We start from the raw sequence: 72089 nt of genomic DNA, 5'->3' as shown, positions 1-72089 counted from the left end.
ACAACCCTTACTCAAAAAGAAGCATCTCTCCTTCAGCAGAAGCCACAGGAATTTCCAGGGTTAGTTGCCATTATCCCATTAGAGGTCATGGACTCATCTTTAAACCTACTGAGGTTCTGGGAGTTAGACTAATTTCTTAGTGGGCAGACAGACAGGGAAACACGCTATGGCTAGGTAATAAAAGTGGCAAATTCCCAAGATGGCCGGCTTCTTGCTCACCCTCCTGACTCAAGACAAAAGCTTAAAACATGGGCCTTGTTGCATTTTTCCAGGCCACTGCTGAAGGACTGGATCAGAGCATGTTACACAACAGTTGTGGCCCATCAACCATCCAATCTTTTCTCAAACTAACCAACTTTGAGATTAGGGGAAGAAAACTCTTCAGCAACTTTAAGAAGACCAGCCCGAGAACACACTGGATTTGGGTGCTTTCTGAGTCTCCTCTTTGCTTTGCAAAGTGTCTTTATCTCTGTGTATCTGCTGTATGCATGTGTTTTTCCTCACCCCAGATAAATGCCTTTCTCAGATGTTGATTCTGCCCGATACTGTCTGCAGTGTGTGAGTTCTCCAATGCCACCTGCTGCACTCCAGATTTTTCCTGCCTTTTAATTCTTTAACTGGCAAAGAAATTAACCCAATTAAAATCCTAGACTGTATCACTAGCTTTGTGACTAATGAAACACATACATCAGCCATGGCTAGGTCATGGGCAAAGCCCCACAACTATGGGGAGGAGATGGTGAGCTGGGGGCAAAAATGGCACCTAATTTTCAAGAAATACATTAGGATATATGCTTGCCCCTGATTGAACCTGATGAGAAATATGATGGCGCTGTGATTTTGCCTTTTTAAACCTCTGCAAAATGTGACTCATGGCCATTTTTCTGGGGACCCAAAGATGTGGACCTGGCCGGAGCCCATCATTCTGGCTTAAAACTTGCTTCAAATTCAACTCTAAAACTGTGGAACTGGTCTTTTCTCTCAGGATTTGCAGGATAACACTAAACAAGAATTATTCATTACAGCTCACTCTTCAAAGGTTTTCAGTCTATGTCTAGTTGTTGCCAGTGCTATTGTGCCATTAAGGACGCAGCATCACAAAGGGAAACACATAGGAAGCAAAGGCAGGAACAGGAAGGCACTAGTGTGCCAAAGTCTATTTTAAAGGCTATGGTCCTTTCACTAGGCCACACCTGCTGAAGAATCCACCACCTTTCAGTTGTACCACATGTTGGGGACCAATTGGCAACACATATGCTTTTGAGATAAGTATATGGCCAAACCATAATAGGACTGTAAGAAATTAAGTCTAGCCAGGCAGCAGTGCACATGCCTTTAATCCCAGCACTCAGTGGATCTCTGTGAGTTCAAGGTCAGCCTGGTCTACAGAGCAAGTCCCAGACAGCTAAAGCTAAAATACACAAACCCTGTTTGGAAAGAAAGAAATAAAGGAAGGAAGGAAGAGAGAGAGAGAGAGAGAGAGAGAGAGAGAGAGAGAGAGAGAGAGAGGAAAGAAGGAAGGAAGGAAGAAGGAAGGAAGGAAGAAAAGAAGAGGAGGAGGAAGGGAGGGAGGGAAGGAAGGAAGGGAGAGAGAGAGAAACTAGGACTGTAGCTGAAGGAGGATACAGAATAATACTGGGGAGGGGGGCTCCTCTCTCATTAATAAGGGACCTTAGCTAACCAGGGAGACGTTTACACAGATGTGAGGCACGATCTTGCCCATGTCTCTCAGTGTGGCCTTTATCCTGCCCTGGCTTCTCTGTTCCTCAGTGATGAGAGGCAACACTTCCTTAGATGGGGGCTGATTCTTAAGGTTAATTGAAAGTGGCCTTTCTTATGAATCATCTACCACACTGAATTATTTATCACCTGCAGGCATTCGAAGGCCTTGAAACTCTTGGGCTTCAAGCAAATCTCCTTGGAAATGCACTTGCCAATAAAGATATGATTTCCTTTTGGCTGTGGAAGAAAAAAGCTATGTCTGCTGCTGTTTCCAGGTTTTCCAACACCAGAGGCCCAGCAATCAGCCAGATCTGAAAACAGGAAATGGGGCTATGGCTGCACCCAGCCCTGGGCGACTTCCATTATGTGAAATTGGCCCAAAGCCAGCCTGGTCTCAGAGCACAGTACAGAGGGAAAACTCCATAGTACTTTTTGACTCTGGCCTAGTTCAGGGGTAACACCAAGCAACATGTCTCCTGGGGACTTATGTGGGCCCATCGGAGTAAGGGGTTTATTTCTACTACTTTCTGGAAGAGCCATGATGGTTTCCTCTTATTTTTAGTTTAAGATTCATTTATTTTATGTGAGTACAGTGTCACTGTCTTCAGACACACCAGAAGAGGGCAGCGGATCCCATTACAGATGGTTGTAAGCTACCATGTGGTTGCTGAGAATTGAACTCAGGACCTCTGGAAGAGCAGTCAGTGCTCTAACCCACTGAGCGCCATCGCTCTAGCTCCCATGGTGGCTCTTTAGTTCCTTCTTCTGAAAGCCCGGCTCCGACCCTCAAGACTAATATGAAGTTCAGCGGAATGTTATAAAATGGGCCTGAGTCACCATGCCAAGACCACTGAGAGCCACAATAAAGAATGAGCTCCCTTCTGCGCCCTGCCTCTGTTCTAGTGAGAAAAGTCCCAAGCTGTGTGAGCTGGCCGGATGAGGAGGATGCGTACAGAGGAGCTTAAAGGATGAGCATGAATCCCAGCAGCTGGTGCCAGGATGAGAAGATGAGAAGCTTCAGGTGCATGTGATATGTGGCCAATGCTGGCATAAGCCACAGCCATCACAGCCTTGGCCCTAGGGATGTGGAGCTGAAGAAGACAAAGTTCTGCCCCCATGGAGGAGCTGATCAGCTAGAGGCAGTAAGATAGATGACAGTCACAGATACGAAGTCCTTAGTTGCCACGGTAGCTGCAGGAACTGTGAGAACGGGAGGCCACTGGAGGGGTGCTGCTTACTAGCTGGCTCTCTGTGGTTTGCTCAGCCTGGTTTCTTATAGAACCCAGGATCACCTGCCCAGGATGGACTGATTCCCATGGTCCCTATCAAGCACTAATTAAGAAACCACAGGCTTGCCTACAGCCCAGTCTTGTGGGAGCATCTTCTCAGTTGAGGTTTCCTACTCTCCGAGCTCTCTAGCCTTGTAAAGCTGATAAATAAATTGGCCAGCACAGCATCTCATGAGATCACCTTGAATGGCAAAGGGGACTTGCAAATGTGCTTAAGTTAAAGGCCTTGACAAGATGAGATTATACTGAGTTGCCTGGTGGGTCCCTGCAATCTTGAGAGTCTTTAAAAGAGAAGCGCTGAAAGAGTTGGGCCCAAGCAGGGATGGTGGCACAAACCTTTAATCCCAGCACCTGGGAGGCAGAAGCAGGTGGATCTTGGTGAGTTAGAGGCTAGCCTGGTCTACAGATCAAGTTCTGGATACCTCAGACTATGTAAAGAGAGACCCATCTCAAAAACAAAACAACACTGGAGAGATGGTCCAGCTGTTAAGAGCACTGGCTGCTCTTCCAGAGGTCCTGAGTTCAATTCCCATCAACCACATGGTAGCTCACAATCATCTGTAATAAAATCTGATGCCTTCTGCTGGTGTGTCTGAAGACAGCTACAGTGTACTCAAAAACAAAACAAAGAGTGAACTGGCTGGTTTTGTGTGCTGACTTGACACAAGCTGGAGTTATCACAGAGAAAGGAGCCTCAGTTGAGGAAATGCCTCCATGAGATCCAGCTGTAAGGCATTTTCTCAACTAGTGATCAAGGGGGGAGGGCCCAGCCCACTTCATGTGGTGCCATCCCTGGGCTGGTAGACCTGGGTTCTATAAGAAAGCAAGCTGAGCAAGCCAGGGGAAGCAAGCCAGTAAGTGACATCCCTCCATGGCCTCTGCATCAATCAGCTCCTGCTTCCTGACCTGCTGAGTTCCAGTCCTGACTTCCTCTGGTGATGAACAGCAATGTAGACAGTGAAAGCTGAATAAACCTTTTCCTCCCCAACTTGCTTCTGGGTCATGATGTTTTGTGAGGAATAGAAACCCTGACTAAGATATAGACCCAGAATCAAAGGTTAGAAAAGGCTGCAAACTGGCTTTGAAGATGAAGACGACAACTCTAGTAAGCTGTCATAGCAACTGGAAAAGGACTCCCCACTGAACTTCCAGGTAGAGGCTACATGAAGGCACACCTCAGCCTCCGACCTTGGAACTGCTGTCACAGCAGCAGGAGGAATTAACTCGTACAGATAGATGTCTTGTCTAACTAACAGGAACACCGGGGCCTGGGATTGGAGAGGCTCCCTGGAGCCAAACTGGGCTGGAGTCTAGAAGGAGATGCAACTCCCTCGAAGGAGATGAATGGTGACCGCAGGCTCGGCTCATGCCAGGGTCACCATGTGTGAGATACCAGAGGCGGAGTCCACTGTCAGACGCTGGTGCAGAAGATTCTGCTCTATCCTCAGTGATGGGAGTAAGCCCTCACCTGGTAGGGGCGGCAGGAAGCTACTCGTGCCTCTGGCAAGGGTACCTAGGACCTACCCCTCCCGGTGCTCTTGGTTTCCGGACTCTGAGCCCCTCCCGGCCCGGGCCAGCACCAGGGCGGAGCGTCGCCGTGACCTGGGGCGCTGGAGCCCAGCCTCCTGGCGACCTCTCAACAGCCTTTACTTTCTGGAGGCTACACTGTTGGAGACGCCCGCCTGCTGGGTCCCGCCGCGCTGTCTAAGCAGCAGCCTGAGTCTTAAGAGCACTGGAGCGTCCGCCCAGGAGCAACCCCATGGCAGGTAAGTGGCCTCACCTCCTACCCCTGTCCCAGGGCACGGAGTCTGCTCTCCACAACAATCTCGGAAATGGAGTGAAAGGTGCAGCTAGCTCTTCTCAGTGGCCATTAAGATGTGTACCGGTCCGCTTTCTCACCAGCTATCTAGACCCTGAACTTGGGAAAGCCCATGCCCACAGTCCCTGCAACCAGCCAGTGAAACCAAGCCTCTAAGCTTTGTTGATAGCTCCAGGCATAGTATACAGAGTCCCCGAAAATGTGGGAGTCCAAAGATCCTTAGGTCTCCATTTCTCAAATCTGCCAAACACGTTACAATGGGCGTCACTGCCTGCCACCTTCTACTGAAAGCATGAGTTCCCCTCGACAGAGGGCGGCGGGGGGAGGGAGGTGTGCGCGCGGGGGGAGGGGGGGGAGAATGACTCCACACTGCTTAGAGCCTGTGGAGACTCCTATCTGATTCCAGGTCTCCCCGCCACCACCCACCCCCAAAACTGAGCTCTGCCAAGCTACGGGGCAGTGATCCCTTCCTAGACTTTTCTTAAGTGCATGGCACCCACACCCAGGCTCCCATCCAAACCCTAGCAGGGACCCAGGGAAGTGGAGGCTCTATGTGGGAAGGTTTGCTTTCTGCTCTGGAGTACAGCCACCACCAAGTTCAGGGCTCACTGTTCCCAAGGGAAATCTTTTGGGCTGAGACCAGCAAACATCCTACTTATGTGCCATTCCTAGGGGTAGGGCATGGTCTAACTCTGCTCACTCGCAAGGACAGAAGTGTGTGAGGTGCTGGGTGGTTTTCCTCATCGGGCTCACAGCCTGCACTGGTGCTCTCTGCCTCAGAGCAGCTGGCCTTGGTGGTAGGAGGCATCATTGGGGGGCTGCTGCTGCTGATCGGAGTGAGCTGCTGTCTGTGGAGGAGGCTGTGTGCCACCTTCACCTATGAGGAACTGCCAGAGACCCCAGACCCAGCCACCACCTCTGCCTTCAGCAGAAAAGAAGACAGGCTCTGCCAGTACACTGGGACCCCGCCTGGCAGGTGAGGTTCTGGACCATTCTTTCTCTAAGTCCTTGCTTGAGTACTTGCCGGTGGGGTGGGACAAAGTGGGAAGGGAATGTTTTGTTGTGGGGTGCTTATCTCAGGCCATCAGCATGCTGGAAACTATGCCAAGGAACCCCCAGAAACCTAACAATAAGCTGGAGGCAGGCTTTGTAAACCCCATTTTCCGGTTGGGAAAACTGGCTCAGAGGATATAAAAAAATCGATCCAGTTACCACAACTAGGAATTAGAAGCCAGACAGCCTGTCAGAGGCTGCACTCTGATTCCCACATCACATCACACTATTATGGGTAGACAAGCTCTTTGTGTGTGTGTGTGTGTGTGTGTGTGTGTGTGTGTGTGTGTGTCCTAGCATAGCCCCAGAAGTGATGCTCTTGGCTCTCGCTGGCTCTTCTTTCTCCAGCCTCTGGCACTTAGCCTCTTGGCTGAGCATTGAGGTCACATAACTCATTTTCTATCTACATGTGGTTTCCCTTCTTTTGGACAGGCTACCAAGTATACCATTTGTGGTACCCCCTTCTCACCGAGGCCAAGACTGGGTGCCCCTACATGGTGGTGACTGGGCTGTGACCCCACAGGACCCCTGCCCTGTCCCAGAGCACATGACCTGCACCTCCAGTGCCAACCCTGGTAAGTCCTCCCAGGGGCAGGGACTGATCTAGCTAGGTCTGGCCATTTGCTTTCATTCCTGTGGGTAGCCCAAGGATGCCAGCGTTTCTGGTACTTCATTCACTAAGTACCTGTTTCACTCCATACTCATTCATATGCTGTTGTGGAGTTGAACCTCACTGTGTTCCACCCTCTGAAGGGGAGGGAACTACAGCCTCACTTGTAACTGGGTGTCAGCAGGGCTTTGTCCAAGAACAGAGGCAGCAAGAATTTGATGTATGAACCCATGAGAAGGCTTGTTGGGTAAAAAGCACATGCCACATAAACATGACTGCTTACATGTGATCCCCAGATCCCATGTAAAGTGAAAGGAAAGAATGGGCTCCATGGGATTATTCTCTGACTACACACACACACACACACACACACACATACACACACACACACACACCCTCCATGTCATATGCATGCCCATACACACACATCATATATATGCATGTATGTCATACATACATATATACAAAAACAAAAAATGTAAAGGGTTCAATCTAGAATTGGAACTCATGCATGCCCTAGTACAGAAATGGACTGAGTCCTGCCCCAGGCTGATGGACTGATGAGAGGGCGGAAGGATAGGGAGTGAAAGCAGAGCTTAGCAGTCACTCCTTTCCTCTGAAGATCTCCCGAGATACAATGCAGCTATCCCGTTCTAAGTCGAAGAGTTAGAAGAAAGGCAACATTTGGTCACTATCCTTCCTTAGACACTGCAGAGAGAAGCCGGGCGGGTGCTGGGGATGGTGCGCCAGAAAAATAAGCCCTGGCCTCCAGGGATGAGGGCAATCAGAGGGACAAGTGGAATGACTCTGGCATCTAATGAGCGGCCTGGCCATGCTGTGGGTGTACCAAGAGCTGGCCACTGTCCCCCCATAACCCTGACTTTCTCAAGCCGGCCTGACCTCCCTCCCCTTCTGTTGTAGGAGCTGCACGTGTGACCAGGAGTATCAAGCCAGAGCTGTACAAGTCCGCAGAAGACACGAGCGAGACCGACTTCCCTTATGGGTGCCTGGGGCGGCTGTGGTTCTCCGTGGAGTACCAGCAGGAGTCGGAGCGGTTGCTGGTGGGCTTGATCAAGGCTCGGCAGCTGCAAGTCCCCTCCGAGACCGGCAGCACCTTGGTGAAGCTCCACTTGTTGCCTGACGAGCGCCGCTTCCTTCAGTCCAAGACCAAACACAAAACGTGCAACCCACAGTTTGACGAGAACTTCCTCTTCCAGGTACTTCTGGAGCAGAGGTATCCAGTGCCCTTGGGCTCCCTGAGAGGGAGCGTTGTGCAGGATAACCTGGCTTCCTACAGCCAGGGCTTCCCAGCCCTCTGAGACATTATTTGAGCTTTCTCTGCTTTACTCAGAGGCAGGAGCAGGATCTACAGGAAGTAGCCCCTGGAGATGAGGGTTTTTTGGTTTGGGGATTTTTGTTTTGTTTTGTTTTTAATGAAGCTTAGAGAGAGGTGGTCAGAGACTGGGTTCCTCCTGTCCTGGCTGCCTCGGGGGAAGAAGAAAGCAAAAGCACATTTTGAAATGTCTACTGGATGGGCTCTGCCCCTGGAGCTGTTGAAAGAGACCCAATGCCCTGGGCATCATAAGCAAGGTCATCCAAGGAAGACCCTCAGGCCTATTTGAGTTGGGGCAAAAACTGCCTGTCCTGTTGGGGGTGTCAGGGACAGGAGCCATGGTTGCAGCCCGTTGATGCCTTTCTCACACCCTGGGTCTGAGACTGGGTAAGAAGCCTGCGCACCATGCTTGCAGCAGCCTGGGAACCACGGCATGTGTACAGGGCCTCCCAGAAGGACCTGGCCATCGGTCTTGGACAAACATTTCTCAAGAGCTGTGCAGCACAATGGCCTGAAAGGAGAGGCCAGGCACTTCCAGAGAGGCGATCACAGGGGCTGTAGCATGGTTCTGGCCTTCCTCCAGGAGGCTGAGAGCTCGGGAGAGGTGTGGCCCAGCCAGAGGAGGTCCTCTTACCGGAGCCAAAGCTGGGAGATGCAGCAGGAAAGCCTGCTCTGCTCAGCTCACTTCCCTTTTACACCAAAGGGTCTCATTTGTTTGTTTTTGTTTTTGGGGATTACCTTACTTAGTATTTATTCAAATTTGGTGTCTTGCTCTTTTTTCTTTCTTTTTCTCCTCCTTTGCTACAGCTTGATGCTAAGTCCTTGCCATGGGGTATTTTAATATTGACTTTTTAGTATTAATTTTTCTTTATTCTTGAGAATTTCAAATATGTGTTTCCAATACAGCATGATCATCATGATCATATCCTCAATGCTGCTTCAAGTACCTCCATCCAAGCACAGTCCAAGTTTGTGTCTTTATTTTATTTATTTATTTATTTATTTATTTATTTATTTATTTATTTATTTATTTTTGAGACAGGGCCTCACTGTATAACCCTGGTTGCTCTATATAGACCAGGCTGATCTCTCAAACTCAACTGTCTCCCAAGTGCTGGAATCCATTCTTACATTCTTCGATTTCTATTAGATGCTTCCTGACCCTTGGATGGGGAGAGGGCTAAAAGGGTGTTCCCTTTAGGGATGAGCACTCTGTCTCTTATTATCAACAGTTTAACCAACTATCCAACCCCAACTTTATCCCAGCCTCCATGCTTTGGGAAGATGGATCTGAAGAAGCAAGTCACTACTGTTTGGCCATCTGCTGTAGGCCAGACACAGAGACTGGGATTTTACCACCTAGACAAGAAGAATCGTGATCCCACCTCCACAAGACTGGGTCATGATTTTTGGCATACTTTTTCTGCAAGCAAACACTTTTCAAGGGCAGATTCTGGTTACTAGGGTACCAAGGGGCCCCGAGCAGCAGTCCTCTCAAAACACTATGAGGGACCCTAACACCCTCCTTACGGCATCCCCCTCCCACTGAGGATCTTACAGCTCCCCTCTCCCACTAAGGGCTTTTACAGTCCTACACCTTCCAAGAAGGACTGCTTCAACCTTATCTGGACAGCCCCTGGAATGTAGGGGAAGAGTCTTGATAACAAGACCCAGGTAGGCACCATAACGGCACTTCCCAGGGAGAAGTGTCTTATCTGGACAGTCTTGGAATGAAGGGCATAGGTCCTGAGATGCAACCCACTTGGCAGCAGCCAATCGATTTAAAAGTCAACTAAATCCACCAATGCTTGCATGCCTAGTCACCATCGCTGTAGCCCACCCGTTACTAAGTGTATAAAAACTATACTGACGGAGGGCTCAGGGTTGCCTCTCCTCTGGATGTAGGCCATCCCAGTGCACTGGACTAATAAGCCTCTTGCTTTTGTATTGATCCCCGATCTTTCATCTCATTCATGGGAGCCTCAAATAGATAAGACTCAATTTGGGTCTTACAACTGTATAATGAGTCTCAAGCCTTTGTCTATGTATACACTTCCCCAGGTTGCTGAGCCTTACTGTTGAGAGGGGTTCCCAAGGAAGCATGGGTTTGGCTGTGTATCCCGTCTCCAACATTTTATATTATCCCAGACTTGACCCTGGCCGGGGTCCTCTCCTTCCTCAGGTATCCAGCAAAAGTGTCACCCAGAGAGTGCTGAAGTTCTCTGTGTACCATGTAAACAAGCAGAGGAAGCACCAGCTCCTGGGACAGGTGCTATTCCCACTGAAGAATGAGACCCTGGAAGGGGACCAGCACCGTATCCTCTGGAGAGACCTGGAAGCTGAGAACCTGGAGGTAAGATGGTCACCAGACTCATACCACTTGGTATCAATCAGCATACTGTAGGTAGCCAAGATATGCACAGGGCCACCTGGCACCACCAAGCCAGCATCTTCCCTCAGCACATGGTTACCAAGCTACAGTGACTCAGGGAGGTGGGCTCAGGCCCTACAGGAGAGGATGGACTTTTACCTAAGCAGACGCAGTATACTGAGATCCCTCAAGTGATAATCGGGAACAACTTGAAAAGCCACATCTGGGAACCAAGTATGGTGAAACGCCTTTATAATCCCAAAATCCAAGATGCTGAGGCAGAAGAAGAACATTATTTTTAATTACATTTTTATTTAACTATTCGGGGGTGCCATGGCATACTTGTAAGGACTGGAGGACAACTTGCAGGAACTGTTTCTCTCCTTCCACCACATAGGCCTTGGAGATTAAACTCAGGTAGTCAGGTTTAAGCTGCTGGGCCTCTGCACTAGCTCATATTACAAACTGGAAGCCATCTTGGGCTAAGTAAGCGAGACTCTAGCTCAAAAAGAAATGCACATTTGGATTCTCACATGGGTCAGAGGCCGTGAAAAGGGACACAACAAATGGGAGAAAGCCTAGGTCCAGGGAAATGTTTATCTCCTTTTTTCCATTCCTCAGGGAGGACCCGTGTGAGCCCAAACAGGTTTTAAAATCTAGAGACTGAAAAAAAAGTCACAAACTTTTTTAAAAATCCAGAGACTGGGCTCTGGCCCATTACTACAGGTTGGAGATCTCTTGTCCAGAATGCTTAGGTCTGGGAAGGTTTCAGATTTTAGATAATTTTTTCAGACTTTGCAATATTTAAATATACATAATGAAATATCTTGGGGGAGAGTACCCAAGTCCAATTCAATGTGCATTATACCCACATTAATCACAATGTGCAAGTATGTCTTTATAAAGTATTTCAACTAATTTTGAGCATATGGGAGTAGAGAAATGGCTCCGTGGGTAAGAGGGAAGAGTACCTGGAGAAAAGAGAACCTGAATTCACATCTCTAGCACCATATAGCCTGGCATACAGCCTTATGACCCTGTAAGTGGGCACTGGGGAGTGGAAACAGAGTCTGGGAGCTGGCTGACCAGCCAGCCTAACTCAGAGGACTTCAGGTTCCATAAGAGACCCTGTCTCGAGGCATTAAATGACAGAGGCAGAGAGTGATAGAGGAAAGTGCCCAAAGTCCTCTTCTGGCCCTGCATGGACCTGCACATGTGAGCATACACGCACATGCTTATATGTGTGTGCATGTGGGCATGCACACACACTGAGAAGCGTAAAGCAATGTTTCGTGATATATAACTTAACATTTAACATTTGAAAGGTTCTGAGTATCAGATCATTTTAGATTTGGGAATGCCTATGTCTTCAAATACCCAGACATCATTTTTTCCTGTCTATAAAATGGGTGCAGATCTCAAAGGAAACCATGTAGGTGTGTCAAGGGCACCTGTACAATAGAGAAGGGAGATCATTCTGAGTTCCTCTGTCACCTGCCAGAGTGACAGGAGTGAGCGCTTCCATCTCTGCCTTCCTAGCCCCCCTCGGAGTTTGGTGATCTCCAGTTCTGCCTCAGCTACAATGATTACCTGAGCCGCTTGACTGTGGTCGTGCTCCGCGCCAAGGGTCTCCAGCTCCAGGAAGACAGGGGTGTTGTCAGTGAGTCACCCCCGACTCCCTCACCCTCAGTCCTAGAGAAGATTCCTCCTAGTGAGCCTACCCAGGTCTAGGCAGAGTCTAACGTCCCTACCTGGCATCCAAATTGTGCTTCATGTGCCTAAGAGCAAGCACTCAGCACTTCCTTTGCCCTGCCCTCCCTCCGTGGATCAAAAGTCTTTTCTAAGGCAACAGTAGGAGCCGAGGGCTCTGCCCTGACTGGAGACCTTGCCCTGTCCCTCCTGTTCCTCGGTGCAGTGTCTTGGTTCTTTAAACTGCCTTCCCTACCTTGCCTGTCCCTTTGCTGCAGGTTCAACTCCCCCACCCTCCCATGCCTAAGGAAAGGCTCCTACTCCTTGGGGGTGCTGGTACCCATATAGTGCTGCTGCTTCCTGGCCTTCCAGAATCCTAGAATCAGACACTGACTCTGCTCACCTCATGACCCCCAGCCAAGTGGAAGATGCTTGCTACCTGCTGGAGTTCAGAGCATCCGAACTCATCTGCACCCCACCCCGAAGCCCTCGGCTTCTGGATGGGCAGGGATTTAAAAAGACCCAGAGCCTGAATTCCCGATAGGCAATGCTTTCCCAGCAGGGAGGCTGGGCTATGGTGCCAGGTTCCAATAAGCTGGGTCAGAGGAGCATAAAAGCTTCTGGAGTCAGAGGAAGGAAATGGAAGCCAAGTTTCTGTGGGTCATAAAGGATCACACTCTTTGTTTGCTCCAGTCACATTCGCTGGCCAGGGCAGCCGGAAATCAGAAAGTGGTGCGAACCTGGTGCTTACGGAGAGGGCGCATGCCCTTCTAGCCAGGGGTCCCACTTTAGGAGCTGAGCTTGTGCCCACTTCTCCTGCCCACTAGTGTTTGTGCACTGCCCCACAGGCGTGTTTGTCAAGGTGTCTCTGATGAATCACAACAAATTCGTCAAGTGCAAGAGGACTTCGGCTGTCCTGGGCTCCGCCAACCCTGTGTACAATGAAACCTTCAGCTTCAAGGCTGATCCCAACGAGCTGGACACGGCCAGCCTTAGCCTGGTGGTGCTGCAGATCACAGAAGGGGACAGTAAGGCCTGGCGAATGGGAAGCAGGGGACGTGGTGGTGGAGCGATGCCCAGCGGGGGCTACCTCAGTTGTAGGCAGCACTCAATGGCTACCCTCAAGTGGAGTTGTCTCTGCTTCTGATTAAAGAAAGTAGCTCTCAGAGAGGCCGAGATACTTGCACATGGGACCTTCTCCCTGGAGGCAGATGATGATAGATATTAATGCCTGATGCTCTTGCCCAGTGTACGGAGAAGCAATGGAAGAGGCCTTCCTCCTATAAAAGTGCCTTCTCCCACAGCAATTCAACATGTGTGGGGTTTCACGTAGCCTGGGGTAGTGAGGGACAAGGCTGCAATGCAAGCTCTCACCTGGTCTCCTCCTCCAAGGTCGGGGGGGGGGGGCAGGTTGGGAACAGTGCTGGGTGGCTCATGCTTAGGGAAGAGGAGCTTGCATCTCAGAGAACAGGGGATGGGAAACAGGTCAGCGCAGACCTTAGGATTAAGAGTGACATGGTTTTTTCCCTCTCCTGCAGAGAGCTACCCACTGGGCCGTGTGGTAGTGGGCCCGTACATGTACACCCGTGGCAAAGAGCTCGAGCACTGGGACGAGATGCTCCGCAGGCCAAAGGAGCTGGTGAAGCGCTGGCACGCGCTCTGCCGCCCCACGGAGCCCTGAGCCACCGTGTCTCCATCAGTGTATGCAACACCACAGCATCGCCATCTCGTCTAACACTCGGTGCACTGTGGGGCTAGCCTGAGCCAGTGGCTCGAGTGTTCATGTACAGGAACAAAAAGGGACACGACCCATTTTCGGCCAGTATTTGTGGCCAGGAGCCTCTCCCAACCCACCTAAACCCTCTGGACCTGATCATCAAGGTCATGACCTCAAACAGGATCTCGGAGGTTGAGAACTCATGTTCTGTTGGGTGGAGCTGAATGGAGCACGGCACCTTGGAAAGCTGGTGGGGGGTTGAGTCCCCAGCTGTGTTTTTCAAGCTGGGCTTTGTCTGTCTTCCAACCAGCAGAGCAAACAAACTGTGGGCCACAACAGGGAAATACCTGGTGAGCAGCCCACCCACATGCCAAGAGGTCAAGGAGTAGTCTGCACAGCTTGCTGTGTAACCCCTCCCTGGAGTCATTAGAACACATGGCAGCCAAAATTGCACGACATCTTGACCACAGTCGTCTCCTCCGGGATGCCACACCTCACACCCTACTTCAGGTAATCTTGCTGCGTTTCATGGTCACCTGGTTAAACCGAGTTTGGGCATTCAGCTCCTAACTCTTCCTTTGGACGGGTGAATCCGTGGGACCATGGTATTGTCCACGAGACTGATGGTCGTGATAAGAGGTATAAACGTCGTTAGGTCAGTGATCCCCAGTATCAAAGTCACTGTCTCCAAATGCCCATTAGTTGATCAAATGAGCAGCCACTGTGCCTGTTATTTCTGTCTGCTGCAGACAGGCAGAGCCCGAGCACCGTGCCTAAAGCAGAACTGCCCGCCTGTGTCTCACATCTGCAGTGACGTGACTTCAGTTAAGGTAGGGGGAGCGTTATCTGTGCCCCTTTAGGTCCACTTCTGATGCCTCTCAGTACGCAAACACCAGTTCTGCCTGACTGATCCAGAAGAACACGCCTTCTTGTTTGTTTCTCCCTCTGTAACTTCACTTACAAGCTTTCAGGGTGACCCACACTGCACAGTGGCTTCCAATAGCACGCACACGCACGCACACTCGGAGCGCCTTGTGCCTGCAGAGCAGGCTGCTCAAATGGAACTAGTGTTTCATCTGGAACCCGGAGGCCATGCCATGGATGCTCCAATGTGAGACTCGTGACTGACAGTGTTCTTTCCCGGATGACAGGGGAAAAGTTGGTGGACTGGTACGTCTGACAGGCCTCTGAGAAACTGAAATGGCAAGAAATGAGCAGGCAGTATGCTGAGGGGTGAAAGGAGGAGCAGCCATATTGCAGAGACATGTATAGGCTTAGAAGGGTAAGTAGGCAGGTTTTCACGGACCAGTGCGAGCTTTCAGGTGCTGTCTCAGATCCTGTGTGTATCTGACTCTGGAAGAAACTCTTTACATTTCCATAGTATATCTTAGAATAAGGTGCAGCTCCTCAGAAAAGTGTACAATTTGATCAAATTTTACTTAACACATACCAATATGAGAACCATTTGGCAAATGTAGATTAGTCAACTTTCAATCCATTAGCATGATATATTTATCCACTTCTTTTGCTTTTAATAAGAGGGCTTTGGGGTCTGTAGGAGCCAGAGGGGTCAAGGACATGACAAGAAACCCTACAGAATCAACTAAGTTGGGCCCATAAGGGCTCACAGAGACTAAACTGCCAACCAGAAAGCCTGCATGGGACAGGCCTAAGGTCTCTGCACGTGTGTTACAGTTCTATAGCTGGATCAGTAAGTGGGACTCCCAACAGAAGGAGCAGGGGCTGTCTCTGTTGGCTGCCTTTTGGACCCTTTCCTCCTACTGGGCTGTCTTGTCTAGCCTCAACAGGAGAGGATGTTCCTAGTCCTATGGAAACTTGATATGCCATGATTGGCTGATGTCCGTGGGAGGCAGGCCCTTTTCTGAAGAGAAGCTGAGGAGGAGTGAATGGGAAGGGAGGGGAAACTGGGAGAAGAGGAGAGGAGGAAACTGCAATTGGGATGTAAATACATTTTTTTAAAAGAGAGGTTTGGGTTTTTTTTTGTTTTGTTTTGTTTTGTTTTGTTTTGTTTTGTGTGTGTTGCTGTGGTTTGTTTGCTTGCTTGTTTGAAACAGTGCCTTCTGTTTGAGTCCTTGGTTGGCCCGAAGCTCTCTCTGTAGACCAGGCTGGCCTCAACCTCATGAGAGATCTACCTGTATCTGCTTCCCAAGTTGAGATTAAGAGTTTGTTTACATGCTAGTTTAAAATTTTCATAACACAAAGAAACACAAAGAAAAATAATTTGCTAAACATCTTTGATGTTTACTGTATGTGTGATCTGAACTGTAAAACATAATCAAGGCTCTGCTAAACACAACTGATCTTGTCCGTCTTCTTTTGACCCATCACAGCTCCATTGTGAGGCTTCAGAATATAGTTCTGTGCACTCCAGCACAGCTACGAGACAACCCATGAGTGAACTGGAAACAAACTTTATAATTATCATACAAATTTCTGAAAGAGCATCCAGCCATAAACTTGATAAGGCATCTTAAAGATAATAATCAAACATATAAAATACCAACCACAAGAAATATTAGCTGTAAGGGCAACTAACTATAAAAAATTTTAAAAACACACTCTTTTTAGATAGGTTTTTATTTTCTGAAGAAAATGCTTTTAAAAACCATGGAATAACAAAAAAGAGTTGTTATAATAATTTTTAAGTTAAAAACTTTAAACTTCTGTGTGTGGGTGTGCCTGCTTGTCTGTGTACACCATATGTATGGAGGTGCCCAAGGAAGCCAGAAGAGGGCGCCGAAGCTCCTCGAAATGGAGTTAACCTGATGTGGGTGCTGAGAACTGAACCCAGATCCTTTGGAAGAGCCAACACATGTTCTTAACTGCTGTAAGCCACCTTTTTAGCTCCATCAATATGGATTTTTAAAAAAGCATCAAGATCCAAATGCCTATGTTGGGATGTCCTTATAATCCCATCATGCAGAAGGCTTTCAACTTTAAAGCCACACTATATAATGAGTTCCTATTAAAAAGGGGGGGGGGGCATCAAGTCCTCATCATAAAATTATTTTCCTTTCAAACCCTTGATATTTAGATTCATACATTTTTGGTAGAGAAGCAATTAGTAGTCATCCTAAACAAAAAAAAGAAAGCAGGTTTTCTGTACATTCATAAAGCTGTTTTAAGGAGGCGGTGTACGTGAGATAACGCTACTTCAGGCATGGAGATAGCAAAGCCAGTAAAACAGTCACTGGTTTCGAAGAACATGGCCCATGGAGCAGTGTCCACTGCTGGCAGCCTTCACCACCACCAACCTTGAACTCCACAGTGAAGCTCAACACTGCTATTCTCAACATCTTGCAAAATAAATAACAACCCGGTTATACTGGAGCAGTATTAAATTTAATTATCAACTGATGTAACTAATTTTCATAAAGGACTTTAGAGGGCAGAATTAAAGATGAGCAATTACTGGTCATCATAAGAAAATGACATCAGCATTCTGCTTTCCCCAAAGTCAAGAAAACAAGAAATTATGAATCCATGAGACAGCAGAAAGGGAGCGTCCCATGACTATGGTACGTATGGAAATACTGTATGAGAAAGCATAAATGGATACTGTCATTATTTAAACTAAGCATGGCTGGCAAACCAACTGTCAGGTTTTGAAGAATTGTGAGTGTCCTTCTTCAAGGAATCCAACCAACCAAGAGCTCTCCCTCTGCGGGTCCTGACTCCAATTTCTAAAAGAATTATGACATTCCCCCAAACTGCTAACTTTCATAGTTCAGCTCACAATTCAACAGACGTTTCCAGGGAAAGTCCCCTGGGTCTCTCAAGCTCAGCTGCCTTGGTAGTGTTAGTCTCCAGCTTCTAGTCTCCTAAACCCCAGGATGCCACAGCCCATGTCTGTGACGCTGTCCACACGCTCAGCCTCTCAGTCAAACCGGCAAGTTCCTGAGGAGCAAAGTGATTCTCAGAATTACTTCACCTCTGTGCTTTGCTTCTGACTTGGGGGCTCTATTTTAAAAGGTCTGTGTTTCATTCAGCGTTCCCTTGTTGTTAATGTGAGCATCTGTCTGTGGCAGAATGGCAGCAGCTTGGTAGATAGAGACAGAAGAACCAAGATCCAAGAAAACCCTCAGTCGAAGCAAGTGGGTGAGCTCCCTGTCTTCAGTTGGCTCTTTGCTGTAATGACTGCATATCAAGTGAGCTCAGGTTCTCCGTGTCTACAGCATGAACATGTCTATCCTGAACCGCCCCAGGTGAGGCAACTTGTTCTCAAGCTGTCACGACTGCTCACAGTGAGCACTAGCTACCCAGAAACAGCTCTTGTCAAGGTGGAAACAAGCATGGGAGGGCATGCTTTTGTCTTCTGCTTATATGGTGCCCCTAGATCTCCCCGGGCCAAAGCAAACCATATAGCCAAGCTGAAAATCCAGGCTCAGAGAAGCATACATGCCTTTTTTGCAAAGCTACAGAACTAATGGGCAGAGCTCCGGAGAGGGGGTGAAGAATTCAAGGGGATAAAGTGAGGCAGCTCCAGGAGCCTGTGCTCTCCTGAAGGTGCATCCCTGGGGAAGAGCATTTCCTGCAGCTGCCTCCTAGCCTCGGTGTCATGGCTGCCAATTTGGCATCCCATAATTATGTGTTTTAATTTGTTCAGTCATTTGCCAATTATGCTTTTCTTTTCTGTGTGGAATGTTTGTCCAAATTACTTCAAGATCCATGAGCATCCTGTACTCATAACTGTCAGAGGATAATTATCAGAGAAAGAGAGGTTATTTCTTACTTTCTTGCTACTTCCTGGTCTCCCTTGAGCACCTCATAATTAAAACTTACCCAGAATTCTATTCATAAGAGAGTCAGAGAAATTTTTTTTTCAAAACTGACTTCCTTTTCCAGACAAAGGCAATTCCTGCTTTTAAACAAAACTGTAAAGGGTTTAGAACTGTGTTGCTGCCAACGAAGACTGCAGCAAAACAAGGTTATGGACTGGTGGGGAGACCTCACTGAAGGGAATGTGGAAATACTCAGTTCTGAGCTCACATCAGCTAGAGCTTCCCGCTCTCAGGTGATCTTCCACCATATTCAGGCCTGTGCTGTGGTGACCACGCACCCAAGGAAGAGGTGGAGAGGAAGGACAGAAGCACAGGACAAAGCACCGGGACCCAGGTAGTGAGTCAGCTGAATGCTGGAAGTGTGGACAGAGTCTAACCTGTGGTTCTAGAAGCTAGTAGAGAAATTCTAGTTTATTTACTTAACTACTCATGGTGATCAAAGTAGTCACAATACTGAAAAAGAAAAGAAAGAAAAGGAAGTCATGGGACTTGTTCTAAGTTTTTATCCAAGGAGCAGGAAGATGCTAGCAATCTAAGGTCTGAATAGATAACAAAAAAAATAATATAATGAAATAATTCACTGATTAGATTCCATAAGCTCAGCTCCTTCAACAAAACTGGTAAATTTCTTAATTGAATTTAGCATGCAATTTTAAAAACAGACTGTAATACTTTCCCATTATAGTTCCCAAATACTTACTATGGAAGGAACAATTAGCCCAAACCACTGTTCGCTTTAGGGAATTTGTTTCATTGTAGAAAAGAGGAAGGAACTATCCCTTGGGACTTGAATAAGGTTTTGTACAGCAGCAGGATAAAGCTGCACCCAAACCCAGCAGAGATCTCCCTCCTGTAAGTAGAGCAGAAAGGAGGGCACTCGGCTTCTCAGTACCCTGCAGCAAGGGAGCAACACTGGAGCCACCAGCATCCCCTCTCACCAGAGAGTGCAGAGCTGCGGTACTTTGCAGTCAGTGTGGGAAGGTAAAATCTTCTTCCGGTCTTTCTCCTTAAACTTCTTCCCTCCCACATTTCTGTGTAAATTAACAGTTTGTCAGTAATGATGAAAAATGAAAGCTGGCAAATAACCACCTTGGCTCTCTTGGTTTGAGCTTGCACTAGTTTGCTTACTGAAAAACTTGCAGGCAGGAGTGAACGAAGGAGGTCCACCAAAGGGACCCAGCCTAGAGCAATTAGTGCCCAGGGCAAGGGGGGGCCTGGCTGTGCCCCACTAGTGGTGCCAGAGGATTGGGCACTCTGGTGTGGCTTCCAGCTTAACCCGGGATAGCAGCAGAGCCTTCTGTGGTGCGTCTCCACTGCCCTCTAGTGTCAAACATCATGGTGATCACACTATGGCCACTCACTAGAATGGCTGTTACCTCAGAGCAAGTGGTGCAGGTTGGATATAGACCCAGCAGGTCACAAAAGCCAACTGTCCAGGATGCCCCTTCCCAAGCACTGCCTCTTCCTCTGATTTCTACAGCAGTTATTCTTGACTTTTATCACCTGATCAAACACTGATATATAGACACATACCATCTAAATATATGCAATGTGCAATGTACAGCATTGTACATTATCTAAGGAATGAGAAAAGATGGATGCTATTTTTGACTGTGACTCTTGTGTGCCAGGGACACATACCCTTGTGTGAACTGCATGATGCTGTTGTCTATTTACTGCTTATGGACTGTAGTTTGGAGCTGTTGCCTAATGTGTGTAAGGATTCCTCTTTCCCGACATCCTCACCCATATCCGCGGTTTGTCTTCTTGATGACAGGCCCTTTGATTGGAATGGATAGACTCTGACTATAGTTTTTATTTGCATGTCCCTGAGGGCTAGAGATGGTAAATATTTTCTTAATAGACTTAGAGAACACTTGGTTGTCCTGGAACTCTCTCTTGTAGACCAGGCTGGCCTCAAACTTAAGAGACCTGCCTGCCTCTGCACTCCTGAGTATTGGGATTAAAGGCGTGCCACCACCTCTCAGCTCAGCTGTACTCCTCTTGAGGGTTGTTTGTCATTTGTTGATTTTATTTGTTGTTCTTCATTCTAGATAACCCCAAATAAAAACACAGCTGGTGATTTCTCTCCTGTCCTGTATGCTGTCTCTTCATGTGCTTTGCAGAAGTGTTTAAATTATCTGCAGTTCCATTTGTCAGTTCTTGATCTTATTTCCTGAGCTACTGGAGTCCTTTTCATGTGGTTCTTCCTTCTATAGCCACACCAGTCTGAAGGTGCCAGGAAGTCCTTGCTTCTGTCTCTATCTTGGAAGTATTTTCTTTGTGTTTTTTGGTAGCAGTGTCAAAGTGTCAGATCTTAAAGGTATCGATCCATTTTGAATCTCCTCTGTACTGAATTCTTCTTCTCACATGGTTATATGGTTTTCCCAAGACCATTTGTTGAGAATGGTACACACTGCAGTATTTGCACTATTCCATACCTGCCAGGGTTGACTTGTGCATCCTCTATTTAATTCCACTCACCCACATATCTACTTTTGTCACTTTGGCTCTGGGATAAAATCTCAAGTCAGACTGTGCTTCCTTCATCATTGTTCTTTCCTTAGGGCAGCTTTGCTCAAGGGTGCTTTTGTTCCATTGAATTTGAAAATTGGTTTTTCTGTTTCTGTGAAGAAACTCACTGGGATTTTTGCTAAGGACTATGTTGAATATTGTAGCTTGCTTTCAGGAGTATAGCCATTTTCATAATATTAATCCAGTCAATTAACTAAATATCATGGCAGGAGTCACAATACTCTAAATAGAAACATTTGTTCCCCTCCCTTTGGCTATCTGAATACTGAGACAATCGACGCCAAGGAACTGGAATTCCTCCTGAAGTTTCATGCTAAAGATGAAAAGGCTGGTACCCTAGTCTTAGCCAGAGAGGAAGCTTGTCTCCCAGAAAGAGACTTCACACAGGGCTGACAGGGGCCAGGAGCCAAACAGTAAAGTGTCAGTGGTGGATGACAGTGGATATGGCCTGCAAGCCTACCAAAAACACTGCATCCCTATCCCGGCAGACACAGTTACACTGAAGGAAAGCAATTCGGGATATAGCAGAGAGTAAGTGCTGAGAAGTCTTACATGTGGACCAGATGGATCTTCAATATTTAGTGCCGTGATGCATCTGGGTCTAAATGAAACACAAACAAGGGAACCGTAGTTCTAAAGGAACTGTGATATACTGCCTTTATTGCTAGATCATTTCTCCAGAATAAAAATTACAACAACAGAAAAGCAAATAATAAAAGTTTCACAGAATTTTCTTAAAAAATAACTTATGTATTTAGCACAATTATATTATGCTAATAAATTAATAATTTTTAAAACTCTAGGCAAAATCCCTATCATTTCATTTATTTCAAAAGATAGAACATAGGGTTGGATGGCCCAGCAGTTAAGAGCACTTCCTCAAAATCTACATGATGGCTCACGACCATCTATTACTCTAGTCCCCGGGTATCTGATACCCTCTCCTGCCTCTGTGGGCACCAGGTGCATATATGGTACATAGACACACACAGGCAAAACACTTGTATACATATAATAAAATAAATAAATCTTCAAAAGACAAACTGTCTCATCACTCCTTCTTTGGAATGCCTTCTGTGTCCTCTATTGGCCTTAGAGAAAGTCCTAGACTCCACATCTTACACGAGTCAGGACAAAAATCTAGTAGAGAGAAATTCTGTTGCAGTGGGTAGCTGTTTTCATCCAACTCGAAAAGGCTCTGGATCTTCAGCAGACAAGGTTCTGCACGGACTGCCAACAAGGAGTGGAGCAGGTCTGCAGCAACCATGCCGTAGGTGACCTCTGAGGAAGGCACTGACAAGAACAGAGCACACATGACACTCAGGACCCCACTAGTTGCACCGAAACATTCTGAAGGTCTCCTTGTTTCCTTTGGTTCCTCAAGCTTCATAGACTTACATCTTACATTTCTTGTTCTATACCTCTTTCTAGCTTCAAATTGTTGAAGGTAGTCTAGGAAGATGGTGCTTCCTACTTAGCATGAAAGCAAGCACAATGTTCAGACTGACAGCAGCTCTAGCCATCAGCTTCTAAAGACTTGAGGACCCGAGGTTGCCCTTGCCTGAGATAAGAAGGCTGGGTCTTTGGGAGCAATCAGGAGCACCTGCTCTTGAAGACCCTGGGTTTAATTCCCTACACCCACCTGGCAGCTCACAACTGTTCCTAACTCTAGTTCTAGGGAATCCAATGCCCTCTTTACCCTCTTCTGGAGTTTGCATGTTTACACACTCCACATTCAAACACATAAAATAAATATAAAAATAAAATTTAAAAAAGGGCATGTCCATATTAAAAAGGGCCTCATACTTACCGCTTTACAGTTTTAATCATAAGAGTGCATATACAAGCTGAGCATTTCTCAGCTGAGGTTCTTGGGATCAGAATGTTTTGGGATGTTACATTTCAAAACAAACAAACAAACAAACAAAAACCCAAAAAAAAAAACAAATACCCCAAACATTTGTATATACATAATAAGGCATCTTAGGGATAAGATACAACTCTAAACATGAATTTATTGTTTCCTATTTTTGGATTAGATGCTCAACTTTTTATTAACACAAAAAGCAACCCACTATTATAAAACTAAGCAAACAAAAGAACTAGATTAGCTTGTCCCCTTAAGAAGTCTGAGGCTAATGAGGACAGGCATGGAGCAGAATTATCTGATAGGTGGGATGTGTTTGCTTTCTTCTTAGTCCCTGACTGTCACTGGCAACACAGCTGAAGATCTTTAAAAATCAATCACAGATTAATTTTAATGCACAGTGCTGCATACTTCTTTTTTCTTTTTAACTATTATGGGACTAGAATCCTAGTGTTTTTGCTGACCAATTAGGGGTTTAGGCTAAAGAGGTTAGGTACTGCCTTTAGTCACATATGAGACAGATGTAAGGAGATCTCAACTTCCAACTTATGTAAGGTTTTACGTCTCACTCAAACTAAAGTCTTTCTACTTCTATACTGACGGGAAGAGCTCTATGTGCAGCACTGAACTCCTGTGCTCTGACTGCTCCTGTGAATGGTTTCACAGAACACTGCTGGATGATATGGTGTTTTACCTATCACTCTGTTGAGGCAATCTGGAGAAATGTTGAGAAGAATCTGCTCCATCACCTTTGACCCAACATGGACACAAGTATTATGTCTTCCATCAACTATAATCATTAAAGCTGGCCTATAAAAATAAACAACAGAACTTAGAATCAGACTCAGAAATAGAAAGGAACCTAGTAAAGACAAAGTGTGACTTCAGACATCAGCGCTTCACCCACATAATTCCAGGTCCTTTTATCCTGAGACCTAGTCTCCCTCTGTCTCTCATCCACTCTTATTCTCTCTCTTGCTCTCTTCCATTCTTTAACAAATGCCAACTGAGTCTCTATTATGTGCCAGGACTGTGCTAATGTTGGTGTGCACTTGTGACAAGACAAATCTGGTTCCTTCATCCAAGGGACTTGGAAATCTGATAGGAAAGGAGGTTTTGTTTGTTTGTTTGGGTGTTTTGTTTTATTTTGTTGTTGCTACGGTTCTGGTTGGTTGGTTGGCTGGTTGGTTGGCTGGGTGGTTGGGAATTTTTTGGTTTGGTGTTAGGGATCCAACCCAAGAGCTCATGCATGTTGGCCAAATGCTGTACCACTGACCTTTACGTCTAACTCCAAGATTAGATTTTTTTTATAATATTGCCAAGGTGACTCAATGTGGACCAGAATAACCTTTTCAATAAATCATGCTGGACACATATGCAGAAAAAAGAATACAATCAGAAATCATGTTAAATAAATCAGATTCAGAATGACAAACACCACATATTTTATTTAAATACAGAATCCATGTTAAAAATTGTATGTACTGTATATATGTAGTCACCTATACTATATATGACAGATGAGATTGGAGAGGCCTGTCGAGATGAGCAGTCTACTGGGAAAGGGTCGGTGAGAACCAAGTGTAATGACACAAGTGTGTGAAGAAGCTGTAGAGTCCCTTGCTGTGCATGCTAACCTACAAATTAATGAATAAACATTTTTTAAAAAGTCATGCTAGAACATGTATCTATCAATGTGCAAAAGAAGGGAACTGGACTGCTTCCTTATACCATACAAGGAAGTCAATACACAGAGCAAATTACAAGCATAAATATAACAGCTAAAACTATGAAAACCCTTGATGTAAAGTTGCACAATGGCTTTGGAAAACAGCTTGGCCATGTCCTGTAAGGCCAAGTCTTTCATACAACACAACAAACACATCCCTAAGTGTACACCCCAATTACTGAAAACCACGTCTGTATAAAAACATGTACATACATGTTCACAGCAGCCCCAAGGAGAAAACAACTCCAAAGTTCATCAATTTATAATGAGTGAATAAAATGTGATACACATAAAGTAGTCTATTACTCTGCAACAAAAACAAAGTACTGTGTAAGTACGTATCTCAGTATCTCAGCCTGCAATACTTTGTTCTAAATTCAATCATCTGGATTGAAAAATAAGAAAAAAATTTATTCACTTGCTTGTTTTTATTTGTTTAATTTTATTCATTGTGTTGCTGTTACGACAGTCTCGCTGTGTATCCCTGGCTGCCATGAACTCCAGATCTTACTTTGTCTCCTGTTACTGGGCTGCACATGTGTAGCACCATGCCCAGCTTTATTCACTTATTTCTAAGGAGCACAAACATCTGCTCCCTGGCCTCGCTTCTCTACATCATCTGTGTGTGCTACGTATGTGTGCCACCACAAGGGAACGGCTGATGCAGGTGTACACGAAGGCACGAAGGAAGCCGATGTAGGAAGTGAGTTTGAGACCAGCCTGGGCTGCCTAATAAGACCTTGTCTAAAACAACACAAAAATACATAAATAAAACAAAAATGCTGAACACACATGTTTTTCCTTTTGAGATATTTCAATATTTATAAATAATAGGAAAGGCCATGAAACATGAGTCACTCCCAGTTTGTTGAAAAGGATTGCAACTTTATGATTATAAAACACAATTACCTATGACTCTGAACACCAATCTGAAAGCAATGTGCTTTTCACTGAGCGAGCTTGTTAACTATTTCACCAGAGAACATACATTGACCAGCTTATCTTTCACTTCTAAAGTAAAGGTAGGAAACTAAAGCACTGAAGGCTAAGCAAATATTTTTCAGCCTCTGCAAACAACCCAGGGAGAGACCACAGAACACTTATAACCCTTACATTGTCATTATATGCCAAATGGAGAAAGGAGTTCTAGATGAAACTGTTATTGGTTAAAAGTGAACAGTCCTCAGTGTGGCTGTTTAAAGAAATTAAGATCTAGTAAATTCTTTAAAATAGTCTGACTCATTACTGGGAAATTCTTGGTTTCAGAAATAGTTATCTGTCACTCAGAAAAATTTTTTCCTCTTAAGCTCTTGGTTACTTATATTAAAGGATTGGTATCTGCTGTTCTTAGTCACTTCCAGTCCTATGCAATAAATATGTTCTACCAAACTAATGAAGTACGATACTTAGCTGCCTTACCTATAGAACACTTTCTTCCCAACAAACGGCAAACAGCTCAGACACTGTCTGTAGATCCTGTTCTCATCTGTCTCTAGTTCTGATCCACACTGTGCACAGCCAGCATATGTAATATTGGGAAGAGATGACAAAATGCTCTTTAGAGTGCTTCGAGCATTCAGAGCTATCTTCTGAGGGGCTGCAGCAGAAAACACCAGCTCCGAAACCTTGGCTTTAATCAGAACCACTCCTATATGAGAGAGAGAGAGAGAGAGATAGAGAGAGAGAGAGAGAGAGAGAGAGAGAGAGAGAGAGAGAGAGAGAGAGAGAGAGAGAGAATATAATGATTTGATTCAACAATAACTTTAGTTGACAAACACTGCTAGCAATATGGTTTGTTTACAGTCATAGTATAAGCTACTCCAAGGTCTTGTTCCTGGAATTCATCCCTTCCTACAGAATCTCAACTTACTTATGGCTTCTATAAAGAACCAAGAATATTATGGAGGACTTGACCTGCAGCTGAGTGAGTTCTGGGTTCCCATTCAAAAAGGAATCAAGAACAGAGGGTGTGGGTGTGGTTTCTTTTATCATTAACTATAACTTCAAGCAAGTTAAGCAACGGTGCATTTATCTACTAAACATATATTGAATGTCTACATCTACTATGACCTTTTGACCCTAACTTATTTTGCCTTTCTGCATACTAACATAGCCTATGAATCTATCCGAACATGACTCTCCTCTCCATACTCATTGTTTCTTTAAGCCTTCAGACTTGTTCTTTGCTCTTTTGTTAATCAGCTTTTTGTCACTAAAAAAGTTTCTGGCATAATGTAAAGGGAGAGAGATGTATTTGGGCTCCTGGTTTCAGAGGTGTCAGGGAAGAGGCAGCTCTCATCACAGCAGCCAGGAAGCAGAGGGAGACGGCTGGTGCTACCTGGAGTTTCCCTTTCCCTTTTCTGCCCTCTGGGGCCCAGTCTATGAGATGCTGCCACCTACAATCAGAATAAACCTCCCCCCTTGGCTTATGGTCTTTAGAAATACCCCACAGACTCACACTGAGTTGCACTTCACTAATTTCCTAGTCCTTATTAATCCAAACAAATCAGCAATCAAGAGTAGCCATCATGGCCCTCTTACAAAGTATAGACCAAGATGCATCACATTAGCCTTGATACATCAATAATTTAAATGAACAAATTTCCTAAAACCTACAAACCAAAATTCATTCACCGAGTAGATAATCTTAATAGCTCCACATTTATTAAATATATTGAATTCATAGTTAAAACCTTTCAACAGTGAAAACTTCAAAGCCTGAGATCGTGTACACATCTATAATCCTAGCATGGAATGGCTGTGAGCAGGAGAATCAAGAGCTGGAAATCAGGAAAAGCTATATAGTGATATAGAAAGGAAAAACCACAATCATACATGAAAAAAATTAGGTGAGAAGACTGAGAAATCAATATCTGGTTCAGTTACTTATATAAATCTACATTTCACGTTCATATTTAATGATACTTTTCTCACAAGTGGTAGGTAGCCTCTTTGCTTACACTGAAAATAGCAACATTTTATGTATAAAGATCTTACCTGAATACTTATCCTCTAGGTGAGTTGCTAAGTCTGATATCTTGACAAAGGACGATATATTTTTTTGAAATTTTGCTTTAAATGAAATTGCTCTTAAATCATCATCAAACAGGCATTCACAGGATGACCACAGTGTCGTATGCAATTCTAAGTTTTCTAGTATGTAGTTCCGCTGAACAAAAAGGTACTTAAATTCCCAAATACAATCTTAAAAACAAATAAAAAGTCACCAGAATAAAGTAAAGGTCTACATCAGAATCAGATTAAGTATACTAACTTAGTTAAATCAGTTAAACCAAACTTTATCACTAAAGAATTTAAGCAAAAAGACAAAATATAATCATGTGTTAAGGCAAATGAATTTAAGAGCTACAGCCTTTAAGATTAATGAGAGAGTCTCTCTAGAGTCTAGGCTGCTCTGAACTCTTATTCCTCCTGCCTCTGCCTCCAAGTACTGGAATTGCAGGTGTGCACCACCACACCTAGCTAGATACCATCTTTGTGATATTTTCTAATGATTTCTTGGGCCCCTAAACAACTGCCTTTTAGAACAGCACACTCCAATTTTGACATCTCTGAAGTTTATTATTTTTTAAGCTTGTTGAGTTTTTTAACAGGACACTGAAATGGACGATTTCTGATTTCCTCATTAAGAAGTAACTGTTGTTGTTTTGTTTTTGTTCAGAATTGACAGGTAACTCAACCAGTCTATGCAGACAGTATCGTTTAATATTAGGTGGGTGCTGGGAACTGAACCAGATCCTCTACCAACAGTCTACAGCTGATTGTTGGAAAAAAGTTGTACTGAGAAATCTCCTTTTGCTTTAGTACAATTTTAAGGTTGAATATACACATATATACATATATATATATATACACATATACATATATACATACACACACACATAAATGATTGACAAGAAAGTCTATACTGCTATTGCTTAAAAGTCAGAACGGCTAGGGTGTTGGCATAGTGCCCAGCATGCATGAGACCCTGGGTTTATCCCCAGCACTGCATAAACTGAGTGTGGAGGTGCACACCTGCAATGCAGTCTCTTGAGAGTGAAACAGGCAGATCAGAAAGTCAAGATCATTCTCAACTACTTAGTGAGTGAAGGCCAGCCTGGGCTAGAGTCCCTGTCTCGGTAACTTAAAATTCAGTCCTTACTGAGGTTATTGGAATAGATGCTACTATGTCTCTATACTGGTTTGTTATCATGGTTCTAGAGAAGTAAGACAGCTAAATTGTTTTATCAGTAAACTATTGCTTATGGCAAACTTGAGAAAGTAATAATAAAAAAATATTTAATCAATTTAAATCCATATTTGAATTGTATATTTAGGATATAATCAGATTACAAATGTAGATATAACAGACACTGAATAATATATAATTATCCAAATTATATCCAAATAAAAATTGGGATTATTTGCATTACTCTACTTAATTAGCTATGCTATGAAAGTACTTTATCTTAACTTTTTATACATTTGAAATAAACTGCATTTTAAAATAACTGCATGAAAATGACTTTTGATTCTATATAAATAATTTTATGGTCACCTAATTATTCTTTTGTTTATAACAGGGTCTCATGTAGCTCAGATTGGCCTCAAAATACCAAGTATCCATAGATAGCTTTGAACTCCTGATCCTTGTGTCTCTGCCTCCCAGTGGTAAAATACAATTACTCTCTAGAAATATGATTTATGTCGTTAGTGTGCCTTCATTAGAATCTAAGCTATGACCAATGCTTGCTGCATTCCTGCTAGTAAGGCATATGTCAAAGGAATGAAATTTTCGGATTTTTTCCTATTCTTCCCCAAAGGATCAATTCCATTATCTTTAATATTAAATAATAACTATTTGGTAATCATTTCTGATTCTATAAGCTAGGTTTGTTATCCTTAAGGGTGTGGGAAAGTCAGTGCCCACTACAGAGGCTGACATGGAGACAGCCTCAAGAGCTGCTAACTGAATAAAAGAGAAGACTAACAGGTTCTGGAAGTTTGATCACTTAAATGATCCCTCAAAACTGTTATTCTATTAAAAGGAATTATCTTGAGGTATTAAAGAAGGTGTTGAAACTTTAAAATGATGAGGGTACAAATAAATTCAGGCTTAACTAGTGACCCAGCAAAAACAATTTAAATCAAAATTCTTATGTTCATGTTTTCAATATTAAATTAAGTCATAGAATTATCTAGAGATATTATAAATTCTCTTCTGTTACCACATAATTCTTAACTCTAAAGAAACAGTCACATTAAGAGAAGAGCATACACAACAAAGATATATGCACCACAATGTTCATAGCGGCTCTATTTATAATAGCCAGAAGCTGGAAGGATCCCAGATGTCCTTCAGAAGATGAATGGATACAAAAATTGTGGTACATATACACAATGGAATACTACTCAGCCACCAGAAACAATGACTTAACCAAATTCTTAAGAAAATGGCTGCATCTAGAGAAGATCATCCTGAGTGAGATAACCCAGTCACAAAAGAACAGACATAATATGCAGTCACTGATAGTGGGATGCTAACCCCAGAGGCTTGCACTCCCCCAGAAACAACTCACAGACTGTATGAAGTCCAAGAAATAAAGAAAACAAAAAATATACATATATTCACAAAACAAGAAGACTTTGACTATTTCCATGTTGCGTTTTGTTTTACATGTACTTTACGCTTATTGTAACTAGTAGGTTTTCAATGCATACCGTCAAGCCCTTGAAAAAAATCAAGTACTGACTAAAAAATATATTCACATGGTTTTATGTAAAATTTATTTTAATGTCTGAAAAAACAGTACTGACAAAAATGTATAATTTTAAGCAAAAAAAAAAAGAAAATATATTTAAATGAAAAAAAAAAAAAAAGAGAGAAGAGCAATATGTTCTGCTTCCACACCACTCCACCTCTGACCTACATTTTGTTTAGCATGCACTGGACTCGTGTTCACGGCTGACATAGAATGGTCAGTAATCATGTCTGTCATCAATACATGTTTGTCAGATTTCACAACTGGACAAACATCTGTCACTATTTGATCGTAACACAAAAGTCAGACTTATCTCAAATCCTAGTTAGGGGCTATTAATGATTAAGAGACAATGTGACAGGTCCTAGGTAGCTACAGATAAGCACTTAAGCAGAAGTCTGGATGCAACATTAACTCATCCAAGTCTGAAATAATGAATCAGCTGATCAGTGGCTAAATTATTGTGCAGAGCAAGGTAACTCAAAAAATACTAATTAAGCCATCTCTCATTGTTAAAATCAAACTTTCACAGCAGTGAAAGAAGATACTGTACTAATTTATTAAAATATCCCTTTTAATTTAATGCACCATAAATTATTAACTTGTGCTTTTAAAAAAAATGCATACTCCTGGGTCATATTTTTAAAGCAATCATTCTATATGGACTAAGAGCTCATATTTTGAACTGGAATAAAAATCCAGAAAATAGTAATTCATTCAATGGAAACTGTGACTTAGAAGACTTAATGTATCCCCAGACCATCTGCTTTCTGACAAAGGAATTTATTTATAAGAACATTCCAACTCAAAAAATTAAGCTACAGATACCTTTCCAGAGTAAAAATGTTAAAGACCGTCTCTGAGGGGTAGAAAGATGGCTTAGCAGTTAAAAGCATGTACTGCTTTTACAAAAAACCAAATGTTTCAACACCTACATCAGAAAGCTGTAACTACAGCTGCAGGGAATCTGATGCCCTTTTCTGAACTTGTGAGGCACCCTACACACACACACACACACACTTGTGTGTGTACAATTTAAAAATAATAAATAAATTTAAAAACCACTATTTAAGGAGAGAATGTTTTTGCTAATGTCCTTGTGCAGTAAGCATGAAAACATTCAAGCCTTTCTTTTGTCATCACTAATTACAAAGAACTTCTACATAACTAAATTGCTTTAAAATTATAGCAAGAGCAATTTTCAGAGGAGCATTCAGTCATTATTATTATTATTTTGAATGTCGTCATCTCTTCAGAGTCTCTGCACCTCAGACAAATAAACATTAATCATTTACCAGATATAAAGAGGTTATATATACTTTTTTTCAGTATATTTACCTTTTTTCCTTTGAAGCTGAGTATGCCAGGCTGCTCCAGGACCCCATAATACAAGCACATAATGTTGACCTTGAGCCTGTTCCACTGTTAACACAACTTTTCTTTGCTTCTGTCCTCTATAACTATATAATACCTCTAGAAAAGGAAAAGAAACATTCTACTTGGTATTACTCTGCCTGGGTGAGACCACAGTATCTCACAGTAAATACACCATGGTAACAAATAATACACTAAGATGGTCTTGTATATTAGTATTTATAAGCTAAAATTAAAGAGACACTCAAAATACTTACCTGTCAACACAGTGACATCCACTACTCTGAGTACTGCATGGACTAATGTATCAGGCTGCAACTGCTCCAATTCCACAAACTCTACAGTGTTCATTTTCTGAGGCTGCCTCTGAGGCAGATCTTTGAGATAGGAATGTTTTGAAGACACATATGTCAATAAGTCCTGAAGTATAACATTGGCAATTACATTGGAATCTAAGGAAACAAAAAACAAAAACATAGGCAAAGGATAACATCATATCATATTTTGTTGGTAATCATAAATGCAAAAATCACAGCTGTAGTGATTTGAATAAAAATGTCCCATAGGCTCATACAATCATATATTTGACTTCTTAGTCATCAGAGAGTGGCACTACTTGAAAAGGATTAAAAGGTGTGGGCTTGTTGGAGGAAGTGTGTCACTGCAGGTGGCTTTGAGGCCTCTTTTCAGAAGTTTTGTCACACTATGCACAATGTTTTCTTTCATTTTAAAAAAGATTTATTTTATGTATATAAGATTTATTTATTTTATGTAGCTGTATACTCTTCAGACACACCAGAAGAGAGCTTCAGATCCCATTACAGATGGTTGTGAGCCACCATGTAGTTGTTGGGAATTGAACTGAGGACCTCTAGAAGAGCAGTCAGTGCTCTTAACCACTGAGCCATCTCTCCAGCCCACATAATGTTTTCTTTGAACTATGTTTTATATTATAATATATAATTATATATAAAACAATACTTAATTTCTATACAACATGTAGCTTATTCTTGACTTAGTTTAGACTAAAATAAAAAGGTAGATATCATTAGACAGCAGAAATTTATCATCTCCAGGAAATAATTCTGTTCCCAATCTATAGGCTCTGATTTTCTATTACTTTTTACTCTTCCATGCTCCTGAAACTATCTAGTGGGCTCCCCAATCTCTAGAGTCTTCATCACCAAGCTCTTTAGCATATCACTTTTGCAATACTAAAAGCCACGTAACAGACTCTCCTGAACCTGTCCTACACCCATGGCAAGGTTAGGATGCTTCCTTATCACTTTCAAGGTGTTATAAAGTCAAGTCTTCACATTCCTCTTCCCAACCAAATTCTGCACAGCTGAGAAACCACATACACAAAATTCTTCCTTCCCTAATTCTCATAGTAATGTTTCTTTTAAATATGAGCAGCCACTTATTCAGTTATAATACTATGTAAATGATTTTATATTCCTATTTGAATAGTTTTATGTATATGACTGTTTTACTGTGTGCCACATGCACTCTTGGTACCCAGAGAGTATGTCAAATACCCCAAAACTGGATTTCTAGATGATTGTGAGCTACCATATGAGTGCCTGGACTCACACCCAGAGCCTCTGTGCAAAATATACTCTTAGACACTGAGCCAATTCTCCAGACCCCGTTTTTAATTATTGAGTCAAACTTTACAACTTTACATACAATAAAATATATATATATTTAGAAGCACCGACAGAAAGATGCTCAGCAGTTAAAGGAATTTGTAACAAAACCTGATAAGCTGAGTTCTAACTCATGGGAGAGAACCAACTACCATAGTTGTCTTCTGAATTCCACACAGAAACCCCACCCCCACTAAACAAACAAACAAACAAACAAATAAATAAATGTTTAAGAGAACATATTAATGAGATTTGCTAATCAAATTCAGATTCTTCTGAAGGAAAGAAAGATATGTTCATATATATGATAGATGTATGGCTAAATTTGGTTGTTTTTTTAGAAATCAAGAGTTTATAGACTAATCTACCATTATTCGTTCTTTCTTCCATTAACATGATCATCTGCTACATTAACACCTAAGTATTTACTCACTCACCAGAGGATCATCCACTACATGACAGGTGTTATACCAGGTGCTAAGGAGACAGAGAAAAACCACATTATCACAATCTCAACACAGAAGAGTTACTGATTGACCTAGTGACAGACGGCAACAAACACTCAGCGTAGAATGTAAACTGAGGACGGGGGCTGATTCTCAGTAAATTGTTTACCTAGCACTTGGGTGGCACTGGGCTCTATCCCTAGAATCATAAATGGTCAGGAGTGATAAAAGGGGGAGCAGTTATGAAAAGAAAAACATTCCTGAAAATAGACACAGAAAAGGAACTACCTAGAAAACAGCTGGCTGACATCTCCAGGGAATAAACTGGATAAAGCTGAATATCAGCTATGAGAAAAAATGTGTGGTGTCTGAAAATCTCTAGCATAACAGCAAGGGAGAAAATACACAGTCTGTCACAAAGGGGTTAGTGTGGTCTGGGGAGCCCCCTCCTCACACTGCAGTCATTCATAAGACAAAGGCCACAGAAAATACTGTGCTCTCACAGATATTTTAAAGAGAGAAAAAGGAAGGAATGGAACAAAAGTTATAGATGACAACAGCAAAGAAAGAACATGTCCCAGGAAAAGCTTCTGCTCTTAGCAGAGCATCAGCAAGACACTTGTTTTCAAAGGTCTTTCACATTCCAGTAGCTTAGTGCTCGAGACCCTCAGTGAATCGCAGTCCTGGGACACTGGAGCAAATGTCATCGAACTGGATTTTGAATCACGACCAGGAGACTTCAGAATAGGTGGAAACATGGTATTAAAACTTCCCAGCTCAGGCTGGAGAGACAGCTCAGTGGATGAGGGAACTGGCTGCTCTTCCAGAGGACCTGTGTTCAACTCTAGCACTTCCTGTAGCTCAAAGTGGTCTAACTCCAGTTTCAGGGAATCCTATGCCCTTTTCTGCCCTCTATGGGCACTTTACACATGTGATGTGCAAACATACGAGCAGACAAAACATTCATAGAATATAAAATAAAAGTCTTTAAAAAAAAAAAAAGAAAGAAAGAAAAGGAAAAGAAATCCTGCCAGAGACAGAGCCTGCAGGGTAACATAGACAGGTTTCAAGAAACACTCAGACAACAGAGATCACAGCCCAGTAATGGGATCACTGTCTAACAGGACTCCTAAATGACTTCCTAGAGGTATGACCAGCATTTACAGCCTCACCTGTGAAGGACTACCTTCTGACAGGACCAGGATCTGAGAACCAACCTCAACCTAGCAAAAACCTGCCTAGGCAAGAACAGCATGCACATTCTGACCTCAGAAGGACCACGAGGAGGGTAAGTGGGATTTGTGCCCAAATCCACAATGGCCTGCCCCACTGACATCTCAGCTACACCATAGCCAGGCTCCACTTGCACATTGAAGGCACTCCCTTTGAAAAACACAACAAGGGGCTGGAAAGATGGCTCAGTGGTTAAGAGCACTGATTGCTCTTCCAGAGGTCCTGAGTTCAATTCCCAGTAACTACATGGTGGCTCACAACCATCTGTAATAGAATCAGATGCCCTCTTCTGGCATGTCTGAAAACAGCTACAGAGTACTCACATAAAATAAATAAGTAAATAAATCTTTAAAAAAGTAAAAGAAAAACACAACAAATAAAATGACAACAAATCCAAGAAATAAAAGAAATTTAATAAACCCAGATGCATAAATCCCAATGCAATAAAATATACTAAAAACTATATATACTAAAATATATAAATATATATGTAATGCAGTATAACTCCTCCAAAAATCACCAATCCTCAAGTAATAGCCTCCAATGAGAGTGAACCAGATGGAATCCCAAAGAAGTCAAAAGAATATGTTTAATGAATCCAAAACAATACGAGAGAGAGAGAGAGAGAGAGAGAGAGAGAGAGACAGAGAGACAGAGAGACAGAGACAAAGACAGACAGACAGAGACAGAGAAAGACAGAGAGAACTGAATGAAATAAGGAACCTCATACTAGATAGAAAAGAAGAATCCCAGAAAGTGAACTACTAAGAACTACTGAGGAAAAGCAAACTGAAATACTGGAAATGAAAATGAAAAACTCAGTGTAAGCCTCACCAATAGAAAAGATTAAATAGAGGACCAAATAAGCTTAAAAGCAAAGTGGAAGAATTTGAATAGTCTAAAAAAGGCAAAGAGACATTAATAGGAAGGCAAGAACAGCACTCTCAAGCCAACTGGGACTTTAAAAAAAGACAGAACCTAAGATTCATGGGCATTAGAAAAGAAAGCTTTCAATCTAAAAGCATAGAAAATATTTTCAACAAAATAGTAGCCAAAAAAAAAAAAAAAAAAAAAAAAGCCCATCAATTACAGGAAAAGACACTAATCCAAACATGAGGCATTTAGAACATTAACCAGACAAGATCAGCAAAGAACTTTCCTCATTATATTATAATTAGAGTCCTATTATATGGAACAAAGCAAAAAAAAAAAAAAAAAAATAGTACAAAGTCACACATAAAGATGGCCCATGGCTGTATCAGACACCCCTAAAAAGAGTTTTATGGGGTCTAGTGCTTCAAAGTTCTAACATTTTGCTTTTTCACGAGTCAATTAAACCCAATCTGCTCAACATTGTCCAAATGTCCCGTACATTCCTTGTGTTTTCCCTTTACATAGCATGTTCAAAGTGGAGGTTTATACAATAGGAAGCACATTTTAAATACTTTGTCCTAACATTTCACAAAACTGACGGTGAGGCTGTGGTAAGGGTCACTGTTACATTCAGGATGGGAGACACCGACAGGACCAGCGCCTGCTGTTCCATCAGTGATTCAGAATAGTACTCACTCTGCATGATAAACTGTTTCAATGTGGCAGCCTTAAATACTTACCTATTTGTCTTTTTATAAAGACAAATGTGTTCTGTACTCAAAAATAAAACTTTCTAAAGGGAGAAAAAAGGATGAGCCCATCGAAACTACTGCAGATTTCTCAACAGAAACTTTAAAAACTCTAACAGAAATGACAATTCTAGCATACCCTCAGATACATGTTGTAGTGGAAGGAGGAGGAAAAACTTCCCATAATAAAAACAGGCTAAAAGGAATTAATGACCACTAAGCCAGCTCTACAAAAGATACTTAAAGGAACTATTTGCACCAAAAAAACCACAGGAAAGAACAAACTACGCTTGAATAAAAGTAGGCAGAGAGGAACAGGAAGACACCAACCACTGCACAACCAGTCAATAAGCACAGCAACACTAACACTGCCAATAATAACTGACTGTAAGTGGTTACAATGCCCAGTAAGAAACAGTCTAGCAGAACAGATTAAGGACCAAGTGTGATCATTTTAGCTAGTCTGATTCTCAACCTAGAAATGTCTTTTTATTCTTTTTAATTTTATGTATTTTTTTCTGTACTTTATCCCACTGGTTAGCATCTCTAAGATAGTGTTAAGTAAGAGTGATAATAGTAGCATCCTAGTCTAATAACAAATTCTTAAAAAACAAATTTCCATTATATTTTCAATTCAGATGATTTCCCCCTTGGGTTTTGTGGTGGTTTGAATAAGAATGCCCATATAACACATAGGCTCATGTATTTGAATACTTAGTCATCAGGGAGTGGCACTACTTAAAGGAATTCTAAGGTATAACCTTGTTGGGTAGGTGTGGCTGTATTAAAGGAAGGGTATCACTGGGGATGGACTGAGGCTTTATAAGCCTAAGCCAAACCAGAGTCTCTCTCTTCCTTTGCTTGGAAATGTTACCTTCAGTGACAGTGGATTATTAAATACATGGTGCTAATAAGGCACATACATGATGTTCCCATGGACACCTGCTCCTTCTTGTTTCCCTTAGTCCTCTGGGAAGTACACTAGTCATGAAATGTATTTATCAAGCTATGGGTAGTGCTGGCTTTTCCCTATTTATATTTGCATTAATTGCTTACAGAGCATACCTGATGCTAGCCATGACATTACACTACAGGAAAACTGTACTGCCTACTTTTGTTTTTTAAAATTGTTGAACTACTTAGAAAATAATCCTTAATATAGTTGAACTTTTCCTGTGAGTAATATTAATCTTTTCACCTAACCCTAGGCAGAATTAAATAGATATGGGGGGACAAAAAAGAGTTGACGTGGTCATAGTGTTTCATCACAGCAACAGAACATTGGCTAAGACAGGTTTTATAAAGACTCTTTATGACTTAGGGAAATTTCCTCCTGTTTCTAATAATGGATATTGAATTTCATCATAAGACTTCTTCATACCTATTGGCATGATCGTAAGTGACTTTTTAAAATGCCCTGTTTGCAGGCTAGAGAGCTAGCTCAATTTGCAAAGTACTTTCTTCACAAGCATGAAGTCCAGTTCCCAGTAAACACATAAAAACTCTAGGCATGTAGCATATGCTTGTGGTTCAGCCAGTCTAGCCTAGTTGGTGAGCTCAAAGACAAAAACAAAAACAAAGCAAAACCATGATTCAAAGGAGGTGTACAACATTTCTAAGGATATATCACTCAGGGTTGCCTTCTAGTCTCCACATGCAGGGTGATAAACACACATGTGCCTTACCTTTCCACACGAACACATAAACATATATATGCATTTAAAGAACAACTCTTATCTTTGAGACAGAGTCCTTCTATGGAGTCCTGGCTATTCCTCTACTCACTGTGTAAATCAGGCTGGCCTCAAAACTCTGCTCCTCCCTCCCAAGTGCTGGAATTAAAGGTGTATGCTACCACTCCTGGCCTTTATGTTTTCAATTAATGTTAAATTTATAAAAATAGTTACAAATATATAAAGTTCCTTTATATTCCTCACTCTCTGTCCTCTAATGTGAACATTTAACATATCATACAACAAACTTTCTGACTTTATTATTCTATTAATAGTAACAGTAAAAGGATATAAGTGGACCCTTATAAATAAGTATTTGTTTTACAAACACAGTATTAATATACTGCAGGACAGCCAGGGTTACACAGAAATATCATGTCCTGTCTGAGAGGTGAAGAGATAGAGAGAGGACTCTGTTTCCTTATAATTTTTTTTACAATTTTATTCTTATTGATTTCTGATTAATGTTATTATTTTTTTGTTTCTATGACTTACTTAGTTGTTTTGCAAATTTTCAGAGCTTCAAATTCTATTTTTATTCTTTCACTTTTATCGGTAGAAGTGTTTGGCTAAGAAATATTAGTCTGTTAGCAGCGTTAAGTATATCCTCTGTGTTCCAATAAATAACACAGCTGTTACTTCTGCAAATTTTACATCACTCCTTTAAATCCAAATTTTGTCTCAAAAGTTTCAAAACTTAAAAAAAAAAAAAAGCTGTTTGTTGTTGCTCATGTTTTATAGCACTTTTGGAAGGATAGATTTACACTCCTCCTTGATGACAGTCACTGGGCTTTTGGCAACCTATTATGGAATTAATGTCTCTGAAGATATAGCATGTTCTATGTGACCTTGTTTACATACAGACCTAATCTATTAAGCAGATTACTTAGAATTTCTGTCTCTTTAATTACATTTTATATATTAGAGCTGTCTTGTGCCATTAGGGAAATGACTTCTCAAGGAGTTCCTTAGAATTTATTACTTAGAACATCTCTTAGAATGAATTAAGCTTTTAAAAAAATACAATGACAGTAAAAGTTAAATTGTGAAAAAGATAAACTGTAAAAGGTATTGCTGGTGTCAGGGGTCAAATCCATGTGATGCACATGCTATAGGCCAGGGCTCTATCACAGAGCTTGATTGTATTTATTTACTAAAGTTTATTTTTGATAAACACATAAAAATTATACAAATTAATATGATGCTAATATAATGCTTCAATAAATAAACATATCATAAAAGGTCTAAATCAAGTTAGATACACCTCTCTCCATATAAATTTCTTGTTTCTTTATGGTAAAAACATTTCAAATACTTAATTCTAGCTTTATTAGTCACCCTACTGTGGAATAGATACCTCATATAATTTTTCTTACAGATACTCTAAAATATGCCATTAAAATGGTAATATAATTGCTACTAAGTAATTTTATTTCTTTTACTTATTTTGCAGTGTTGGAAACCAACCCAGAGTCTCCAAATTTTGTTAAGTATCATTACCTAAGCTGGCTTCAACTTTCTATTATTCTTCATCTGCTACCCAAGTAGCATATGATACACCACATGGCTAGACATCAAACCATAACGTAGGCTATATTCCTGCCTTTGCAAAGTCTCTAAAGTAGTATAGCCAGGATGGAAAACAGTTTAGTGATCTTTTTTTGTTGGTGGTGATGGTATGTGTGGTTTGTTTGTTTGTTTGTTTTGATATAGGGTTGCTCTTGCATCTCTGGCTATCCTGGAACTTGCTCTGTACACCAAGCTGGCCTTGAACTCAGAGATCTGCCTGCCTTTGCCTCCCAAGTGATAGGATTAAAGGTGCACACCATCATGACCCAGATGGTAATTTCTTATAAAACTATGTATGTATTTGAAATACAACCCAGCAATTGCACCCTAGAAATCTGTGCCAAAGATATGAATGAACATTTATGTTCACATAAAAATTTATACTCTTAAAAACCTCAAATGTGAAATAACTCAAATGTTCTTCCACAAGTGAATAATTAAACAAACAATATTATACTCATATAACAGAATACTCATCAACACGGAAAGAAATGCTTGTGGTATGTGGTTACCAAAAATGTAGGTTTTCTCGGCAATGATAGAAAAGGGTTCAAACTACATTAGTCTGACTATACATCCAGTTGGACTTTTCATTATCTCAAAGATTCAGAGAGGCCCAGGAATTACACAGGTAAGCTTCAGAAGTCAGTAGAGGAATTTAGATGTTTTTTTCCCTTTTCTTATTTTTTCCCACCTGTATTTTTCTGTAGACATGGACCACAGCATCTCAAAAAGAAAACTCATTAAATGTTAAGAACTACCACTTTGCAGACACCCTAAGAAGAAAATGAAACATGAACCACAATACTTTGTGGTTAACAAAACACAAGTTCATCTTTTTTTCTCTTCTAGGCACACAGCTGTCACCTGGGGCTGGGGTCCCCTGTTTACTCTACCACAGTCAAGTTTTATTTTCAATTTTTTGAAAAGAATGGGGATAGAGCACAGGCTTAGCACTTGGTGGAGACCTATGTTCAATACTAATACTGCAAAAATAAAATAAAATAAATGAGTTCTAATTTCAGCTTACAAATGAAAATAGCTACTTAGGAAAAAAAAATTTCACTCAAATCTTTCCTAACATATCTGTTTGCAGACTTACAATGGCTTACAATGAGGTAACATTCCAGCAAACCCACCATAAACCAAAGATATATCAAAATGTGTTAAATACACCTAACCTACCATATGTCCCCACTCAGCAACACACGCGCAGTGTGACATCTCAGTGGTTCACCTTATAATCAGATGCTGACTGCAAGCCATGGCTCTCTGCCACTGGGAGCATCACTAGTGCAGAAAAGATCAAAATCCAAAGTATGCTCATACTGGTTTTGTACAATCCTAAAGCCAAAAAGTCCTAAATTAAAACATCCTAAATTCAGTACATTGAAAATATGCCTTACATTTTTCAGGTTGGACACATGAATAACTTCCAAGATTGAGTAACTGACTGGTAAATGTTGACTGGAGTACTGTCTCACCAACCCACTGATCCTCATAAACAGCAACATCTAAAACAAAACAAAATAAAATCTGGTCACGCCATAAGCTCCTTTAGACTGTGGTTAACTTATTAAACTCATAGCAGTAATAGTAGTCAATTATAGCAAAATATTATGTGTACATCTTTTACACCAGGCAACTAAAGTTCTGTTATGCAGAAAGATCTACACAATTGCTCAAAATGATAAAACAGCAAATTTAATTTCTGAACCTAGCCTTTTACCTTCTGAGGCAAGAGCAAGCCAGGAGTCACCTTGTCTAAGGGAAGGAGAGGAAGCAACATTCACATTGCTTTCAGATGACCTTGCCTTTCCCATCCCAAACCCCACTACTTTTTCCCAGCATGCAACAGTAGGAATGATATCACACCAAAATGGCAGAACACCAGCATTAGTGAAATACTGAGGCATTCCCCTTTTCTATCCAGAATAAATCAAACCCCAATACCATTAAAATCATGAATATGAAGAAATTCTTGGGTGGAACTACAGCATGTGAACATAGTCAAGCCTAGAAAAATACATGAACACTACTGAGAATTTGTTCCTTCTATCTCAATACTAGGACTCTTCTTTTTAACTCTAGCAGTTGACACTCAGACAATTCAAACCTCTGACACCTTCTGTTGCTAAGTCTATCATGCTCTACACAGAACATGTTCTAAAACTTACCTCTTACACAGAAATGTTCAATTCTGAGATCTCTATTTGCACAGTTGAATGCTATCAATTAAAAATGGATGTCATTCATAAATTTCTATAATTCACTACTTAAGACAACATAAAAATATAGCTTTCTTTTCTCACAAATTTCCCATTTGTTCCACAAAAAGAAAACAATAAACTAGACATTTTCTTTTCTTTGTTTGTCTGGTTTGGGGTTTTTGTTTATAAGGGGGGCAGTATTTATTTTGTTTTGTTTTTGAGACAGAGTGTCACTACCTAGCTCTGGCTGTCCTGGAACTCTCTGTAGACCAAGATGGCCTCAAATTCACAGAGATCCACCTGCTTCTGTCTCTTGAATGCTGAGATTAAAGGCATGCACCACTACACACAGAGTTCAATATGTTTTTAAAGAAATAATACAACAACAACAAAGATACCTTTTAAAACTCATAAAAGTAATCTAATTGTCCTATAATAGAAAAATGGGTAAATACATTCCAGCAGTCACTTGATGTTACCTAGTTATGTAGGGATGTTAGGAAAAACCAGAGAGGTAGCAGGACTGTTTCTATACACCTAGAAAAGACCTGAGACAATCACAAACAAACTAGACACGTTCTTTTCTTGTTGTTTGTTTTGGTTGGTTGGTTGGTTGGTTGGTTGGTTGGTTGGTTGGTTGGTCGGTCGGTTGGTCGGTTGGTCGGTCTGGGGATTTTGATGTGGGGGGAGGGTTACTTGTTTTGTTTCAATCACAGTGAATCATCTTGAGGTAAAATGGACTTACTAAAAGTGACCACAGCACAGGTCCACTCACCTCTTTACTGTTGGGAAAAGCTAACTTCTTTGATACTCCAAAAATGTGTCTTAACTCTGGGAAATAAGTTCACATTAAATGGGTTAATATAACAAGAAGATCAGAACTTTTGTCTTTATTTACAGTGAGGTATTATTTGTCAAAAAAACAGTATTTACAGTATGTTCTCACCTTGCAAATAGATCTATAGTTGGGAAGCCATATCACAAGCAAAGAGGTATTCTGTAAGTACTGGGTCAGATAAACTAACACTCCAACAATAATAGAACAGCATATAAGAGGTGCCAGGTTAAGCCTGTTTGTTTTAATCTTGTATTTACATTCCATTAAAGATTATTCCTAAAATCCAAAGCAAGCATGCTAGGACACATTAATTAACGATCTCATCTCCCTGCAAACAATTTGGTATTGTATTAAACACACTGCAATTTTCATTTTCTCAGCTGAGGCTAACAGAGCCTCGTTCCATCATATACTTTCTTAGCTAGATTAGTAAGATTAACTAACTTCTTCTAGCTTTACTAACTCTGAATTGTTTTTATTCTGTATTTTGTTTGTTTGAGACAGGTCTGTAACTAAGCTAGCCTCAAACTTCTTTATAGCTGATGCTGGCTTTGAACTCTGGAGCCTCTTGTCCCTGCATCTTAAGTGCTGGGATTACAGGCCTGAGCCACCATGCCATGCTACTGTATTGACTTCAAATTAACTAAGAACATGTAACAAAATATTAAAGCTTTTATTCCTGTATGGTGGGACTGCATATAAATCACAGCAAAAAGAGGCTGAAGCAGAACCGATTTCCTCCCAAGCTAGGCTACATACTAGAATCCTGTTTCAAAACACATACAAAAAAAAAAAATTCTTGTGTTAGGTGAAAATGGAGGGTAAGAATTGTATCTTCTTTATGATTATAACTATATAATAGGGATATAGAGCCAGGCGATGGTGGCACACACAATTAATATAATCTTAGTATTAAAAGTGAAGTCAAAGGCTGAAGAGATGGCTCAGTGAATAAAAGCACTCTCCATGAAACCAAGAGGATGGAGTTTGTATCACCACAAGTAAACGCTAAGCCACATGGCAGCCGCCTGCAATCGCAGAATGAGAGGCAGAGGCACAGGATCTCTGACCAAGCTGTCTATTTACACTGACAGAACTGGAGATCGGAGGTCAAGTGGTCCTGCATCAATATAAGCTATCAAGAAAACTCCAAGCTTACAAACTTACAAGCACACCACACCCACAAAAAAAATAACACCATCAAGCAGTGTGTGATAGCGCACGCCTGTAGTACCAGCATTTGGCAAACAGTCAAGAAGAACAAGACTGAAAGGCCATCCTCAGCTGAATAAAACAGCATATTAAAGGCCAGCCTGGGCTACACGAGACTGTCACAAAACAAACTAAACATCAACATCTGTGTCTGTTCCTTCAAGAATAGTTTAACGTGCATAGCGCTACTGGGGTGGAGTAGCAGAGCTGTTGACCTCTCCTAATAACACTGCTAGTAAAGTGAGAGAGTTCGTCAGACAGCAGAGAGGAGCCCAGTGATAGCACTCCAACTGACACATGATGGGTGATTACTACAACCAACCAGGGCAGGCTTCTTAGAGGAGAAGATGAATGGGAAGGCAGCACAGAACAAGAGGGAAACTAAAGCCTGAGGAAGCAGTAGGAGATCAACACATATGCTACAAGGGGTCAGTCACACCCAGGGAAGACAAGTGGCAAAGGAAACAATAACAGAAAACACAGCTTTATAAAAGACAACCACTATACCTTGATGGCCTTACCTGTAAGTAAAATTATATCGCCAAGAAACACTGTAAGTGCCCAAAACGCTGCAGTCCTCCACAGAACAACCCTCTTCTTAATTTCTGACTGATCAACTACTACAATCGTTGCTAATGGCACTTTAGAACCAGAATTTGGTCCAGATTTTACATTTATTTCCTTTACATGACATGGAGTTAGCACCATGACTAAGCAGTTATACTTCCGACTTTTAGAATTACAATTTTTTATTAATGTTATTTTTTTACTGTCCTTAAATTCAGACATGGTCTTCTGAGGCACTGCTTTGGCTGCCTCTCTTGTATTAGAGTCCATCCTTGGCTTCTTGGACACTTGATGGACTTGAGAAACAGCTTTAGGATGATGGGAATTGTCTTTAGAGCCATGGCTCCTTTTAGCTGTACTTTGGTGGAAGCTGCTTAGTTGGGAACACAGCATTCCTGAGCTACACAACTCAATGTGTACCTCATTTGGTGACAGGTTTTCTTCATTTCTACAAAGTTCTTGAGAGCTTATATTTTCTTCAAGATTTTTTCTAGGGTTTATGCGAATGTGACTGCTTTCTGATTCAGGACAAACAGGGCTAAAAAGTTCCAGGGAATATGCTTGGCTTTGCTCACTTTCAGATCCTCTTTCAAAATCTCCACCAGGCTTACCAAAATCCCCCTCAGTTACTCTGGCTCCCTGACTCCCTGTGGGTCCTGCCTCCATGTTTATAGCACTCTTGTTTATCCAGTCTTGACCTTTGTCATTCCCTTGAGCTAGAAAGGCACGCTGGCTGGCAGTCATCACCCAAAGAAATTCAGTGTCAGGAGATAGTCTCTGGTCTGAGACCTGCCCAACTGCTCCCTGAGATGGTGGTTCACACTGTGTGTCAGAGGAAAAGCTCTCCTGACTTTGTGTTTCATGATGTGTTGTTGGCTCCGGCTCTGCTTTCACAGCCTCTGGCCCTGTATTCTGTTCAGTGATACAGCCCAGATCCAGGTTGGATGCACACTTAGGATCTAAGTGAAACAATTCTCTTTGAAAGTTCTGAACACAGGCATCTGACTGATTTTTAGATTGCTCATCTATAATTTTCTTATTTTCACATTGAAGCTTTTGATATTTTTCTTCTTGAGATGAATGCTGAACCCCGTCCTTAAGCCCACATATTTGTACAGTTGTCTTACCACTCAGGTTAATCTGGGACTTTACACTCTGTGTTTCAGAAGTATGTTTAAAGTCCTCTTCCTCCTGAGCAGTCCTACTCTCAGACGTCGTTAAAAGGTGGTCATTAAGAAGGGCAGGAGGGCCAATGCCTTGAGGAACTTGACAATCTTCCAGATTTTTAAACTCCTGATTTCCAGTCTTCAGATACAAAGAATGCTGTTTATAAAAGAGTCTGACTTTTTCCCAGGTGTTGGCAGTGGACACTAAGGAAGTTGTTCCCTGTGATACTGTCATTTCCATTGGAGCAAATGGAGCACCCCAAAAAATGTGAACTTGAGATCCTTGACTCATAATTTCTGATAAAAATAAAATTTCAAAATTACTTTTAGTATATTCTTATATCTGTTAAAAACAAACTATTGATCACAAACATGCAGATTGGTTATTTGGGTATGCTATTCAATTATAAAATTAATAAATAAGAAACTATAAGAAAATCAAGAAAGTCTTCAGTTAAAGGCTGATCAAAGGGACAGCAAGGTGGCTCAGTGGGCAATAGCGCTTACTATGAAATTCTGACACCCTGAGTTCAGTCCCTTGAAACCAGGATATAGGGAGGGAAGTGACGTGACTCTCAAAGTTGTCCTCTGACCTCTACACACACAAACACACACACACACACACACACACACACACACACAATAATAATAATTTTGAATTAAAATTTAATTTTAATTTTAAAATACTCAGAGAAACAAAGTAAGCATCAAACAAGTACATTTTTAGAATGTTCATTTCTTATGCTGTTAAATTCTGCCCCATTTAAATAATAATTTGGTTTTAAAGGGTAGGCGTTATTTAATATTGTATTATATTACCTTTAAATATCCATCACTTTCACTCCATAGATTCTCAGTCCTCCTCTGAACTCAATGTCAAAACCAATATACAAGGCTCAAATTAAGGGAAAATATATGGGTTTTGTTTAAGTGAGGCTCTCTTTAAAATGTACAAGTGATTTAGTATAGTAACTGAAAATTATTGTTTCTATACTTTTCACTTTTTTCTTTATTGGGGGGTATCATATGAGACAGGGCCTATGTAGTCCAGGCTGACCCTAAGCTAACTACACATCTAAGATGTCCTAGAATTTCTAGTTTTTCCTTCCACCTCCCAAATGCTGGGTTTACAAGCACATACTACCATGCCCAGCTTTATCTTTTCTATAATATGATTTTTCTTTTTTTATTCCTCCCTGCCTCATTTACTCATTCATTCATGCATTTCTTCCCCTCTCTTGTTTCCTCTCTCCGTCCTTCCTTTCTTTTTCCTGTGGCACTCAAGGTCTAACTCAAAGAGTTGTTCATATAATATATAAACACATAAAAAGAAACTCATCATTTAAACCTTTTCTCCATTAACTATGGCCCCTGGTGTAAGTAAATCAATCCTATTAATTGGTAAAGAATCAAACAGATTGAGTCATTACTTACTCTGACGACAAACTGGACTAGGGTAGGGGGGCGGAGGAGTAAGACTATCTGAAAAGTGGTCTTGTTTTAAATTCATTACCATTAATTCCAAAATGGGCCATAGCAATCCTGCACACATAATTTCTTTTAAAATAACCATTATATCTCTTCCCTCTAAATCTACTGACCCCTCACATACAACAAATGATTATATTGCTGATTTCTTTCACATTTACCAATACAACTCCATGAGATCTAGAACTTTCACACTCCGTGTGTGTGTGTGTGTGTGTGTGTGTGTGTGTGTGTGTGTGTGTGTGTGTGTGTGTAGAAACACATGAAGAAGCCAGAGGAGAAAGACACTAAGTATCCTCTACTGCTCTCCCCATATTTTTTTCTTTCAGACAGTGTCTCTCACTGAATCTCTAGTTTTCTGCTCAGGTTAATAAGCTGGCTGGCCAGTAAGCTCTCAGAATCCACCTGTCTCTGCTCTAACAACACTAGGGTTACCTACCCACAGGCCATATGCAGCTTTTATGTGAGTGGCTGCAGATCTGAACCCATGTCCTCTTGCTTACAAGAAAAAGGTGCTAACTCCAGCCACGTGAAATCTAATAGTTCCGTGCACGACTCTCTTCTTCACTCAAGTACCAGATCTCAGTCAAGCTGTGTGCTAATTACGGTTGAGCAAGATAATGACACACGACAACTGCATTAACCTACTTTGTGCATGTTGGAAATAACAAAAAACTAGAGTTATAAATTAGAGGAGGAACAATTGCCTACATGAACAACTCTTTTGAGTTTGATCTCAAGTGCCACAAGGAAGAGAAAGAAAGAAAGAAAGAAAGAAAGAAAGAAAGAAAGAAAGAAAGGAAGGAAGGAAGGAAGGAAGGAAGGAAGGGAAGGAAGGAAGGAAGGAAGGAAGAAAGGAGCGGGGAGGAAATGAATGAATGAATGAATGAATGAATGAATGAATGAGGAATAAGAAAATCCTATGAGTCTGGGTATCTCATGGTCTGACTGATTTTAAGACAGGGTCCTTGCCTGCAGGCCAAGTTGTCCCGGAAGTCACTGTCTAGGCTGGCCTCAAGCCCATGACATTCCTTCTGTTCAGGCCTCCACCATGCCTGGTTTATCCCTGGAGTCCCAGCATTCATGTGAAGCCTCCCCTCTGAGAAACAACTGGTAGTACACTAAGGTAGAGGATAGCAGGAGTGGTGACAGCCAACTTTCTAAACATACACTAGAGAAAATAACAGCCCACAAAGAAAGCAGTGGATTTGCAGCAAAAACATATAAAGAGGAGATCCATGTTAATATAGATGCATCTTCTAGACACATAAATCTTAGTGAAAAATTTAATAGTAAGAATCTATAAACCTTTAATCCCAGCACCTAGGAGGCAGAGCCAGGTGGATTTCTGTGAATTAGAGACTAGCTAGCATAGTCTACATAGTGAATTCCAGGAGAGCCAGGGCTATATAAAAACACAAAAATAAAAACAAAACAAAAAAAAGAACCAAAGCAACAACAATATATATCATTAGCCAGGCAGTGGTGGCACATGCCTTTAATCCCAGCACTCAGGAGGCAGAGACAGGCAGATCTTTGAGTTCAAGGCCAGCCTGGTCTACAAAGTGAGTTCCAGGATCCAGGACAGACAAGGTTACACAGAGAAGCCCTGTCTCAAAAAACAAAACAAACAAACACACAAACTATTTTTAAGGGTATAAATATATGGAGCTTTAACATGTGCTAGAAATTGAAAAGCAAGGGGCTTGGGAGCTGCTCAATAACTGCCATGCAAGTAGGAGGCCCCGAGTTGAATCCTGGGGCTGGAGAGGCCTCGGCAGCAGTCAGCATCCCGTTTGACCCTTTAACCCATGTGTGATAGTAGTCTGAATGAGGAATGCCCCCCCAAAAGCTCAGTTTTGAGCTCCTGGTCCCCAGTCTGTGGCTATTTGGGGAAATCAAAGCTTGCTTTGAGAGTTTATAGCCATTTCCGGCTCTGAACTGCTTTGTATCTGCAGTTTAAGATGTGGTCCCTCAGCTTTCTGAGGCCATACCTCCATAGACCATAAGACAAATACATTCTTCCTTTTATAAGCTGCCTTAGTCACAGTGTTTTATCCACAGCAACAGACAAGTTACTAATACATGAAACAGCATGTGGAGGTAAAAGGAGAGAAATGACTGCAAAGTCATCCTCTGGCCCCACACAGGCACTCCCCTCCCCATCCACACATGCTTGGCAAGAAATATCTTTTTTGAAAAATAAGACGGATAGCTACCTAAGAACAACATTGTCCTCTGACTTACACACACACAGGCACATGTGTGTATTCATACACATACACACAAACACACAAAATAAAACAATGAAGGTTGAAGCTGACCTTGGCAAGCAGTCATGGGACTGTGGTAAGGATACTCCTAAGGCAACAACTATATTGATGAAGTTGCATTTTTAAGAACTGGATATGGTTACAGGGATATTTGTTAAAATGTTCAGAAATATTTATAGTTAAAAGCCTACACAGAAAAGCATCAAGGATCAGGACTAGGTACTAGCACACATTTACATTTCCAGTATTTTGGAAGCAAAAGCAGCAGGGCTTACAAGTTTAAGGCCACCCTGAGGCTACAAAGTTAGGATCTATCTCCAAAGGATCATGAAGGATCCAGATTATACATGGCTGTTTTAAATACTTCTATGTTCAATTTTTATGATATCTGATTATGTATTATTTTCATAAAGTGAATTTTTTTTTAACTTGGTCATTCAGGCATTTCTTTCACAGTCTTCAGAACAACAGTCCTATTGCTGATATTTAATATGAAAGGTGAGAACAGTGATAGCAGCTATTAAGTTTATCAACTAAGGGCCTGGAGAGATGGCTCCGTGGTTAACAGTGCAGCTCTTTCAGGGGAACCAAACCTGGTTCCCAGCACTGACGATATCAGCAGGTTCACCACATGCTAACGCTACCTCCACAGAGTCCTCCTGGGAGTCCCAAACGTTCTGGTACACACACACACACACATTTTAAAATGTGTTTAAGAAAAGTATTAATATACTAACAAGTTTTAAAACAGCTAAAATGTATAACAGTAAATTACTATAAAAACAAAGTTATAGCAATTTTAAGGCATCACATTATAACTCATTGAAAACCAAAGAATTAAACATTCTTATCACAACCACAAAGCCTGCCTTCATTTAACCCTCATAAAAATAATCTACATACGCAATAACTGGTGTATCAAGTTTTTCTAATTTATACGTCATTATTAGATTCACCACAAGGAGGCTCCAAATAGCACTGCAAAAACCTTCAAAATGCTATCAAGAGGGAGAGAAAATACTTACATAGCAAGTCAAGGCATAAAAGTAACCATTGATAACAAGCTCTCCTCATGGACCTTGGGTTCCCGTTAGCCTAGAATCTGTGAAAGGAAAAAACAAAGTTTTATGTTGCTTCTTTGTCCTCTTTCTTCAGCCTGCTTAAATTTGTCTATTACAACAATTTAGCTACGATGCTTTCAATATGGAGAACCTTCCAATAGAACTATCAAAGGTCAGTTTTCAATCCTCACTTTACTGCCATTTGCAACTGTTTATCAACCCCTTCCTCAAACATTCTACATTTTCAATTCTGTGAGATCACCAAAATAAAATTACCTTGGGGTTTAAAAGACAGATATGTATTAATTTATTTAATAATCAAAATAACTTTGTCAGGCATTATGCTAGCAATGGAAAATCAACAATAGTAAGAGAAATTACTGCATTTATATTATAATGGGGAAGATAAAGTGATGATCATCAAAGAGAGATAAGAAATCCTGCAGAATTAAAAAGCAGGACGTCAACAGAAAGGAGATGTGTAAGTCAGCATAGTGAGCACTGAACTGCCTATCACCCGCATCTTTTAGAAGCTCTTAGGAATATGATTAGTTACAACGTTGAATGTCTAGGGGAAAAGTGAAGCCCAGAATCATCCCCATTCCCCAAACCAACACAGGACCCAGAAAGCTGTCCTAGTTGGCTTACCTAAGGGCCATGCTGGCTGTAAGATGTACATGCATGTCTCCAAGAGCTACAGAAAGAATGTAAAACATTCCCCTGTTCTGTGTCTTCACTTAGCATTTTCTCAGTATCTTGAAATCTGATACTCACTTCTATCTCTATTAAGACAATAACAAAGTCCAAATTGCCAAATGGGTACTCACAGTACTCTCATAAAGAGACACTCTGTTCCTTAGTTTCAGAACACTGCTCTTTCCCAACCAGCTTCTCCACTGATATGGTTTTTATTTTTCCATTCTGCATTTCTTGGGCTGCCATGTTATTTTACACAACTATACAAAACTGAATCATTTCATTCCCACATATCCAATGATATAACCAATTATGCTTTGCAAGTTTGTAACCCTTCTTCAATGTTAGACCTATTCATATTCATAGCATTTCTAGACTGATACTATCACAGAAAATTCAAAGATACAAATTCAAAGATGTCCCCTCCCTTCTACGAGGGGGTAGATGTTGGTACTTACACTGAGTAACACAATCAGTCTTAACACTTCAGAGATAGCCCCCAGATTCAGAAATGAATCCAAAGTATGTAAAACACATGGTACTTACCTATAACGATGTATTCATTTATTTATCTCAACAAATAGCCTGTGTGGAATTTCCACCCTTTAGGAATTAGCTAGAAAATGGCCTTGACTATATAAAACTGATTAATCATAACAGGGCCGCTTAGATGACTCAGGAGATACTAAGTAAGTACTAAGTACTTAGCAGGTACTTACTAAGCAAGCCTAATGAAGGCCTGAATTCAATCTCTGGAACTCACAATGGAAGGAAAGAACCTACTTTTGAGGTTCCTCCAACCTCCACATACCAAGGCATGCACTTTATCTACACACACACACACACACACACACACACACACACACACACACACACACACACATACACCACCACCACCAAATAATACAACTTTTAGAATTATACCAAAGGGTGCTGCTACTAAGTCTAAGTTATAGGGATGATGAGTATGTGAGTGGGGTGGACAGTGGTGAAGACTGGTAGGTAGTAGTAAGATATTGATCATAGAAAACTTACATATAAATAGTCATGGATAAATGGTGAGTTTCAGTGATTCTAGGCTATATTTTGGTTGCACTCAGAGGGTTAAAGCTCACTAAGATACCAGGTAAAACCAGCAAGTACATATCAGTTACCACAGTTAATCATTACACGGTTTCTCAATCTGCAGAAGGCCACCCGTCAAAAAGACTAATACATCACCGTCTTTATCTTTAGAATGGTCAGAGTCTGGTGAGAGGGTCAAAGATTTATGAAACAGGATGAACTATATCAGCAGGTTTTGTCTTTGCCCACACAACTAAAAAAAAAAAAGTGCTTCTTACAAACTCCATGTTATTAAAAGAAACTACTTTCTCTACCCCATAAATAACCTCACAATTACAAGTAACATTGCAGTTATGAAGGATTTTTATATTTATTCCCCCAAATATCAAGCAATTATAAGATTACTCAATAACATCTGTGGACAACAATGTAAAGAGGGGATCAGAACCGAAAGCATCCATTTTGGAATAAGACAGGAGGTACGAATTCAAACCCCTCTACTCTGACACTAGCAAGTGTAAATAAAGCCAGGTGACAGCACAACGGGTTCATTCTATTAGTGCACCTGTACATGTCTCTTACATTCAGAAGAATATTAAGCTTCATTATCTGTCAAGTGAGATTTGTTAACTGAGCATAACATTATTTCCTACCTCACAGTATTGTGAGGTAACACACAGTAATTATTAGTATTGGCTTTCTATGGCTTTCAATCTAGGGAACCGCACTCACACAGACTTGCTGACATGCCCGACAAGCTGTATTTCCTCCAAGTTTTTTGCTCCTATTATATTTTTACACAGTAGCAATGATAAAATTGAAATTTTTTACTGCCTTAATCTATATATGCTAAACCCTAAACATATGTTTTTAATTGCCACACAAAACAATGTTTCAATCTTAGTTTTAAATTTTAAACTTTAATTATTTATAAAAACACTGCAAATTTTTAAAAAAAAACATACATAGAAATTAAACAGACCCAAAGTATATTCAGCTCAATGAACTTCTAGACAGTTAGAGTCGCTATTTGGAATAGAAGCTGTGGAGCTTCACACTGAAGTTTATATTTCCATCATCAAATATATTTTATGCACTTAACTACCACCAAAAAGGACAAATTCACAACAGTGGGAACGAGAAAAACAAATTAGTTTCACTCATAACTTGCGTTCGTTTTTAAGTAGCACACAGAGTAACGAGTTTCTCTGACATTTGTGCTTTACTCTGACCCACAAAGCCCACCCCCTCCCATCTCCAGCAGGCTCGTCTGCCCCTAGTCACCTGTCCACCTTCATGTCACATGTGTTTATTGCCCTGACCATTCCTCTTCTTTCCCACAGGCCCCTCTCCAGTTTTCTGGCACTCCCCGCACCTGCACAGAGACCTACAGAAAACTACTAGAAACTAGGATCTGCACATGAGAGCGGACAGAGGTGTTATCTGAGCTGGGTCACCTCCTCAGAGCTGCTCATTTCCTTATAAATTTCATATTTTCACTTTTGTTTACAGCTGAATAAAATTCTATAGTGTGTATATAACAAATTTTTATCACCACACATCTACCAGTGGAAATCTAACCTAAGCTAGACTATAGCACAGGATTGCCTTCAATTTAATTCTCAGCAAATATGCATACAAATGAATCTTGGGACATTGAAACTGATTTCTTTGCACTGTTAAAATAAAAAAGCAGCAATAGACATGGAAGTGCACCTGTCTCTGGTGAAATATGAGAGTTCATACAGCCAGGCTGGCCTTAAACTTGGCTCTGTAGCAAAGGATGCCTAACCTTCTGGTCCTCCTTTCTCCACCTACAGAGTACTGGGTTTGTGTAATACTAGCATTGAACCCAGGGCTTTATGAACGCTAGGCAATCACTCTATTAGCTAAGCTTTGTCCCCATTTTTCCAGGAATGCTCTGTATTTCTGAGTCATGTGGAAGTTCTAATTTCAGCAGTCTGAGACCCCATCACATGGGTTTCTACGGAGTCTGCACAGGTTTACACTCCCATATCCTCCCCAGCATTTTCTGCCATTTATTTTCTTGGTGGCACCCATTGACTGGGGTGAAACAAAATCCCAAAATAATTTTTGTTTCCCTGCTGGCTAAGGACACTGAACACTTCTTAAAGTATCATGGCCATTTGTATTTATTCTTTTGAGACTGTCTGTTCCATTCATTGGCCTATGAACTGGCAATTTTTAGGTTTGGGGGTTGAATTTTTGCAAATTTTACATATTTTAGATATTAAGTCCTTTCCTGAAGTATAAGTAAAGATTTTCTCCCATTCTAAACAATGTCTCTTCACCCTGCTGACTGATTCTTCTGTCATGCAGTTGTTCAATTTCACATACCACCATTGGTTAATCCTTAAAGCTACTCCCTGCACTGTTGCTGGGGTTCCAGTCAGTGCTCCCCAGGAAGAGCTGGACAAGTTGATTTTGGTCATGTTTCTTCTAGCTGTCTTCAACATTTTATGGTTATGAGAAATCCAATGTACACCACTTCTCTGTAGACCCATCAGCTTGACCTTTTTTGATTTAATTGTCAAACATAGTCAAATTCTCTTTCCTTCTCTATTAATTCTTATCTTTGTATTAGGATTTTCTAAATTTTGGGCACAAGCTAACATTAGTTCAACTAGTATTTCATTATTATTTAAATGTTAACAAGAAAAATGAACAAAATGTTTCCCTTTATTGCTTAAAGTTTTCCCATTTGTCATCTTTCTGAGAAAATTATAAAATGTGCATAACAATATAAAAACAGAATGTACTCATGTATGCATATAGCTCTTCACTGAGATGACTGTGCAACTTACCCTCAAACGTTTTGAGAGCGAAGAACATGAGGACCCTGGCACGGCATGTTTAATGAGGATCGTTGTGGACATATCCAAATTCATGGTTTCTCTAACTAGGGGAAAACAAAGTAAACAAGCTAGATGAAACTTCACTTCCTATGTGAATGTTCTGACAACTGGGGGGAAAAGCAAATGCTTTGCAAAGAAGGAGAAGGAGAAATTCCCAATGTGCTGCAAGCAGGACAAGGTTCACCTGCACTACTCTAACTTTGGTGCTTTGGATGGTGTCAACAGTGTAATTACAGATGTCTCACTTGAATACCAAAGATGGCTGTAGTCAGCCTGCTCAAATCCACCAGCAAAGGACTCAGTAGCCAGAGGACAGAAAAGGCAAGTAAGAGGCTCACAGGTAGGAGCCTGCATTGCTCATCATCTCCCCAACCATTCTTTTGCCCCATGGAACAAATGACCCAGCAGAACCCTTGAAAGCAAATGGCAGAAGGTGGGATGAGGAGCAGTATCCAAATTGGAGTAACAGACCTAAGAGGCAGAGATTATAGTGGCAGCAACAGAATGAGGGAAAGGTGTGTGAAGCTGGGATAGCTTAAATACCCCACCCTAGCCATAGCAGAAAGTAAAGGAGTCACAGAAAATTAGTGACAGAATTTGGTGAAACATTTGAGTCAATGTCCTAATGGGCAGAACTAAACACTAAAGAAGGGCTCTCTTTCCTCAGAAGCATCTACTGAAAGTTGCTCATTTGTGTTTATATTTCTTACCTTTGTTTTGCTTTCCTCTTTTATAAACACATATATTTAATATTTAAAATCTGGTCCTTATTATGTATTTTCTATCTTAAGTATTTTTGACAGACATGTTGTAACTTGTATCTTATACAAAAAGGTTCTTTTGTCTGTACCTCCTTTCTACAGGTTTAACACATACTTATTTCTCCACTGCCTTTCATTCTTCAAACCTATGCAGTCTCCTTCTCCTTCTTACTCTCTCAGTCCTTACAGCTTCATTTCATCACTTAAATATTATAGTTTGGAAGACGGAGCAGAGGGATGTCCAAAAACTATGAACTGTATTTTCTCCAACCAGGATCCTAGACTCGTTGCCTCCAAGCATGAGGAAGGTTCACAGTAGCTTCTCTGCAGCCTACACTGGTACTTCTGTGAAGTGTTGTTAATATAGTTGACTACCCCTAAACATAGATCTAAATGAAGACAACTAACAAAGCCAAACTAATCACAGTGGTGAAAGAATCAACCAGTTAGATGGAAAGCATTGCAGACGGTATCATCATCACATAAGACCACCCAGAAAACCAGATCTCAGAAATGGAGACAATTTACAAGACAATAACAGAAAGACATATGAAAAGAAAAAATAAACATGACCACAGCTTCCAAGAAATCTATATATTAGGAAGTCATGGGATAGAAGGAGCTGAGACACAAATCAAATGGTGTATCCAATATAATTATAGCAGAGAATTTTCCAAACCTAAAGAAAAAACAATCAGAATATAGGAAACAATTAGAACTCCAAACAGACCTGACTAAAAAAGACTCTCCATGATACATCAGAACTAGGATATGAAAAATACAAAACAAAGAACCAACGATAACAGTCACAAAGGACAGTATCAACTAACATACAGAGACATCAGAAGACCTAGCTCTGTCAGCAGCAACTCTGAAAGTCAGCAAAGAATGGAATGACAGCAGCTCTAAAAGTAATTATCAACCAAGATAACTACACAAGATTTTATAGATTATAAACAGACATTCTAATACAAGCACAAGTTAAGTCAATTCGTAATAATTTACCAAAACTGCAAAAGAATTTTTTTTCCTGTGTAGCTCTAAACTGGCCTGGAATTCACTATGTAGACTAGACTGGTCTTAAACTCCCAGAGATCTCTGCCTGCCTCTGCTTCCTCAGTTCTGGGATTAAAGGTGTGTGTCAACTCACATGGCTCTAGAAACTTCTTAAAGGAATACCATACACAGAAAAAAATTGTTAAGTTTCATACACAAGAACACAAGAAAAATGTATTTTATGAAAACAAATCACAGGAAAACTGAGAATGAATCAATCATGACCAAGAGAGCAAACACCTTGCTACCAGAAGAGGAAAAGAGCTGATAAACTAGCCAACCAGAAGAGTAAATTGAATCTTAAGTAACAGCAAACCTTCTCATTTATAACCTCCAGTATAAAGAGCCTAAAGCAACCAATTAAAAGGCAGACTAAACCAATTGGATTAGAAAAAAAAGAGCCAGAAATGTGTTGTCTCTAAGAAACTCACTTGACTATGAGAGATATTAAAACCGAGAGTCAACAGTTAGAAATCACACTACCAAGAAAATGGAAGCTATAGAAAAGCTGATATACGAAATGTCAGATCTGATAAAAAGACTCCAATCAATAACTAATCAAAATAAATAAAGTGTCACTACATACTAATAAATGGAAATTTTCATTAGAAGTTTATAACTAATATACTTATGCATCAAATCTTGGAGTCTCTGATTTCATAAACACTGAAAGACCATAAAGGTCATTACACAGAAAGAATGGGAGACTTCAAGACTCCAGCCACAGCTAGATCCATCTTCCAAGATAAAACCAGCAAAGCAATACCAGAGCTGAATTACATACACCACAGAGCTACAGAACATTCCACTCCACTGACAGGGAATGCGTATACTTCTCAGTGGTGCATGGAACGATCTCAAGAACTGACCACAATATGGGCTACAAAGCAACCTTTAACAAATACAGAACAACTAAAATAGTTCCCTGCATTCATTCAGATTATAAAATAAAATTAGAGATCAACAGCAAACAAACCTCAGCAAGCACATAAATACTTGAAGACAGTAGGACGGTAGTCCCAGCACTTAGGAGACAGAGGCAAGTAGGTCTTTGTGACTTCCAAACAAGTCAAGGCTATATAATAAGGCCTAATAAATAAATTAAATAGTAGATCATTAACAAAATCAGAGAAGAAAATTTTAAATTGCTTGAATCTACTGAAAATGAGACACCTAGCAGAACCTCTAGGATGCAGACAAGGAAACTTCATAGCTGTAATCACTTTTTTTTTTTTAAATCTCCTCCTTGGTAGCTTGGGTACTGCCACCACCATGAATGGCATAGTAACAGACCAGAAAGTTCCTAACCTTCTGCTTCAGGGGAAACAGATGGTCATTCATATCCTTCACCCTGGAAAGGCAACAGTACCAAAGACAAAATAAATTGGGAAAAGTTGGTCAAATTTACAAAATCACACTAGATATCATCTTTGTATTTGAAATCAGAACCTACTTGGTGGGGGTGATCTATGAATCTTTAGATTATGTAAATTAGAATGAGCCTAAACACAGCCTTGCAAGATGACACAATCTTATGAGAAGAAAAGCGGCTCCAGAAAACAGAGAAAGGAAGAGCAGAGCAGGGAGAGACCCACGGAAAGTGAGTGGAGGTGGGATCAGCAAAGGACTGGATCCGTGTGAGTGCTGTGATGACCCGGTCTGTTGTGTTGTGGGGATTTCCGAGGACAAATAAACTAAACGCTTGGATATGAAAATAAAAGTAATCATCTGAAAATAAAATCAGGCAGGGGCTTGGTGGTGGTAGCATATACTTTTAATCCTAGGCCTTTAATCCCAGCACTCAGGAGGCAGAAGCAGGTGACTAAGATTGAGGCCTAGGACAGCCTGGTCTACAGAATAAATTCCAGGACAGTCAGGGCTACAGAGAGAAACTTCGTCTCCAAAAACAAACAGTAAGAAACCAGAGAGGAGGTGTGGACACTGTCAGTAGGTGAAGTGTGTAAGATCCCTGGCACCTGCATCGGTGCTGGACAAGTGTGGTAGCCATAGCCAGCCACTTATCCCAGGGCTCCAGAGGAACACTGACCCTAAGAGTTTAAGCCTTAAAATTTTTAAAAAGCATTATATCTTCTTCCTAGTTCTCATTCTTGGATCACTCACCTGAGGGAAGCCAAAGCTGTCTTCCTCATTAGACCTTCCAACAGATCCAAGTGGAAAAGAACTGAGTTCTGCTAACAGCATGTATGAACCAAGGCTGCTGGCCAACAGCTATAGGACATGAATCACCTTAGAGAACTCTCTAACCTGAGTCCAGCCTTCAGATGACTACACTTTCCTAACATCTTGGCTGAACCGGAAGAAGGCCTTATCTAGCAAAGACCTGCATGATTATGATTCCAGGAGTTCACAGCCAACCTGAGCACATAGGGAGACCTCATCTCAAAATAATAAAAATTCCCAGAGTAAAAATAAAAGCTAACTTTATCAATTCACTTTACTGGTAATACAAGGAATCAAAGAACTTGTTAACATCATGTAGAAACAAACTCAGAAAACTGTTCTACAAGAGCAGTGGCTTAGTTCCTTTAATAAAGAAGTGGCATAAAGAACTGTATTAAAGGTTAAAGCATTAGGAAGGGTGAGAACCTCTGGGTTAGAAGGTAAATAAAGGTGTTTGCCACTGAGCCTGACAACCTGAGTTTGATCCTTGGGACCCATGTGATGAGACCAGAGAATAGAACGCTTACATGTTATCTTCTGATCTAATTAATCACAGAGTGAGAGAGAGAGAGAGAAAGAGAGAGAGAGAGGATTAAAACATAAATAAGTAAATAAATTTTTAAATTTTTGTTAGCCTATGACAAAGATATGGGAAGACTGTTTTAAACAAAAGATATCTAAGAGATGAGCTAAATATCATGTGTGAATTGTATGTGGATCTGTGAAAAGTGGATCTGTGAAAAGGCAGTTTTGAGAACCAAGGGGAAAACTGCATGAATACAGATGACATCAAGAAATAAACTAGCGCTACATATGAAAATGGATTCCACATACTAGCTTACTGAACAACCTAGCTTAGCAACACTGTGTACTGTGGGCACAGCTGTTTACTCTCATAATCGCATGGCTGACTGGGAGCTGCCACTGCCCAGCATCACTGAAGAGGACCCTATCACACACTGCTAGCTCAGGGAAAGATCAAACTCAAGTGCAATTTCTATTGAATGCTTATCATCTTTACACCATCATAGAAGCAAAAATTCTAAGTTGAATTATAGTAAGTCAAAGACTACCTACATATAATACACACATACACACAACACTCTTGTCTTTCTCTCTCCCTCTCTCTCTCTTAAACATGCTGCAACTACTTCTGCTTTATATAATCAATTATTTTTAAAATTAAAAAATGAGCAATCCATCTACCTTCCTCCTTCTCTCCCCCTCCTTGGATTTTAGAGACTTCTCTGTGTAGCCTTGACCAATCTGGAACTTGTAGACCAGGCTGTCCTGAACTCAGAAACTCACTTGCTTCTGCATCCCAAGTGCTGGGATAAAAGGTGTCCAGCTTACCTAGTTTCCATTTCTTAGCCTATTTAGTTATATTCAACTCTAATATTTTGCTTCTGCTTACAAATCAAACAACATGTCAATATCTCTAGATACAGAGAACACCATTTCTCTCTTCTTATTCTTCTACAAGGCTCTGATACATGAACCGGCCAGCTGTACAATGACACTTTACCTTACAAGCAAGATTTATATTAATCATGATGTTAGGTAACTTCTCTCAGGTTGTAATGGAGACTGATAGTCAACTTCTGAGCTTACTCTGGCCAGTGAAAACTGTCTAGAGCTCTTGAGCCAAGCTAATGGATTCCTCTACTGTGTACATCTTTCAGCAGACAGCAGTAGAGGAAATCAGCCTCAATACTGGCTCTGAGGCGGCCTGCCAAGGATTCTAATGGAGGAGTGGTTTACCTGTTCTCTTCCTCTAATGGGACAAATCTGCCCCATCTGCTTGCTTTTTCATTGTTTGGTGTTTGGTTTGATTGGGTTTTTTTATTGTTGCTACTGGTTTTTGGTTTTTGTTTTTAAAGACAGGGTCTTACAACATAGCTTTGGCTGTCCTAAAACTCACAACCATACAATGAAGATAATATTTTTTAATAGGCCAGATCTGCTGGCAATTGCGTCATTGTTAATATAAAAAATTAAGGCTTTTTTACTGATAGTATGATGGTAGTTTTTAGTTTTATTTCAGTATTTTGAAGCGATTACATCATCCTCTCATGGCTCAATACTTTGTAATTTTAGTGTCTTGGTCAGTGACAGCTATTACATACAGTATAGCTTATATACAGAAACTTATTTACCACAACTCCAAAGGCCAATAATTTATATGATAAAATGGATATATAGATAAAATATGTGTAACTATTCCTATTAAAATAATACAGAAACATGGGCATGGGGCAGAGGAGGGCTCTGTACCATCTTTACAACTTTTCAACAAATCGAAAACTATTACAAGCCTAAATAAAGCTTACTGAAAACAGAAAGCAAACAAAAGCAAATGAAACGGCAGTGTTGTTTTAAGCACAGGTGCCAGGCTTTTGGTCTTAGGAGAGTTTGATAAGGTGCTCTCTTCCTGCCCTGCTCTTCCTTGCCAGTCTTCCTCTTGGAACAGGCTTCTGACACGGTGAAAGGCTAAAGTGAGAGGACTTCTCTTACCTTCCACCTGCCCGCAGTCCTTATTGGTGTAGTGCCACAGTACACAGTAGCGGGCTTGGTCTTCCACAGCTGAAAACTTAGAATGTCACTGGTCACTCTCATTGTCCCTGCCTTTTGAGGGTGGCTGTCCTACCCTTAGGGAAGATTCAATTGCCTCTAATAGGATCTATGATGATCCTCTAATAGGATCTATGGTCTGTCAGCTTGACACAAAAACCAGTTATCTGAAAGGAGGAAACTTCAATTGAGATGTCTCCATAAGATCCCGCTGTAAGGCATTTTCTTAGTTAGTGATTGATGAGGGTAGGCCAGCCCATTATGGTGGTTCCATCACTGAGCATGTGATCCTGGACTCTATAAGAAAGCAAACTGAGCAAGCCAGTAAGCTGCACCTCTCTATGGCCTCTGCCTAAGTTTGGGCCTCCAAGTTCCTGCCCTGTTTGAGTTCCTGTCCTGACTTCCTTTAATGATGAGCATCGATATGGAAGTGTAAGCCAAAAAAACCTTTCCTTCCCAACTTGCTTTTTAGTGTTTGGTTGCAGCAATAGAAACCCTAAGACAGATCTTTGCCAGCTCTACTTTAGTGACTTGGCTTACTGCACCTAAACATTCAGTGAACTGTGGTGCAAAAGCAGAGATGCCTTGAAACTCTAACTTTTTAAAAAAGATTTATTTATTATATATAAGTACACTATAGCTGTCATCAGACACCAGAAGAGGGCATCAGATCCCATTACAGATGGTTGTGAGCCACCATGTGGTTTCTGGGATTTGAACTCAGGACCTCTAGGAAGAGCAGTCAGTGCTCTTAACCACTGAACCATCACTCCAGCCCAAACTCTAACTTTTACATCACCCCACATGTAGTTCACTTAGGGGTCTACATGTCCTCAATTCTCCTATGGAAATTTATTGACTTCCTTATTTATATTTGAGATAGAATCTCTAACCCAAGCTGACCCCAACTCCTATATAACCAAGGATGATATAACCAGAATGTAGCACAGTACTTGGTTATGAGGTACTAGAGGTCAAATCCAAAGCTTTGAGTATGTCGGGCAAGAATTCTACCAACTTAGCTATATTCCCTGTAATGGGGTTTTATTCTTACTCAGCATCTAATAATTTTCAGGGAAAGAACGGCAATATTACTGTATCTTATACTTCTAATCTCAGGAGACTGAAGAAGTGTCACCCTGGACTACAGATTAAGTTCCAGAGTTCCAGGTCAGCCTGGGCCATACAGTGGACATATAACTTTGTCCATCTGAAAAAACAGGAGAATGCTTCCCTCAGAGTGTATACGGTTCACTGCCCCAGTACATTACCGCCTAACTCCACCTAAGAAGTCTAACTGGATTCTAGGTGTCCCTACCACACCGTATTTACTTCTTTCTTCTATAACCCTCATCTTCATCTGAGATTCCGGTCTTTACCTGTGTTAGGTCCCTTGGCACAGGAATTTTATTTTTCCCACCAGTCACTAGCAAAATGGTTTTGAGCAAATGAGATTATTTACAGATTACTTTAGTTTGTTTTGGAGCAATTATGTAAAAGAAGAAATACTGTTATGGGAGACCAGGAGTCCAGAAAACTAAGAACAAGCAGAACTTGTGCAACACTTGCCACTCTCTGGCAGAACGATATATTACCACATCTACTTTCACTGCCTCCTCATATCTTGCTATCAACTCCCGTTCTGAGTAGAAACTGTACATACTCTTCAAATAACAAAATTAGCAATTGCTCTCAGTGAAAATGAAGGAGGGTCATACCCATAATTGGCATTTGTCACTTTTAAATGATCCTAGTGGTTTCTATGAAAAAAACAAAATGCTGTTAACAATCGTGTAGCAAAAACTGATATTTTTGATATCTAGGTTTAATAAAGAGGACTGCAGAAGGAACTAAGAAACTAAATAAAATTAAAAATTGCAATGTTAAAAAAAGATACAATAATACCTTAAAATTTCAAACATATAATCTTAAAATATTCCTCTCCAATTACTAAGAGGCCAAAATACAAGTTAGACTTTTAAAAGAAACATAACAACTTAGGCACCGAGACTTAAACCTGTAATTCCAGCAAGCAGAAGGCTATGGCAGAAGATCAGTTCAAGGCCAGTTTGGATGATATACTAAGTCTGAGGCCTAGGTTAGCTACATAGAGTTCAGGGCTAGCCTAAGCTATAAATAGCAAGACCATGTCTTTAAAATAAAATAAGATGAAAAATAGATGATGTAAATAATTGATATAAAGTTTCTTGGGTTGAGTGGAAGGTGATAAGAGGTTGAGAATTACTTTGTAATAATCCCTGACCGTTACTTGACTCATTAAACTACACAGCTCTGAAAGAAGATGAAGATAAAAAGGGTGGAATATAGTACCCAAGTCTCTCCCAGAGTCATAAACACATAAAACCCAACTGGGAAACTAAACCTGACCTCTGGAAAATGTATCTAACAAAAGTGCCCTGCAAGATATAAGATAATAAAACACCTGAGTCTGAAGGAGAAAGGAAAAAAAGAAACAGTATTTCATAATGTCAAAAATCTTATCAAGAAAATGACACCAAAAGCAGAAACCTTGGGTTTCAGTCCCTTGACCCTTCAGTCTGTAAGGTGCATAAAGTAATAACATCCCTTTTGTGAAATTTTTACAAAGCATGAATAAGATACTGGGGGCTAGACCAACAGCTCTTGCATTAGACTTGGGTCCAGTTCCCAGTTCAAAACAGCAAAGAACAAAAAAATAGATTAACAACAAAAGAGAAGGGTGACCATCTAAGTTCCATATCCAAGATTTTTTTTAAATTACTTTAAGTTATTTAAAAAGATACCTATCATACTGAAGAACGGAGTGTCTAAAGAACACTTATGCTTTACACTTTCAGTTGCCGTAATCAATCATTCACTCTCACTAAACAAGTTAGTCATTGAAAGGGAAAGCTTTGTACCAACTATACATTAACTCAGTTAATGCTGAAGCAAGCACTGTACCATTGTACCATAAACAAAGTCTCCAACTTATATATAAATTGTATTCTCCGAGGAAACTTACAGTTCACTAAAAAACTTGAGAAATGTTTTTTGAAATGATGAAATAAAGTTAAAGCTGTGGCAATAAACAGAGACCCATTAAGCCTGTAAAGTACCTACTAAGAACCACTGGAAATGAAAGAAATAAACATAACTATTTAGATAACAACATCCAGCCATATGAGTTGTGTTCTCCATAGACAGAGGGAAAAAAGTTCACAAATTTAGGATTACAAATTGTATCATAACTATCTTTATTCATATTTGGATTGTTTTAAACACAATGTTCTGCATAGTACTTGCCTTCTATTCTGGGCTTAAATGGTTAATGAATAATGAATGAGAATTCAGAGTTCTAGTAGAACCAAGCTGTTTCTGGGGAAATGCATGCCATTTCCATGTGAATGAACATCTTCCTTGATCTCAGCAGAAAGATCAGAGCTGGAACACCTAGAACTTCAGAGTGTATTTAGGTAATTCCCCCAGGAATCATGTTTTAGTCAGATCTCTTACTATATCTAAGTATGCATAAATCATTCTGCTGAGATTTCATAATATAAAATGTAACCTCCAAACTTTCCCTGATTTCTTTTCCTTTATCTATATGTTGAATTAAAAACAGCAGTGACCAATATTTTACTTGAGTTAATAATTCCTTATCTGCATTTATGCACAATTCCAATTAATACAAAAGATTACCACTTGCAAACTATACTAGAGCCAAAAGTGAGGCCCTGCCCCACAAAAGCTGGTGAGCAGACTCAGTATGTAAAAGGGCTTGCTGGTAAGCCTGGTAATCTGTATTCAATTCCTAAAACTCACATGGTAGAGAACCCAGTTCTCAAAGTTGTCTTCTGATTCCCACACATGCACTGTCTCACATATATAATAAAATGTTTTTTAAAAACATTTTTTTAAAGGCCAGGAGGTGGTGGCACATGTCTTTTAATCCCAGAGGCAGAAGCAGGTGGTTCTGAGTTCAAGGCCAGCCTGATCTACATAGTAAGTTCCAGGACAGCCAGGGCTACACTGAGAAACCCTGTTTAAGTAGACAGCGCTATATGACACAAAGTCATTCAATGACAACAAAAATCATTTTAGAGATAAAAATTACTCTAAAAATGATGAAAGATTACTATTTAAATTATTTACTAAATTGTGTAATCTGTTGGTTGTTCACACTGATGCTGACCTTCATATTTTAAAACTTTAAGAAAATGGCAGAGAGCTTGATTCCCAGCGGTAATGATAGAGAAAATGAAAAGAAAATCTTAGAAAAACTCACCTAAAAAGGAAGTGCCTTAGCCAGGTGTAGCGACATACCTATAATCCTAGCAACTAAGAGGCTAAAGCAAGAGAACCATATATTTGGGGCTAGCCCGAACTAAATATTGAGACTTTTAATTTTTTTTTTTAATTATACCATTCTCACCTTCCTACTGCTGTGATTCTTTAATACAGTTCCTCATGTTGTGGTGACCCCAACCATAAGATTATTTCATTGCTACTTCGGAACAGTTTTGCTAGTTATGAATCATAATATAAATGTGATATGCAGGATATCTGACATGACTCCTGTGAAAGGGTCATTCAATCCCTGCAGGGGTCATGACCCACAGGTTGAGAACCACTGCTATAAAAAAACACCTTAATGTCTGTAATATTTTCTTTTTGTTTTGAAACAGGATCTTAGGAAGTCTAAGGCTGGCCTGAAAGACCCTCTTTTTTTTTGTTTTGTTTTGTTTTTCTTGTTTGTACTTTTTTTTCTTGCAGTATGGGGGGTGGAGTTATTTTGATAGAGTTTTCCTGTGTAGTGCTTGCTGGCTGGCCTAGTGCCCATTTGTAGCCCAGGGTGGCAATTAATTCATGGTAATGCTCTTGCCCAGCCTCCCAAATTCGAAATTACAAGCATGTGCCATCGTACTCAACTTCCATAGTATTATTTTTACTGATTACCCTTTTTGCTTTAAAATTCTATACTTTTATTGAAACCTATTTATTTTATTTCTTTATGATTTTCTTTATATAAACTCATAGACTATGTAAGCATTTGTTAACATGAAGATAAGATTATATGGCCAAAACTAATAAATAGACTTCACATCAAAATTCCAGAAAGCTCAACATGAATTCATGGCCAGCCCTGGCTAAAAAGCAAACCCTATGCTGGTGTCACAAGCATATCCAACACAGCCATGCCTAGCTTTATTCATGGGTGCTGGGGATCTAAACTCAGGTCCTCATGCTTGCACAAACATTCTTACCCATTACCCCAAATAGTTTACATATAGTTTAAATAATTTGCCTACAGCCATGACACCCACTTTGCAAATGGAAGTTACAAACCATTATCTGTCAGACATAAAACCATTTTTGATAAAACACTTTGGGTGGACCAAAATAAATTACTTATAATTATTAATTTTAAATAAATTTTAATTTTCATTCTAATTGTTAAACATTTATATTCTCCCTTGAATATATAGCTTCTAAATGTTTAGGAAATGAATGCAAAATAAAATTGAAAAGAACATTCCTGATGAATGCAACAGGTTATTTGTGAGAAGCATGCAAAGTACTGTGTGTTTCCTATGTGTATCTGTTCTCTGATTACATGCCCACACAGTAATAACTGGAACAAAGGAGGTAAGTTACTATCCTTACCTATAAGGAAACATAAAAGCAGAAACTCGTCAAGATGTCAAGCTCATAGGAATTACAAGGGACAGAGTTAGAATTAGAATTAAGATTTAGCAATACTCTTGCCTGAGCTTCTTTGATAGCTGGGAACATTTTTTAACAACTTAAACTTCCTGTATATTTTTACTATAATTGCTTTGTTTTAAATGACTGTACATGCTCAGGTTACATTAGCAAAGTACTACCCATAAACATACAAACAGCAAACAAGAATCTATGGTACAGCATCTTAGATGTGTGACTTTGAACATACTAACAGGTAAGACATTTTAGGAAAAATACTTCACATGTTCTAGAGAATGATTTAAGCCATAGCATTCTGCAAAGCTTCTGAAGACATATCATATTATAAACAGCAATGGTGAAATTTCAAAAAGGCCAGCAGCAGTCAGCAGCAGAGCTAGCTGAGCATCACTAATAGGTGAGCTAGTAAGTAGGTCTACGCTTACCCAGTAGTTCTGCTTATAACGTCAGCTGGAAAGCTGGAAGGAAACTGGCTTCAACTGGCACACAACCTGCAGTTCCATGACAACATCACTTTGTGAGAAATGTAGCTGATGCCAGCATAAAACTGAGAAAATTCACATCTAAAACTACTTAGCACCGTGCAACTGTTCCGTGATTCATTCATATAATAAAATGAAGAGCATTTCCTGGGGGTAAGGGGGAGAATAAGAAGGACTGAGACTCTTTAATATGCTTAACAATACATGGATTTCCAGTTAAGTCTCTTTTTTTCCCATTAAAAACATTTTTCTTTTTGAGACAGGGTCTTTCTGTATGATCTTGCTATGTCAGAACTCAGTATGTAAAACTAGGTTAGTCTTGAATTCACAGAGGCCTTTCTCCTGAGTACTGGAATTAAAGGCTTATGCTAACATATCAGGCCTAAGAAAATTTGTTAAAATAACCCCTGAATTCCAACAGCCTCTCTGCTGCTTCTTGTTCAACTTCTTCTAAATGACATTTACTTTCTTATTTTTGGAGGGGGATGGGAGGAGCTGGTGCAAGAATGGGACAGTATGCAGGAAGCAGCTCCCCCCTTTCATCATGTGGGTCCATGACTCAAAGCCATGTTGTTATGCTTGGTGGTAAGTAAGCACCTTTACCCACCAAGCCATCTTTCTGGTCTATTTTTAAAAAAAATTTTTTAATTACATTTTGTGTGTGTGCTTACAAGTGTGTGTGTGTACCCTACAGTACCCATGTGGACATGAGAGGACAACTTTGAGGAGTCATGTCTTTCTCCACCATGTAGGTCCTGGGAATTAAACCAGGTCTCCAGGCTTGGTGGCACAGACTTTACTTGCTAAGCCATCTTGCTGGCCTCTTACTTGATTCATACAGCTACTCTTCAAGATATTCTTTTAGACAAAAGTAAGTTGTGAGAATGAAGTAACTCTAATGTCTAAGATTACAGAGCTAATAAAAAAGCTTCAAACTCAGATATAAATTATTAAATGTGTATTATTTTCTTAACCTGCCATAAAATTAAAGAAAAATAACAAAGAAGATGAACTGGATCATCTCAAGGATAATCTTAGAACAGAGAGGGCAAAATGAAACACCAATTTGAATTAAAATTGTTTTAGGGACTGAAAAGATGGATCAGCAGTTAAAGCACTTACTAATCTTGTAGAATATCCAGGTTTGCTTCCCAGTACCTTCCCAGCACCCACATAGTTTAACTCCAGTTCACACAGTACACATATATACATGCATACAGGCAAGCACTCATACACATAAAATAAAAATAAATAAATCTTTTTTGTTTTAGTATTTTAAAAAATCCTGAAAGGTGCTAATGTGGTCCACACCCAATGATGGAAACATCTGAAAGGTTATGGTAAAATGTGAGTTTGAGGCTAGCCTTGCCTACATAGCAAGATCTTGTCTCCAAAACGAAAAGCAGGCACTAAGGATGTATCAGAGACTGCTTGTGGTCACAGGTCTCTGAACTCAGTCCCCAAGAAAGTGGACACGGCAGCACTGGCTGGCAACTAAATACTGGGGAAAAAGAGGATCAAAATGTCCAGGCCATCCCCGATGCAGAGTTCCAGGCCTGCCTGGGATACACCCTCTCAAAAACAAAGACCCAACACAACTTAGGAAGAAAGTCATTGGGAATAAGAATACAAAATAGGTACAATTAGAAAAAGTAACAAGTTAATACAGCATTTAACACCACATATAGAAAACACAGTGAGAAAAACCAATCCTAAAGTCTAATGGCACAAGGTATGAAGATGCCATGGTGAAACTCATTACTTTGGATGCTAACCTAAAAACCAAGTCCTACCCCAACGCACTGTTATTTAAAAGACTGCAATCACTGCTGTAGATCCACTCAGGCAGCATTCCTAAAATCCACTCAGGGATGACTGACTTTTGAGTAAGTTTTGAAAAATAATGATGTCTACATCCAAACAAGTTTGAGAAATGGAGGATTTAATATTAAAGCTGTTCACTCACTGTGAACAGGAAACTGGGCTTGAGAAGCCTCTGGAATTGATCATCCATCCAGTTACCCTGGGTTTCAGTTCCAGTTCAGCTTAACCTTGTGAGTATAAGAACTAGGTTACTGTAGGTTAGGAAGAACACTCTTGTAGGCCTCAGGTCAGACTCTTAAAAAAGGACTAGATAAGATTATTTGTAACACCATTGTGAAGCACCTTTATCAACCCGGAAGAAAGCGGATGTTCCTGTGAACTGCAGATAGTGGTGGAGGTGGGGTGCTGGAATATGCATATGATTTCCCAAACTACTTTGATAATGGAATCCTTTTCATAAGACAACCTTCAAGAAAACTAGTTAAAGTCTTTTAAAATAAGTAAGAAATGGAGCACTTAGGAGGCTGACAGCAGAGAGTTGGGGACTACAGGCACCCCGGGTGCTGTTATACAGCATTTTACTTCAAACTGAAACACCTCATCATCGGAAAGAGCTCTTAAATCAGGAAGAGGTGATACATGCCTTCATCCCCAGCACTTGGGAGGCACAAACAAACAAACAAAAGAACAAACAAACAAAGCCTCAAAGCTCTGTGAGTTGGAGGCCAGTCTGGTCTACATAGCTAGTTCCAGGTCAGCCAGAGCTACATAATGAGACCCTGTCTCAAGATTTAAAAAAAAAAAATCCTGATTTTTTACAAGACTCAGGATCAGGAAGTAGACAATTCACACTCTGAGGAAATATCTAAAACATATAATATTCATAAGCTTCCTTCTCAAGGTAACACAACACCTATTGATGGGGAGAAGAGGGTCTGGACTGTCAAGCTCCCTACAAGTCTTTGGGGAGCTCCAGGGATGCACTTTTCATGCTGGAGGAGGGTTCTTCAGTGATGCAGCTGCCTGTGAGTCATCTGAAGTTCTGCAAGTATTTCCAACAAACTCCAGCCCTCAAATTGGACTCTGTGGTATTATTTCTCCGGCATATTGTTGGTGCCCTATCCAGGTAAGTGGAAATTTATTCATTTCTCCCAGGAAAAGTTCTAGAACAGCTACAGAGTGAGACTGTCTCTCTTTAAAAAAAAAAAAAAGAAAAGAAAAGAAAAGAGAAAAGAAAAGAAAAGAAAAAAAGCACAATAAAAACAACTCTAAAAAAGTACAAAATGTCATCACTAAGATATCTATAAATAAATAAATAAATAAATAAAAGAATGAGGGTGGGAGAGAAAGAATATGAACAAAATATATCATATTTAAAACAACTATGTTGATGGTAAAGTCTAAATATAATAAAAGTGTAGGAAGCCCTAGAGCACTGAGGGAATAGAGTGCTGACAGGAGACGGATGAAGTCTGTTATGCTAAAACTACAAAACTGTAAATATTGTGCTCTAATCAGAAACAATCTTCAGGGCTGGAGAGATGGCTCAGTGGCTAAGAGCACTCATGAGTTCAAATCCCAGCAACAATATGGTGGCTCACAACTATCTGTAATGAAATCTGATGCTCTCTTCTGGTGTGTCTGAAGACAGCTACAGTGTACTCATATATAATAAATAAATAAATCTTAAAAAAAAAATCTTCGCTCCCTCAAATTTTTTTCACCTCTTACCTACTAGTAACCCTGGCTGTCCTAGAACTCACTCTGTAGAGCATGTTAGCTTCGAATTCAACACAGAAGGGAGATAGTAGTTACACTGTATTCACAGCACCATTGAAAATGTAGAGTGCTTGGGGGCGGATTGGAAAATCAGACTTTGTTTCCCCACAGAGAGAGAAGCAGCTGTTTAAAGGAGACTAATGCAGACAGACAAATTTACAGAGTAAAATGTGATGTTTTGATCTGAATATATATATATTATAAAAAGACTTAATAAAAAAACAACTAGCATTCAAAAAATAGGTACTGAATATATTGCACTTCAGGCTACACTAGAGTTTAACTGACTTAAATATTACATTTCTGGAAATAATGAATTGGAGCTGTCAATGTGATTCTGTGGTCTAGTT

The 72089-nt window shown here is 40.6% G+C and overlaps 2 protein-coding genes across 2 annotated transcripts; one reads left to right on the top strand and one right to left on the bottom strand.

The window, feature by feature from the left end:
- Positions 1-6342: 6342 nt before the first annotated feature.
- SYT15B (synaptotagmin 15B) lies at positions 6343-13567 on the top strand (the record flags this gene model as incomplete). Its single annotated transcript, XM_080926450.1, has 6 exons — positions 6343-6458; positions 7415-7710; positions 10009-10179; positions 11737-11857; positions 12735-12914; positions 13425-13567. Exons 1-6 carry the CDS (start codon positions 6431-6433, stop codon positions 13565-13567), a joined length of 939 nt encoding a protein of 312 aa, XP_080782576.1. The 5' UTR covers positions 6343-6430.
- Positions 13568-21794: 8227 nt separating this feature from the next.
- Positions 21795-55354, bottom strand: SHLD2 (shieldin complex subunit 2). The gene is made up of 10 exons (XM_080925976.1): positions 55329-55354; positions 50707-50783; positions 44709-46217; positions 41334-41441; positions 31933-32127; positions 31640-31774; positions 27534-27740; positions 25956-26184; positions 23502-23617; positions 21795-22233 (listed from the first exon to the last, which is right to left on the bottom strand). Exons 3-10 carry the CDS (start codon positions 46210-46212, stop codon positions 21992-21994), a joined length of 2736 nt encoding a protein of 911 aa, XP_080782102.1. The 5' UTR covers positions 46213-46217; positions 50707-50783; positions 55329-55354; the 3' UTR covers positions 21795-21991.
- Positions 55355-72089: the final 16735 nt, after the last annotated feature.

Source organism: Micromys minutus (genome assembly GCF_963924665.1).
Source record: "Micromys minutus genome assembly, chromosome: 12".
In the NCBI taxonomy this organism is placed as follows: domain Eukaryota; kingdom Metazoa; phylum Chordata; class Mammalia; order Rodentia; family Muridae; genus Micromys; species Micromys minutus.
Note: the sequence above shows the minus strand (reverse complement) of the source record. Positions and strands in the feature narration are given on the sequence as shown.

What these genes read in the sequence shown, in the direction of transcription:
- SHLD2 (XM_080925976.1), bottom strand. Translation starts at nt 46,212, where the DNA reads ATGAGTCAAGGATCTCAAGTTCACATTTTTTGGGGTGCTCCATTTGCT. An exon ending in ATGTGTCCAACCTGAAAAAT is followed by an intron (nt 32,128 to 41,333) that starts GTAAGGCATATT and finishes TTGTTTCCTTAG; the next exon opens with ATTCCAATGTAATTGCCAAT. An exon ending in CCTAGAGGATAAGTATTCAG is followed by an intron (nt 26,185 to 27,533) that starts GTAAGATCTTTA and finishes TCTCTCATATAG; the next exon opens with GAGTGGTTCTGATTAAAGCC.